Source organism: Dromiciops gliroides, chromosome 3 (genome assembly GCF_019393635.1).
Source record: "Dromiciops gliroides isolate mDroGli1 chromosome 3, mDroGli1.pri, whole genome shotgun sequence".
Taxonomy (NCBI): domain Eukaryota; kingdom Metazoa; phylum Chordata; class Mammalia; order Microbiotheria; family Microbiotheriidae; genus Dromiciops; species Dromiciops gliroides.
In genome coordinates, this window is record NC_057863.1 from 386,559,562 (window position 1) to 386,631,650 (window position 72,089).

Consider the following 72,089-nt stretch of genomic DNA (forward strand, 5'->3'; position numbering starts at 1 on the left):
TTTCACATTCCCATTTCCCACATATTCCAATCTCCTTAATATTTGAAAAGGACTTTCTTCAGAATGTGCCTATGATGTGGGTAGTTCAAGTATTTTCCTTTTACCTGACTTGTGATTTCATTAGGTGAAGGGAACTTCCTTTACTAATGCAGTTCTACACTTGCTCTTCAACTTAAGAGTCTACACATTGCCTTCCGAAGATCAGCAGTAGGACTTGGACCAAGGTCTTGCCAATTGCAAGGCTGGTTTTCTATGCACTGTCATGTTACTTCTTTTTTTTTAACTGATGAGTGAGCTGAGGCTCAGAGAGGTTAAATAGCTTGATTCAAGCCTAAGTTCAATGACTCTCAATTCTATGTTCTTTCCCTTACACTGAATTTCTTCTCTGAGGCTTCTTTCAGCATGGGCATCTTGTGATTCTGATGCTGCAAATCTCAGATTTTCACCGAAGTTTTGACCTACTTTTTCTATCCTGGGTGGAGATGCAGAATGGCATGGATATCCTCAGCACTGGTTATCTTTCTCTGAACTCTCTCTCCTTGCCTTTCTTCCTGCTATTGAAAGTGTGAGCTACTTGAGCTACAAATATTGTGAACTAATTTCCTATGCCTGCTCCTGGGGGCCTGGGAAGGAAATGGGTGCACCTGCCCCAAATCAAATTAACAATTTAGACCACTTCTGGTTCCTAAAGGTAATAAAGATGGAGATGCAGGAGCAGCTGGGAACATTCTAGTAAGGATTGGAAAATACTGAGGAACTGGGCCATGACTGATCCCATGTCTTACTCCAACTAACCTTTTCTTTTAATTATTCTTATCATTATTGCTTCAACATGCCAACACAGATTCAAAGAACACAATTTCCCCCCTCTCTCCTTGTTGTGACCCTCTTCTCACTATTAAAGTAAAGACAAATTGGCTTCTCCCTTCTTCAACCTGTCCCAGCCCTCAACACCCTGGCACAATAGAGAATATGCATAATAGAGAACCCACAAGCACTAACTCTAAACCTGTAAATTTCTTTTTATGAAGGGAACTGAGTCATAGGCCCATTGGCTGGCAACCATGATCTGCAAACCTAATACTACCTGTCCAGACAACCCCAGGCTCAGCCAGGCCCTTACAACTTCACCTCTTGGGTCAGGTTCTGGAGGTAAGTTACAGGAGACTTGGCTTCTGTTTGGGGCCTAATTCTCAATCCTTTCTAAGAATTAGAAACCCCAGCTTTCTAGTCTTCAAGATAGGGACTGTTCCCATCTTGGCAGCTTTACCCCCCAAGATTTAAACAGAGACATGTCTGGAATGCTGAAAGTAGAACACATAGGTGTGGTAACAATTTGCCTCATTTATGCCTTTGAATTTTGAAGAGGCGGTCTTTCATTTTTCTGATGGTAGCAGGGATAGATAATAAAAAATAACCTCCCAATAAGTTGGACCTGGCCAACAAGGGATACTACCTTTATAAAGGTAGATGAACCAGCTTGCCTTAGAGTAGAAAGGTTCTCAACTATTTATTTTGAAAGCCTTTGGGCCCCTACTCAGAATCATGTTTTTAAATGTATAAAATAAAATACATGGGATTACAAAGGAAGTCAGTTATGTTGAAATATCATTATCAAAATATTTTTTAAAAGATTCCCAGATTAGGACCCCCTGAAAGAACTAGCACTTCCATAGTTTTTTTTCTTTCTTTTTAAATTCTCTTTTTTATTGTGAACTTTGCAGTCCTTAAGAGCAGGGGATTGGTTCCCAATTATGGACAGATAGGTGATTCGCAAAGATGAGTTCTCAAAGAAAGGACCAAAAGAATATCTTCTTGGTGTTAGAGGCAACCCACTTCTCTCTCCATGAAATAAATGCTCATGGTTCCCTAATACCTCTAAGAGCAAATCTTAGTTGCTCACTTTGTCAATTAAAGGGCTTCACATCCGGATCTCTTCCTACATAGGGTGTCCCAAAAATCTTAGTGCAGTTTTCAACTGTTAAAGCTTAAAACTGCACTAAGACTTTTGGGATGCACAGTAATTTTACAATGCTTATATTTGACTCCCCTTCATGCACTCTGTCATTCAGCCCCACTTGCCTTTGGTGGGGAATAGAGTTCCTCCCATCTCCAAGCCTACAAGACTCTCCATCCTCAACTCTGCCTCTTACAATCCCTGGCTCCCATCATTGTTATTGTTCAGTCCAATCCTTCGTTACCCTGATTGGGATTTTCTTGGCAAAGATACTGGAGTGGTTTGCCATTTGCTTTTTCGAGCTCGCTTTATAGATTAGGAACTGAGGCAAACGGGGTGAAGTGACTTGCCCAGGGTCATACAGCTAGCAAGTGTCTGAGGCCGGGTTTGAATTCAGGAAGATAAGTTTTCCTGAATCCAGGCCCAGTGCTCCATCCACTGGGCCACCCAGGTGCCCCCAAGACAGCTCAAATGCTACCTTCTTCAGGAGGCCTTTCCTGGTCCTCCCACCTACTAGCACTAGTTCCCCTCTAAAGTTAGCTTCCTTCTACTCAATATATATTTTGTATAAATCTTTGTATGACCATATTGTCTTCCCCATTAGGCATTTGAACTCCTTTAGAGCAAGAGATACTTTTCATTTTTTCTTTCTATCCCCAGCACTTAGCATAATGTCTGGCACATAGGAATAAGGATTAGAATGATAATTTTTTTGGTAGAGCAAAATGCATTCTGAGAATACTTCCCTTTGCTGATGTAGATTGGTACCTCTCAGAGCACCTTTCTTCCCTTCAGAGAGTTGCCTGAAGCCCTGAGAAATTAAATGTCCAGGATCACTCAGCCAGAGGACTGAGATGAGCCTTCAACCCAGGTCTTCCTAATTCTGAAGCCAGCTATCAATAAGTCAAGCCGGGCTATCTCTCATGTTCCTGGCACACAGTCAGTGCTTCATACATGCTTATCTGTTGATTGATTGATTTGCTTGTTTCTTTCATTTTCTTTATTATTAAAGTGATAACTTTTCGGGGGGGGGGGGCACGCAGGGCAATGAGGGTTAAGTGACTTGCCCAAGATCACACAGCTAGTAAGTGTCAAGTGTCTGAGGCCAGATTTGAACTCAGGTCCTCCTATATCCAGGGCCATTGCTTTATCCACTGCACCACCTAGCTGCCCCCCTCAAGTGAGAACTTATTAAGGGCAGAGGCCATGTTTAATTGATCTTCCCTATCTCAAGCAGGACTGTTGCTATATGACCCGAAGAGGAGCAAGAAGTCCCATTTTCCTCTTTAATGACCACTACACTGCCTGAAATCCCCCCAATCCTTTTACTTGGGGCATGTGAGCTTATGTTAAAATTCAAGTGTTATCAGTTTCTTTATCTATAAAAATGAGAGGTAAGACCAGATCATCTCTGCAGCCTCTTTCTGGCTCTAGATCCCATAATGCTATAATCTTCCAAGAGGAATTGATTAAGCCTGGATGACCATTTTGGGTGTGATTTAGTTAAAATTTATTCGTTTCCATTACTTAGCAAGGCTCAGAGGGAAGAGGACTTGTGACAGGGGATGGAACTCAAGACACGGAAGTGATAGGAAAGAGAGGGACATGGCAACGTTCTGGTGGTGGGAGTGCTGGAACAGGGTTTGAGGGCCTGCTTTCTATTCCTCAGAAAAGACAAATGCGTTGCAAGGGGGAGGCTCCTGGGCAACAGAGAAACACCATGAGAATACTGGTTGGCTAGTGTGGATAGCCAAGTGCTAAAAGGGAGAAGGGAACTACTATTGACTTCCACTACATGGTGCATACAAATTATTTGAATCTGCCTAGCATGAACCTAAATGTGTGCATGTTGTCTCCCCCATTAGGATGTAGGTTCCTTCAGGGCAGGGGATGTTTTAATTTTGTCTTTGTATTTCCAGAGCTTAGCATCGTGCTTTGCACATGGTAGATTTCTCAATAAATACTGGCTGTCTGATGATTGATTGATTGAACAGTAAAAGGAAGTTGGAAGAATTCTGAAAATAAACTTTTCTGACTTTACTATTAAGCATGTTGTCTATGGGGTGTGTAATAAATATTTCATTTCCTGATGGGAAACATCATAGACTTCTGCAATGGAATGTGCATGTCCTTTCTATTGCATTTTCGGGATCCTAGCCCTTTAAAGAGAAGCAGCCCTACCATTTTCCTGGGATTCTCAGGGAAGGACAACATCTGTGTTTGTGGTACAATTTCTCTATGAATTCATTTCTTCAGCTTCTATAACATTTTCCTTCAAAGAGGTGACATGCCATATGCTGAAGTCTCTTCAATATCTCCTTTCTCCTTCCCCTCTCCCTCTCTTACTGCCCCCTGCTGACAAACCCAGCAGCATGAGAGGGCCAAGTGGGAAGGGTAGAGAGGAGGGCTAAGGGGGAATACAAAGGGAAATAAGAAGTAGAGATGGAGGGGATAGCTGTCTTTTCTTTGAAGACCCTGGAAGGCCTTTCATGTAAATAGCTTCCTTCATTCTGTGTTTTTGTTTTGTTTTGTTTTGTTTTTGTTTTTGGTGAGGCAATTGGGGTCACACAGCTAGTAAGTGTCAAGTGTCTGAGGCCGAATTTGAACTCAGGTCCTCCTGACTTCAGGGCCAGTGCTCTATCCACTGCTCCACCTAGCTGCCCCTCCTTCATTCTTTGATTGGAAGATTCCTGGGACAGTCCCTTGCTAAAGAGGATCTGGCATCCTTTGGTTAATATTTTCAGAAGGTCCTTATTACAATGTAAATAACTTGGAGCATGATTCAAAAGAGAATTAAACATGGTATAGTGGAAAACCAAAAATCTTGGAGTTAAATGATCTGGGACCTAGTCCTGACTTCTTCATTCAGCTATTGATACACCCCAGACCATCTTGCCATCCTGTGTCCTATTTTTCCCCACATAGAATAGCACTTCATATGTCCTTCTCCCTGGGGGAGTTAATCCACCTGATTTTGGAACTCCTGGGACCAAGCTTTCTTGATTGGTGACCAAGTTAGTGACAACTCAACTGGTTGACTATAGTTTACCAGAGACTACCAGAATAAACCATGCTTCATGTCCCTAAATCTATCAATCCACCCTGGTCCCATCATGCTATTTGTCCTGCTGCTACATGTGCAACCTCATCTAATGTCTCCCATGCCCTCCTTGACTTGGGCTCCTTAATCACATCAGTACTACCATGCTGTCATTGTTGCTGCAAAGAGTATGTCAACTGACAGCATCATGGATCAACTAACCAACCCTTTGACTACTCAGACTTCGTCTCTTCCCTGGATACCACTCTCATATATGTGTTGTCTGCTCCTATTTTAATGTAAACTCCTGGAAGGGAGGGACTGTTTCACTTTGTATTTTTATCCCTGGCTTTTACCTGTACCGTAGCTGGTAATAAGTACAAAAACCAGGAATGTCTTTTGGCTCATATTTTTTAAAAAAATAACTTTATTGTAAATTTACTATCAATTCTCCTATCTCTCCAAATATACTTAAACACAAATAATTATAAGCAGGTAATATTTTGAAATAAAAATTTTCATCCTACAATCTCTATTTCCCTTGAAATATGAATTTTTTAAAAAAATGCACTATCTCAATTGATGCAACTTGATCCTTCAAGGGTGCTCTTAAATTCAGGGTTCTTTAAATATGTTTTTTTAAATCAATCTGTGTTCTAGCTATGTGACTATGAACATGTTTTTCAACTCCTCTAGGCCTCAGTTTACTTATCCATGAAATTGGGATAATAGGATTTATCTTCAGGGCTCTTGTAGGAGTGGAATTTTGTAAATCAGAGTGATGTGAAATATTGTTCCTAAAATCCTTGTTATCACCGGTTCCTGCCTGATGCAAAGGGCCTGGGTACATTTTTGACACCTTAAAAATCCTTTGATTCATTTGTTCTCATCAAGTGGAACCTGTGAAAGTTATTGTATACAATTCTTTCAAGGGTGACCATCATCTTGATAATCTAGTTCATCTTCTGCTTTCCAGGTAGAACCATGGGATTTTCATGTATCCCCCCCCCCACACACACACAAGCCAGCTTGATTTAGTGTTATAGGCACTCAAGCTCACAAGGAATCAAACATAGAGTAGGTTTTATTTATATTGTGAGGGATATAAGGCTGGCATTCAATGTCAGAGAGAATCAGAAACCCTTCTTTCTTTTTGGTGTTCTTCCTACAGAGCTCTGTATTTTCCTTGTATTAGGTGGGGCCAAAAGCCAGGGGAAATGACTTGGTGTTTATTAGGATCATGTAAGGCTCTCTTCCAGGGTGACAATTATTATCCAGGAATATATACAGTCCAAATAAATTTTAATACTACCTTGGCTGGAGTTAGATAGTATCAGCTATGGAAAATCAGACCTGGACCCCTGCGGGGATGAGGAACAGAACTCATTCTGTCTATTGTCCTCCAGTAATCTCATCTTGATGGACCTCATTTAGCTCATTCATTCTAACCTTTCCTGCTACTTCAGGAAATTGAGACATGTCAGGAACTGCAAAGCAGTATAGTTTCCATTGACCCAGCCCTATAGAATGAGAGCACCTTAACATTAACTATGCAAAATATATCAAGTGCCTGCTATGAACAAGGCACCATTCTTGGTGCTATTGAGGATACAAAAATGAGCAAGCTGTCATTCCTTGCCTCAAGAAACCTTCCAGAAAGGCCTTGGGTAACTAGAAAGGTAGTGGTTCCTGTAACTGAAACATGAAAGTTCAGAGGACAAGTGGATTTAAAAAAATTTTTTTATTTAATTTTTTATTTTTTTTAGTGGGGCAATGAGGGTTAAGTGACTTGCCCAGGGTCACACAGCTAGTAAGTGTCAAATGTCTGAGGCCAGATTTGAACTCAGTTCCTCCTGAATCCAGGGCCGGTGTTTTATCCACTGTGCCACCTAGCTGCCCCCGGACAAGTGGATTTTGAGGAAAATATAATGAATTCAGTTTTGGATATGTTGAGTTTGAAATGTCTATGGGACATTCGGTGGGAAATGACCAATAGGGAGTTAGCGACATGGAACTGGAGATCAGCAGAGACTTAATTCACACATATACATCTGTGAGTCAACTGCATAGAAAATAATAGTTCATCCCATGGAAACTGATGAGATCACCAAATCAGAGAATGTAGAAAAAAGAAGAGCTCCATATTGCACAGAACCATAAACCATGCCTGGTTCTTAGAAGTAACTTTCTTTTTTTTCTTTTGGATGAAGCAGTTGGGGTTAAGTGACTTGCCCAGGGTCACACAGCTAGTAAGTGTCAAGTGTCTGAGGTCAAATTTGAACTCAGGTCCTCCTGAATCCAGGTCCGGGGCTTTATCCACTGCGCCACCTAGCTTCCCCTAGAAGTCACTTTCTAAATGCTTATTGATTTATGGATTAGCTGAACTAAGGATCTGTTACAAGACACATAGATTGCTAAACAGAGGCCCCAGAAGCTAGAGGTACAAACAATCTGGATGAGCAGTAAAAGTTAGGACCAGAGGATTGTGACATTTGAGAGAAAAGCAATGGTCTGGTACAGAAGGTCCAGTCACTAGGAAGTTGAGAAGGACAAAACAATTTGTACAAACTGTGTTATAGGCATTTGGGTATTTTTTACACCAGGACATGAGTTTGCCTTTACCTTCTAATTTCTTCTAATGATCCTTAAAAAAGGTGGCCTTCTCTAATTTTTTTTTTTGGCTGGACAATGAGAGTTAAGTAACTTGCCCAGGGTCACACAGCTAGTAAGTGCCAAGTGTCTGAGGTCAGATTTGAACTCAGGTCCTCCTGAATCCAGGGCTGGTGCTTTATCCATTGTGCCACCTAGCTGTCCCCTTTAAAATTTTTTTTAATTTAAATTTTTTTCTCTAATCATGCTATTAACTGTAGGGTTTACCCAGTGTGACAAGTCTGATTTTCTTATGATTACTTTCAGCAGAGAATTTGTAGATTTCAGTGTCTGCTTTTATCCCTTCTTTTTGTATTCTCATCCCTAAACCCACAGCTTCGTCTTTTCTCCCTTCTTTCCTTTGATCCCTGTAGCTATTGAAGAATTTGTTGGTGAGCAGCAACTATGGACCCAAGGCCAACAACAGCCATCTTGACCAATGCACATCTGCAAAGGGGGTGGAAAGGTAGAGTAGGGGAAGCCCTCTCCAATGGGAATTTATAACAGGAAGGCAAAAGATGACAGATTGGAAGGTCTAAGCCAAGAACAGCCATTGTTTTTCCCCCCTCCCATTCTCTTTTTTTTCATGCAAACATTATTAGTGTTGTCAATGTTATTAATGATTTGAAAATGGTGCATTCATTTAACTTCTTAGCATTTACTGCGTTGGCTTGTCAAGGGTTTTGTCATTGACTGTAGAATCTTTCTGAATGAGGATGAATCAAAGAGCCAAATATTTCTCTGAGGTCTAGAAAAGCTTTATTGGAACTTTGGATAAGCTAAACAACTGGGGAATGGCTGCCAGCAATTCAAGCAATAATGACTCCTAATAATTTGCTTGGGCTATAATTGTGGCCCAGGAAACCAGTGTATTTGGGGAGAAGACCCCAAATTCTTTGCTTTTAAATCTTGCCACCCTCTGATTATTCCAATCAAACTCATTTTTCAAGAACCAATTCAAGTCCTACTTCCAGGAAGCCTTCTTCAGTTATTTTACCCTATATTCGTCATTCTCTTCTTATTTCTGTTATACTTAGAATCAGCAACCACATGGCTTAATATTTCTGTAGGGCCTTGTGAATTCATTTTGTCTTCTTACCTAGATTATAAATTCCTCAAGAGAAGGGTTTGTGTCTTTTACTTATTTCTGTCATTCATAGTGTTCAACACAGGCTTCACTGATTAATCGACTTAATTAAATTCTAGATTTAAATTAATTTAATTTAATTAATTAATAGAGCTAGAACTAGAAGGAACTACTTGACAGATAAGGGAACTGGAACCCAGGGAGGAAAAGGGACTAGCCAAAAATCACACAGATACTAAGCATCAGAGGTAGGACTTGAAACCATACCCTTTTGCCCCTGAGCAAGTAATCCTTTCACTGTCCTATGCTGCCTTCCTGAAATGCTTCTTAACTGCCTACTATGCAAAACATAGTATCATGAAGTTGCGGTTACTTTAGGGTTAAAAAGAAAGGTTTCTTCATTGGTGGTCAAAGGAAACAAATCCACTTCTTCCCACTTAAGTGTCCTTCCTCAGTGACAAAAGCATTGGCTTTGGAGTCAGAAGACTCATTGAGATCAATTCCTGCCTGTGTCTCTACCTTAGTGAACTTGGGTAAGCATTCTGTGCCATGGTTTCCTCACCTTTAAAATAAGGGTCGAACCATCTAGATGGCCTGTGAAGACTCCTTCCAGCACTAAATCTATTATACTATGACTCTGGGGACTTTTCTAACTTTCATAGTCATTTCCAAATAGGCCCTGAGGTGAAGAATCAAGGGAACTATGCAAAGTCCTCTTCCAGCTCCTTTAAATCACAGCTGATCTCCTTTTCCCCATTTCCCTTCCTCTAGTCAAAGAACCATGCACTAGTGCTAAGTCCCAGAGGGATATAAGAAAGAAGAAAATGAAAAAAGGGAAGGGGATTCCTTGAGGTTTTTAGTTCAGTGTCTTCAAGTTAAACAATACATAAATATTTATTAAGTAGCTGTTATGAATCAGATATGTATTATGCTAAGGGAAGCAGATATAAAGAAAAAAGAAATGTTCTCTCCTTTCAAACTGCTTACATTCTATAGGAAGAGACAAAATATGAATATATATGTATGTATGTATATAAAATAATATACAAAATAAATACAAGATAATTTGGGGGAAGGTCAATACTAGCATATAGGGAAATTTGGAAAAATATGTTGAAGGTTATACTGTGCTATGCTTTGAAGGAAACTAGGGCTTCTGAGAGGCAGAGTTAAGAGGGGAGAGCATTCCAGGTATGGGAAATAACCAGTGCAAAGACACAAAGATGGGAAATGGAGAATAATCTTAAGGAACAGCAAGGCCGGTTTGGATAGATCTTAGAGTAATAAATAATGTCTAGAAAGATAGTTTGGAAGTAGGTTGAGATAGGCTTTAAATGGCAAACAGAGGAGTCTATATTTCATTTTGGTGGTGATAAGGAGCCAATGAAATTTATAGAATTCAGGAGTGCTATAGTCAGACCTGTACCCTAGGAAAAATCACTTTGGTAACTCTGTGAAGGGTGAATTGGAGTGAGGTGAGATGTTACACAAGAAGACCAATTAGAAGGCTATAGTCTAGTAAGCCATCTTATTCAATAGTGCAGGTGAGTAGTTTGAACTAGGGTGTTGACTCTATGAGTAGAGAGAAGTAGATGGAAGTGAGAGATGTTGTGAAGGTAAAATGGGCAAAGATTGGCAACCGATTGAACATATGGAGTGAGAGAGAATGAGGAGACAAGAATGACTCTTAGTTGTAAAAAACCTCAGTGATATAGTTGATGGTCAGTAAATATTTTTTGAATGAGAACAGCAGTTATTTTCTTTTTTTTTTTTTTGTGCGGGGCAATGGGGGTTAAGTGACTTGCCCAGGGTCACACAGCTAGTAAGTGTCAAGTGTCTGAGGCCAGATTTGAACTCAGGTCCTCCTGAATCCAGGGCCGGGGCTTTATCCACTGCACCACCTAGCCGCCCCCTAGCAGTTATTTTCTAGAGTGGTTTTCAACTCACTCAGAGGCTCAGTGAAATTAAACTGGAAGTCATGGAAAAATAATTTGATACACAGCCTGGTATAGTGAATCAAGAGATAGGAAGACATGGGTTCCAATCCTGCCCCAGAAACTCAGTAGCTATTTAATCTTGAGCAAGTCACTTAACCTCTACTGTCCTCAGTTTCCTCATTTATAAAATGGGAGAATTGAATCTGATGCCTTCTTAAATCCCTTCTAACTCTAATTCTATGATCCTGTGAAATGGGGTGCTGTTCCCTAGCTTATTTGGTTGTTTCTGGCTTAGCCTACTGACCCACAAACAAAGAAAAACAGGGAGATCTGGGAAGGTTCAATTTACCTGGCTCACATGTCTTTGACAGGAACCTCTTCCTAGTCAAAACAACAAGGGAGAAAAGAAAAAACCATTCAGATATTTTTTCTGGCTATTTTTCATTCACAAAATCATAGTAGATGCTTCTTTCAGGAAACCAAAGTAGTGTTGTAGTGTGGTGATTTTCAAGTCATAAAGGTTAAGACATCCATAATCCAATTTGTAATGTCCAATTATGGTTTGGAATTAAGCAATCATTTTTTTTCAACCCTCAAAATGTAGGCGCCTACATCCTTAGGCATGAAGCAACTTTTATAAGCTTTTCCTGACCCAAGAATATTTTATGGCCCACACACTGAAAACACTAATCAAGATTTAAAATCTTTGTCAGGTAAAGGCCTGTAAATGTTCAGGGCTGTTGGGGGAAGAAAAAAAAAGAAGACATTGAAAGAAAGTCTAGAATTGAATACCTCATAACCCTACTGGGACGCGTTGCTCTCAGCACGTAGGCTGCATCACAAGGTACACAACCTGATGCAAAAGCAAGAAGATAATTCATGTAAGAGAAGATTTTGGAGGCAGGACATGCCTAATATTTAGGGTTTGTGACCACCTACTTGGTATGAGGTGAGTGGTCTCTACACCCAAATATCTCCCTACCCACCTACCAGTTTGTTGAGTTTTTATTCAGCAGAAAATAGGAATTCAATAGAAAAAAATAGAAATTAGAAAAATGTTATTTATTATTAGGACATTCTTTAGATCTCTAGTCTCATTTAAAATTCAGGGTTCAGTAAAAAACAAGAAATGAGAAAGCACCCCTCTTCTTTGAAGACATGACCTTTGGGGAGAAGCTATGAATGCCAAACAAAGCATACAATGTCAGACTTTTTAAGTGTGCTGATAGTTTGCTGAACTATTTTTTTCTCTTTACCTTTGTTATATAGGATGGAGCTTTTGAAAAGGCTCCAGAGGGATATACTGGGAAATGCAAGTGATGTAAAAATGAAAAAATATCAATGAAATTATTTTTTAAAATGAAGTAGGCCAAGATGAGGGAGGGGGACATTGAAAGGGGTGGGACAGTGAGCAGATACTAAAGACTTTGACTACATAGTTTTTCTGAAGGCCAGACAGAACATTTATTAAATGCTTCCTATGTGCCAGGTCCTATGTTAATCACTGGAAACACAAATAAGCAAAAAAGACAGTGTCTCCTTCATATATGTGTGTGTGTGTGTCTATATATATATATATATATATATATATATATATATATATATATATATATATATATAATAAATCTACCTTCTCTCTTTCCCACCTGGAGCAGCTAGGTGATATAGTGGATAGACCACTTAGCCTGGAGTCAGGAAGATCTAAGGTAAAATTCAACCTCAGGTACCTACTAGCTGAGTGACCTTGGGAGTCACTTAAACTGTTTGACTCAGTTTCTTCAACTGTGAAATGGGGATAATAGCAGCACCTACCTCCCAGGGTTGTTGTGAAGATCAAATGATATAATATTTATAAAGCAATAAAAGTGCCCAGAACATTATAAGTCCCATATAAACGCTTATTTTTTTTCTCCCCTCCTCTCTTCTCCACCCAAACTCATTAGAAAGAGAAAAAAAAATCCCTGTTACATGTACAGTCAAGCAAAACACATTAAAATTCTAGTGGAAAAAGACAACGCATAAAGGAGAAATGGAAAACATGTCTTAGAGCTTGGGGAGAGGTGGGTGGTGAGGAGGAAGAAAAATCCAGTGAGTGAGCAAGGCATGAGTTAGATGAAACATGGTTGGGGCTCTTCAAGAAATATCGGTCCCTGGGAAGGGGTGACCAATCAGGAAAGCAGGACCTCAGGGCAGTCAGTATTCATAAGAAGTCTGTGAAGGGGATCAATGGTCAGATTGATTTTCCCTTCTTTATAGCCAAAAAACTGAAGTCTAGAGAGCTTAGGCAATTTACATAAAGCTACTTGGGAAGGCAGAGAGGGTTTTCAGGGGGTAGTACCCAGGATTGGGGGAAGCTGAGCAGTTTGCCTCATCCCCACAGGAGGGAGCTGTTGAACCTGGACAGTCAGTCCAGCAGCTGCCTCCTGGGTACAGAAGGACCCAGCAGCTTTGGGATGTTTGCTGTCTATCACTGTATAGATCGGGCTTGGTAAACCCAATGTGCATGAGGCTTTTTATTGGCTTTAAGACACCATGTCTCCAGTTCAGATAAACTGTCACCAGGTGGAGAGTGATGCGTTATCTCAGGCCTTTTGGTTTAGTTGACCAGATCTTTTTCCAAAGGTATAATTACTTGAGTCAAAACTTATCATGCTTTTCTACATGATTATTCTTGTCCCCTAAAAATAGAACTTGCCTTTTTAATAGTTTAACATAGCCAGTTAATAATCACTAATTACTCTGTTTTAAAGACTGATGTACAATTAGAGGCAACAAGCATTATTAAGTGCTTATTATATGCAAGTACTCTGCTAAGCACATATAAGCAAAAATAAAGACTGTTTCTGCCCACAAGGAACTTATATTCTAATCAGCAAAGATAACAGAAAAAAAGGAGCTGGAGTCCAACTAATAGAGTTGAGAATGGGGAGGGAGAGAACCCCCATGTAGTACATGAAATCAAAATCTGGTAAGTTAGAAGCAGAGCGTGGAAGGGAAAGAAGGTTGGCCAACCTGCGCCCGTCCCCAAAATAGAGGATCTGGGAGGAATTCACTAATAATGGGGCAAGCGGTGGGGAGGGGTGTTCCAGGGTGATAAGGGGAAGATATGGATAGATTTCCCAGGGTAAAGAGGTCTCAGTGAGGGGAGGTGCAGGTAAGATGACAGCTGAGACTGTAGCAAAATCCAGAAAGTCAGAAGCACATTTAGGAAGCAGATGAAAGCAAAACTTGTTGCCTTGTCTGTGTCTAAAGACTCCCATTGTGTTGTTCTATCGGGGCCTAGTCTTCCTAGGGAGTAATTCATGATCATAATTAATAATTGGATCCTTCCCCTCATCTACCATATCATCCTAAAGCCTATTCTCTAGGTCTACCAGAACAATTTACATATGCTAATTTAGAGTGAAGTGTAAATGGTTAACATGTATTAGATCAGACCTCCTAAACCCAACCAATAGCAATAGTAAATATTGTAATAATATGCTCTCTCTTAATACCACTACTACTACTAATATTAATAATGATAATGAAGAAGAAGAAGATGAAGAGGAAGAAAAAGAGGAAGAGGAGCAGGAGGAGGAGGAGGAGGAGGAGGAGGAAGAAGAAGAAGAAGAAGAAGAAGAAGAAGAAGAAGAAGAAGAAGAAGAAGAAGATGATGATGATGATGAAGGAGGAGGAGGAGGAGAAAGAGGAGGAGGATGCAGTGATGGTGGTGGTGGTAGTAGTAGTGGTGGTGATAGTGGTGGTGGTGGTAGTACTAGTAGTGGTAATAGTAGTAGTAGTAGTGATGGTGGTGGTGGTGGTGCCAGGGACTATGGCAAGCATTTTGCCATTATTACCTCATTTGATCCTCACAATAACCCTGAGAGGTAGATACTATTATTATCCTCATCTTATGGGTGAAGAAACTGATGCAAACAGGTTAAGTGACTTGCCTATGGTCACACAGCTTGTCAGTGTGTGAGGCCAGATTTGTGCTTGAGTCTTCCTGGTTTATCTAGTACTTTATCCATTGTATCACATAACTATTCCATTTGTTGTATATTATATATTACTTTATGTACTATAATACATATGTATATATGTTGCAAATACATATATATATACATGATTTTTAAAAAATTTCAAGTCTTTTAAGACTTGTTTATATGATTTTCACAACTACATGGGCATGGTAAGGCAGGTCTTATTCAATTTTTTATTTTATTTTGGTGGGGACAATGAGGGTCAAGTGACTTGCCCAGGGCCACACAGCTAGTAAGTGTCAAGTGTCTGAGGTCACATTTGAACTCATGTCCTCCTGAATCCAGGACTGGTACTCTATCCAGTGCGCCACCTAGCTGCCTCCTTATTCACATTTTAAAGATGAGGAAATGGAGGCCTAGAGAGGTGAACAGGCTAGTACAGATTCACATAGTTACTAAGCAGAAGCAGAATTGAAAGTCAAATCTTTTGTACTCAGTGTATTCAATGCTCTTTCCTCTAAATGCAGTATTCTCAACCTGTGTGTGTGTGTGTGTGTGTGTGTGTGTGTGTGTGTGTGTGTGTGTGTGTGAGAGAGAGAGAGAGAGAGAGAGAGAGAGAGAGAGAGAGAGAGAGAGAGAGAGAGAGAGAGGAACCCTTTTGGTAGGATAGTAAAGTGTGTATAGCAAGGAAGCCTATACGACAGTAAGGAAGCCAATGTCCTCAGAGCATGGAGAAAAGTGGTGTGAGAAGACAAGAAATGTAGGAAGGGTCCAGGTTACAAAGGGCTTCAAACCTCAAATAAAGAATTTTATATCTGATCTTGGAGGAGATAGGGGGCCCCTGGAGTAGCTGTGGTCAATATTGTCAAACCTGTCTTTAAGAGGATCACTTTGATAGCCGAGTGGAGGCTGAATTGGAGTTTGGAGAGACCTGTGGCAGGGAAACTGACCAGCAGGTTATTGCAATAGTCTGGCCATGAGATGATAAAGGAGGGATCAACATAGCAGTAGTGTCAGAGGAGAAAAGGGAACATGTGAGAGATGTGACAAAAGTAAAATCAGCAGGCCCTCGGGGACAGAGAGTGGGAGGGAGAGAGAGAGAGAGGGAGGGAGAGAGAGAGAGAGAGAGAGAGAGAGAGAGAGAGAGAGAGAGAGAGAGAGAGAGAGAAGAGTCCAAGGATGACAACTGGGTAGTGAGCCTGGGGGCCTTGGAGGATGGTGGTATCCTTGCAGTATTATCTTTAAGATAACATATTTGTATTTTAAGAGAGGCCTTCAATGCCTTGATCTTTAGGAGTAGCTAAAAGCAGGAATTTGGGGTCCAGTAGCAGGCAAAATGGTGGGTGAAGATATATTTAGTCTGAAGAGACTTTTGCTGTCTCTAAATATACTGAAGTGGTAGTAACTGCCTCATTTCCTCAGTAATGGCCTAACTGATGGTGAAGCTGTGTCTCCACAGGTCAAGTGACATGATGAATTGAATCACTTCTTTGTCTACCTTAAAGAAGTCAGATAATTTAGTGCAGTGAATAAAGTACAAGATTAGGAATCAGGAATTGCAGCTCTTCTTCCAGTTGTGTGACTTGGTAAGGCATTATAACTCCTTTGTGCCTCAGTTTCCTCATCTGTAAATTGAGAGTAATAAGTCTCTGCCTATTTCTGAAAGTTATTGTGAAAATATGAAATTGCAATCAAAAGTCCTTTGAAAGATATAATATACTATGGAATTGTAAGGCATTTCCAGTTTAGCCTCCTTAGAGTCAATTCCTCTGCTCACTAGTAGTACATCATGCTCCTTATTGCTTCTGAGTTTTTTCTTCCATTCCTTCCTCTGATCATGTTGGTCCTCCTGCCTTCAGTGCCACTCCTTTCCCACTCTCTGACTTCTTTGCACCAAAACAAATCCAAACAGACTTCAAAATCCAGCTCATCAAACCTCCTCTGAGAACTCAATTCATAACTACTCTATTCATTAGGGATAGTTGTTTTTGTTTTTGTTTTTTTGAGACTGGTTCTTCCCATCTCACCCAAGCTGGAAGCCCAGTAGCCACTCACAGACTTGAACCCACCATTGATCAATGAGGAAGACTTGCCCTGTTCTGTCTCTGGCATGGGCCAGTTCACTCTCCTTAGGCATCCTGGTGGACCCCCACTCTTAGGGTTCATCCTATTGGTTGAATACTTGGTATAGACACACAATCAATTATTAGCTCTTCTGTACTTCAGAGCTCCCAAGCTCAAATGATCCATTGGCCTCAAATTCCCCAAGTAGTAGGGACTAGAGGCATGTACCCCCTCCCTCCCCAAGCAGTGGTATAGTAGTAAAGGTAATAAGTTGGCCTAATGGATAGAAATTTGGATCTGGAGTCTGGAGACCTGTCTCACACAATTACTGGCTATATGATTCTAAGCAAGTCATTTAGCCTTTTTTTCAGTCTCAGTTTCCCTTTCTGTAAAATGGAAATCATATGTGTAATGTAAGGCCAAAAGTTCATTAGTATGGGATTCTTTCATCGTTTGTGAAAATCACTCACCTGTGCCTGCATGAAGAGCACAGAATAGAGTTGCAAAGATTATAAGAGAGAGGAACTTCAGTTGATATGAGACTCTTTTCAGGTCTATTCAGATTTCTTCAGGTTTGGGTGCTTCTGGCTTCCAGCTTTGAAAGAGAAAATGGAAGATACCAACCTCAATTTGGGTTGCTGAAGGAAAGGACTATGGGAAGAGCTCAGTTTGAGAGGAGTGGGAGTCTACATCATGTCCTTGTCCCCTGTTTGCTATGCTAGAAACTTTGGAGACCTTCCCCTTGGGTGAGGTCTAGGAGTCCTTTTAAGTTGAGCTGTGTTATCTCAACCCCAATGGGAGAATTTCACTCTGTGTTATAAGGCATATTTTGTCCTATGTATACTTTCTCTAATTCCTATTTAGCTGTAGACTTGGATAAATGCATTTCTTTGCTAAGTCCTGTGTGTGTTCATCATTGCATTGGTATTTGGTTAGAAGGAAGTCAAGCTATGGATATAAAGTTTAAGCTCCTCCTTTCTCCCTTAGTTAATGAACAGTGATTAGATGTTTAGCTTGAACCTGAAAACCACATCCCCTAGACCAAGGCTTCTTAAACTTTTATCACTCAGGACTCCTTTTTGCCCAGGAAATTTTTATGTGACCACAGGTATATAAAATAGGCATATATACTGTTGCCAAATTTTTTGTGACTTCCACACTCAGTTATATGACCCCATATGGGCTTGTGACCCACAGTGTAAGAAGCTAGGCCCTAGATTAACAATATTGAGAGAGAGAGAGAGAGAGAGAGAGAGAGAGAGAGAGAGAGAGAGAGAGAGAGAGAGAGAGAGAGAGAGAGAATGAGAATGAATTCTAGCCTGGTACCCCCTCTCTCTGAGGAGAGCAGAGTGGCCCTGACCTCCTGCTTCACATTCTAATACAAATTAAAGTCTCTCTTGGAAAAAAGGGGTGGGGTGGGGGGAAGTGACTAGAAATGTCTCTTCTACCTCCCTGGGCTACATTTTGGAGACAGCCCTCACTACATATGTAAAGTACTTTGCAAATCTTAAAGCACTATAAAAAAGCTAGTTATTAGTATTATAGTGAAGATACCAATGGACTGAGAACCACAGGATAAGAGTTGGAAAAAATTTTGGAATTCTCATTTTACAGAGGAGGAAGCTAGGACTCATGCAGTTTAACTAAGTTGCCCAAGGCCATACAGATAGGAAGCCTCAGAAGTGGGATTTGAACCCAGACCCTCTTGCTTGTGGCCAGTGCTCTTTTCCTTCTCCTATACTGAAGACCAGGACTCTACCTCTGGATTCTAGCCTTGTCTCTGTTTCAAGCATGTGGTCCTGAGTAAGTCATTTAGCCTTTCAGGGCCTCAGTTTCCTCTTCTGTAAAATAAGCATGTCAGACTAAATGATTTCTGAAGTATCTTCTAGCTCTAAGCTTCTAAATACAATTTCCTTTCCCATCTAGAAACTACATAATGTAGCATTAATTACCTTTTTCATTGTTTTATGGAAATCTATTGTATTTCCAAACAAGAGATAAGCTCTTGGAAGGCAAGGGGTGCATCTTCTCTTTCTATTTGCACTGGGTTAGGTACTCAGCAACTGCTCAATAAATTTGCTCTCTAGAGTTCAAAGAAACAATTTATTTGCCTGTAATCCAGGCTTGTTTTATACTGATTAAATTTGTATCACCTAGATCCTTTTTACTTCTTATGCTTGAATACTGGGCCTTAGTTTGGATATCCCTAATTTCTACCTTCCCAAAACTAACCCCACTGTTATTATCGTTTGTTTAACCTCTTATTTAGTCTCAGAGTACTAGGGAGCACAACTATTCAGAATGGCATTTGCACCCCTAAATTCTAAGTGGTATTTTACCCCAAGGAAAGAGGCAACCCCATCAACACGATAGGCTTTAAACATCCTGGACTAAGACTTCAATGCTGAAACAGGTTAGCCATTTCCCTAAATTCCTTAAGCATCGAGAGCTTTACAAAATGGAATGAAACTACGCATTGAAACCAGAGTTACTTGTGAAGGAGTAATTGTTTTCACTGACAATAAAGTAAAAAGACTGGAAGAAGCAGAGACACCCTGCAAAGTAACATATCACTGCCTCACAAAATGAGGCATGGGGAAGGAGCTCACAGTCAAGGATGTGAAATTCCAAGACTCCTCATTTGTAACAGTCCCTTAGCCAAATGTGTCGCTTTGACTGTTTGCAAATGGAGCCTCTGCCATATCATGTGGTTAGACAAGTATAGCATGTTGCCAAGATGGGAAAGAACAGCTTGACTGAGCACAAGTGCTGGCCAAAACCAAGCAAAGCTGTATTTGCCACTTCCGGGTCCTGCGCTTGGGTTAGTTGTTTCATGAATTAGGAGCACACAAATATTTTATGACTGCATTTATTCTTCATAACAATATGAATGAGCAACTGAATAAAAGCCAAATCCCCTGTGAAGCCAGAGGAAGAGTGATTAAATTATAATCACCCTGGATTAATTAATCTATAATATTTGCTCTTTATATGAAAGAAAAAAATCAGGCATCAACATAAAGGTTATGTACTCCTGAGGTCTGTGTCTTAATAAAGAAAAGGCTTTGGGAAAAAACTTGACAAGCCCCCAAGATACGATATGTTGTAAATGTAGACAGAAGGTTATTACTGATATAAAATACATTCAGTGTAATTATCAGCCACAACAAATAATCAGAGTGATGATAATGAATAATTAACATTTTTATATTTCTATAGTAATGTGTCTAATAGATAAGTGCACAACATTGAATTAATTTATTATGCTATAGCATTTTTTAGTAATGAAAAACCACATAATCAAAACATCTCTTCCGTGGTATTGCAGGATATTGGCATAAATCACTGATAAGGGCTTATTTCTTTGTTTTCTGATCTAATTGTAGTGGAGATGCTGGGGAATACATGGGAAAATCACAGCATGGAAGCCACAGGAAGAACAGGTTGGAGCCAAGCAGCTGATTTAAGTTCAAAGGAAGGTAAATTGAAGATCCTTCTTAGAAATTAGGGATTAATAAGCAGGAGGTTCAGTGCCTCCCTGAGAATTAAGGTCTAGGCATCAAAGCATGAATCCTAGGAGTCAATTTCCTGTTGTGTTACTGGGGACAAGCCGACATGGCACAGGGGGAGAGAAGTGTTAGATTTGGAGCCCTAAGACTTGGGTTCAAGTCTAAACTCTGACACATAGTAGTTTGTAGAATGGCCTGAACAAAGGTTTAGAGGTAGGAATGATATATTCAGGGGAGCTTTAGTAGGCTCATTTTGGTTGAAGGGGTGGGTTCATATAGAGAAGTAGATAAAAATCGAGAGATAGAGATCAGGTTGTGAAAAGTCTTGGATGACAGGGGAATAAGGAGTTTGGAGAACTTAAGATCTCTGAACCTCAGTTTCCACATCTGTAAAATCATCCTAAAGGTGCCTGTAGCATGAGTTTCATAGGGTTATTATGAGGGTCAAATGAGATAATGTATGTAAACAACTTTATAAACCATAGAGTTCACTATTAACATCAGTTATCATCATCGTTATCCACATGCTGTTATTCATTATATTCATATCTAATGTTTTACTTTTCTTTTTTTATTTTCTTTTTAAATTTTTTTTTTATTTTTGTAGGGCAGTGAAGGTTAAGTGACTTGCACAGGGTCACACAGCTAGTAAGTGTCAAGTGTCTGAGGCCGGATTTGAACTCAGGTTCTCCTGAATCCAGGACTGGTGCTCTATCCACTGCACCACCTAACTGCCCCTAATGTTTTACTTTTCATAAGAACTTTTAAATACTTGTAAATTCTTATTGTGCTGCCTAACTATTGGTTATCCAACCTTTCTAGAGGTGACTCTCTTCTCCACCCCCAGAAGTCAATTCCTTGTTTTCTTTAATTGGATCACATATTTTTTTGGGGTAGGGATGACTAAATTGATTATAGAAGAGGCACAATCTGAATAATATATACTTAAGGTATTTTCATTTAGGGGACAGAACTGTACACTTAGGGTACATGAGGTAGTTTGGTGTAGTGGGAGTCAGAAGACCTGGGATTCAAAATTAGATATTGAACTATATAAGTAGCAGAGCCATTTAACTAACTGTGTGGCATTGGACAAATCACTTTTCCTTTCTGGGCCTTAGTTTCCTTATTTGTAAAATGAGAGAGTCCAAATGGGCTCACAGTGTTAGCTTCCATGGCAATGTTATAATATAAATAACTGATAACTAGGCTAACTAAACAAAGAGAGCATGATCTATTGGTTAGAACTTGGAAAGATTTGTATATCAAGAAAGACCTGCTGGAGACAGCTAGGTGGCGCAGTAGATAAAGCACCGGCCCTGGATTCAGGAGGTCCTGAGTTCAAATCCAGCCTCAGACACTTGACACTTACTAGCTGTGTGATCATGGGCAAGTCACTTAACCCTCATTGCCTCACAAAAAAAAAAGAAACGCCTGCTTTCAAATCCTGCCTCTGACCTCTACTATCTGGGTGACCATAGATCAATTATTTCACTCCTCTGAGCCTCAGTTTTTTCATTCACAAAATCCTGTGTTACCTTCTTCACAGTAAGGGACAGAGATTATAATTTAAAGCCATAAAAACTTTAGAGGATATCTAGGTCAAGACCATCATTTTACAAAGGAGGAACTGAAGCCCAGAGAAATTAATTATATGACTTGTTCAAGGTCACACAAGTGGGGGGGCAGCTAGATGGTGCAGTGGATAGAGCGCCAGCCCTGGATTCAGAAGGACCTGAGTTCAAATCCAGCCTCAGACACTTAACAATTACTAGCTGTGTGACCCTAGGCAAGTCACTTAACCCCAATTACCTCACCAAACAAAAAAACAACAAAAAGACAAGGTCACACAAGTAAGCTTTAAACTTTGTACCTAGGTCCTTTGATATCAAATCTATTGTTCATTCCACTGTGTATATATATACATCATGTATGTAATCTTAAAACACACATGTTACTTGAGAGCAGGGCTATTTTCCCCATCAGTCGGAAGCTGGTTTATCAAGGTAATTTATTGATGCTATGTACCTGAAAGGATGCATTATAGAAAGGGGAAATTTCAAGGAAAGGACAAGAAAAGAGAAAACATTAGTGAGAGCTGGGAAAGACCTAGCTGCAGCAAGCTCTGAGTAGCATGAAGTAGCTATTATTAATAAACACCAAAAATTTAAAGCTGAATTTTGGTTGAATGGAAAAGGGCTCTATTTCTTCCTTCCTGACTCCTTCCCCATATTCTCATTCAAAGCCTGGGAATCAGTGTCAAAGCAAAGCTTATTGTGAATTCTCTATAAGTGGTGTTTTCAGGGTAGTCTCAGGGAAGCCAGAGACATTCCAAAAAGGGAGCCCTAAATGCTTATCCTGTATTGATTTCTTTCAGGTCCAGTTGTCAAGTTTTGATATAAAAAGTGATAGATGACAGAAAGATAGATAGATAGATAGATAGATAGATAGATAGATAGATAGATAGATAGATAGATAGATAGATAGATAGATAGATAGATAGGTAGGTAGGTAGATAGATAGATAGCCCCTCCAGAGCTGATTCTGGTTCATGATGAAGTTAGGATCTGTCCAATTTCCATCTGAGATGCCAAGGATGTGATAATGCTACCTCCACAGAAACAGCTGAAGAGAGCTATAACAATTATCTATTTTAAGCAAAAACATCCTACTGGGGAGGAGACAGAAATTTTTTTGGCTGCTCCCTTCCCCTTAAGATATATCTGGGAGTCAGGCAATGAAAAAAAAAAAAAAGAAGTTCTGGATTCAGAATGAAAAGATCTGGGTTCAAATTCAGTCAAGTTTTTCCATCTATAGAATGGGGCTGTGGTAGTAATATGAGGCTTAGAGTTTTTGTGAGGATCAAATGAGGCAATGGATATAGACTTATATTAGTGATGATGTACAATATTGTTAAGTATTTATTATTATTGTTGTTGTTGTTATTTTATTACAATCAGATGCACTACAAAACTGTTCCTCCTGCCCCTTCCTTTGGCCTTTGCCTGCAAGCACAATTCAAATGAAGGGCTGGCATTGTACTGAATCTGAGATCTCAACCCAAAGCCAACCTACTGGACTAGTGGAATAGGTGACTGACACGTTGTAATTTGGAGGGTGCCAACTGGTTTGTATGCTGAAAAGTGTCTCTCTTATAGCTTCACCTCCCCTTTTTTGTGGCTTGAAATTCTTCCTTCTCACCATTAGTCATCGCTGAGTTAGATATCAAAGGGGAGGCACTATCTCCAGAGGATGCCCCCCTGTTAAAAACGTACATGTGTGGGGGCAGCTAGGTGGCACAGTGGATAGAGCACCGGCCCTGGAGTCAGGAGTACCTGAGTTCAAATCCGGCCTCAGACACCTAACACTTACTAGCTGCGTGACCCTGGGCAAGTCACTTAACCCCAATTGCCTCACCCAAACACACACACACACACACACACACACACGTTACTTTAGAGCAGGGCTATTTTCGTCATCAGTAGGAAGCTGGCTTTTCAAGTTAATTTATTGATGCCATGCACCTGAGAGGATACATTATAGAAAGGGGAAAGTTCAAGGGAAGGAGGAAAGGAAAAGAGAAGGCATTGGTTAGAGCTGGGGGAGACCTGGCTGCAGCAAGCTCTGAGTAGCAAGAAATGAGCCCTGGGAGTGCAGTATTGGCCTAAGATGATGGAATGCCCATCTTGGCTTTCTCGGGGATAGGGTCTGTGTGGAGAAAAACAGGGCAGGGGAACAAGTAAAAAGAAGATAAACCTTAGCTACTTTTTGGTTTTGTTATACCCCTAGGAGCTGTTTGGCTGCTTACTATGTATCTATTCCAGGGAAGTATATAGAATGGTACCTGTGGACTAGGCAGGATTTAGAGAATGTAAAAACCAGCCTTAGGCCCTGCTGGCCTGTAGTCAGCTTCCCAGGGTACCAAAGATTTCTATCAAAGCTTAACTTGGTGTAGGATATGTATCTCTCTACTCAGGAACCCTGTCTGTAGCCCCAGAGACTTTCACCTTGTAATCTTTACTAAACTGCCTTAATCCTTGAACCTCAGCTGAGGCAGGCACTGAGCCTCTTGGATTTGCCTGGCTCCTGGGCTAATTTTGGCTCCCTGAGTTCAGAGATCTGCTGCACTGAGACTCTGAATACCTTTCTCTGCTGGTGCCACTCTCTCCAGGTCTCCTTACCCACTAACCACTTTCCTCTCTCCTTTTTTCCACCTGTCTCTACATAGTCCAGATCATAACCATGGTGTAGTGGTATGGTATGCTGGATTATCAGCATTGGAAAATCTGGGTTCAAATCCCATTTGTGGCACTTACGACCTATATGATCTTGGGCAAGTGATTGACCCTTCTGGGCTTATTTATTTATCCATAAAATGAGAGAGTTGGATTTGGTGGGGGTAGGGAGAAGGAATAAGCATTAATATAACAGTTACTATGTGCCTGGTACTGTGAAGTAGGTGCTGATATTATTCCCATTTTTACAACTGAGGAAACTGAGACAAATAGAGATCAAGTGACCTACCCAGGGTCACACAGCTTAGTAAGTGTCTGAGATCACATTTGAACTCAGGTTTTCCTGATGACAGGCCCAGCCCTCTATCTACTGTACCCATCTAGATGAACTCTAAAATCCCTCCAAGTGCCAAATCTGTGATCCAGTGATTGGAGCACATTTCCTAGGGTTCAATTATGAAGGAAATGACACTATATAAATTTAGAAATAATATAACAAGATGAGCAGTGACAAATACATATAAAAAATATTTACAGAGCCAGATTAGAGAACTTTTCAAGCTATCCCATACTGCATATAGGTTGTATATAGGGCACCTAACTCTCCTTCCAGTTCTCCAGCCCCTCACACAACCCCCACCCTCATAACCTTGTGTTCCTGCTGTTCTCATGTAATCAGTGATAGAACCAGTGCTGCTAATATTTTGGGGGGGAGCAGGGCAATGAAGGTTAAGTGACTTGCCCAGGGTCCCACAGCTAGTAAGTGTCAAGTGTCTGAGGCTAAATTTGAACTCGGGTCCTCCTGAATCCAGGGCCAGTGCTTTATCCACTGCACCCTCTAGCTGCCCTGCTGTTGATATGTTTTAAGTGGTGTAGGTAAGTACAATTTATTTTATTCTTTTTGTGCTCTTCCTCCAAGATATAATTATTAAACTTTTACCTTGGGGCTGATCTGTTATTTCATTTCCATAGGGATCTCCTAGGAAAAATCTTCCTTTAACTGTTTATTGGCTCTAGCTCTGCAATTTATAGTCTTAGGGCAATTGCATGGGCAAGGTATTGAGAGACTAAGTGATTTGTCTGGGTTCACACACCCAGTTTGTCCAAAGTAGAACTTGAATCCAAGTCTTCCTGACCCTGAGACCAACTCTCTATGCACTACACTAGGCTTCCACTAAATTATTATGCACCAGTAGTATTGGTGAAAAGTAATTTGCACTAGATTTGCATCCAGAGGATCTGCCTTAGAATCCCAACTCTACTGTCTATGTGACCTTGAGAAAGTCACTTAGCTGTTTGGAGCCCTCAGATTCCTTCTACTTTGAAATTTACTATTCTATGATCCTCTCTGGGTTTCAGTTTGGTCATCTGGAAAATGAAAGGATTAGACTACTACTAAGCTCCGAGCTCCAAAGCTATGTCTATGAATAGTGACTGGACCCTTAATTTAATTGGTATATAGAAACTTTCAGATAAGGAAATTCTCTCTACTGATTGGATTTCTCATCTTAAAGAGTCCCTTGAGGCACTAAGAGGTTGGTGACTTGCCTAGGATCACAATGCTGATATCTATCACAAGGCAAGGATTGAACCTGGGTCTTCCTGACTTATGGAACCATTATCTATCCACTGTATCATGCTACCTCATGCTGCTATGTCTATGAGTAAGGAGATTTACTGTTCTAATACAATGCTGATAATAGTATAGAAGGGAGAGAATATAGTTATCTTTAATTTTTTCTAGAAACTATAGAAAAAGGAAGAAAACTGGGAGAAAGAAGAAAAAGGAAGGTAAAGGAATAAGAGGTTATTTAGTCGCATCATTTCATTTTACAGATGAGAAAACTCAGGACTGGAGAAGGAAAATGATTTGTTCAAGGTAATATAATGATTCGGTTGCAGAAGCAGGACCAAACCTAGGTCTCTTAGATTGGGAGTTAGGAACAAGACAATGCTGATGGCCATCTGTCAATGAGCAAAAAGGCACCGTAAACAGTTTCTCTGAGTTCCAGTATGGGTATCTGTTTATATATCTAAAAGGCAAAGTTTTTCCCCCAAGTCTCCAAATCACATACGAGGTTAAAGAAAAGGAAAGTGTTTATAACTCTGCCTGCAGCAATTAAGTATTCCCTGCCACCCAAGTTCATCTTCTGCTTACTTTATTGAGTAGGTAGAGTCCAGGGTTAGCTAAATCTTCAGCCAGTTTATTAAGCCGCATCATCAGCAAATGCCCGAGGTGATTTGAAGAAAAGTGATTTTGTGTCTTTCTTCTTGGTTGTCTTCCCTATTGTTTGCATATATCTAGGAGGCAGCTTACATGCTGAAGCTACATGCAAAGCAGCAAGAGAGACAGACATGGAAGATTCATAAAAATATCTACTCAAAATCTGTCATTTCTCCCAAAGTAACTGATTAAAATAAAAGGGTTTTTTTGGGGCCATATCTCGATTATTCAAAAAGCCCAAAGAAAATTAAAAGCTATCTCCCCAATACAGGTCGTAGTCCACAGTAAGGGTTTGAATGTGAACTTCCAATCTTCTTCTTGCTCTTTATATTCAATAATGTTTGCTAACATAATGTCTTAGATTAAATAGATGGGAGATTTAGGGTTTGTCCATTGTCAGACTCAATAGCTTTTGTTAGTAGTGACCTCTCAATCATACCTATTTGTCCAAAAGGCAGATATCATTGATCACTGATAATACCCACTGTCCTTTGCTTTTCTGGTGACAGTTCTAAGAGGAGAGTCCTCATAAGCATTGTGTTTTAAGATCCTAATCCATGGCTACTCTGACAGGTTTTGGTTTCAGTGATGGCTGAGCATTAATTCATGCCCATAATGACTGATATAACAAATAGATTTTCTAAATGACCTCACTGGAATATCAAATAAGTGCCAGCTAGCCAAAGAAATCAGGGTGGACACTAGAAAGCAAATCAATTTAAAGACATCTATAGATGTACCCTACGGATGGGGAAGGGAGGTGAAGTCAGTCTTTCACCAAGCCATAAATTTCTTTTCAAGTTGATGGAGCCTCCCACAGGAAGTCCACCCTGATTGGGTGATTTCCTAGGGACATGCCCGTTTCTCTTAAGCCCTCTGCCCATGTAACTCACATTCATCAAGGCAAAAAATAGGAGAGAAATACATTGACATCTCATTATTTTATCTGTGATATGATTAGTGTTGGGAAGACATAGTAGGGAAAAATGAGGCAGATCTTGCAACTCATCTTCAGTTAGTTGCCTGAAGCACTAAGAAATTATTTAACTAGCTAGTGGTCACACAGTTGTAAGTCAGAGGTTCATCCATGTCTGCCTGACTTCAAAGCTAGCCCTCTATCTACAACGCAAGGCTGCCTTTCTTATTACCCTGATTTAAATAGACTAGAGCAGAAAAAATCTTGGTTGGTAGTCAAGGCTAGGTTCTATTCTTGATCTTGTCACTACATAGCTAGATCACCTTGGACAAATCAACCCTACTGAGACTTCAGTTTGCTGATCTATGAAATGATGCAATTAGACTAGATGTTCTATAAGGTTCCTCCCTGGTCTAACATTCTATGGTTCTGGGCCAACAGTCTATTGTTTCCACACAATTTTAAAAAAATGACCTAAAGAGAACAGTAGAATGAACAATCACCCCAAAATCCAGAGAAAAACTTATAAGCTCCTCAGTTAGCCCAGACTGAACAAAAATATTACTAGAAACTGCAGAAACTTACAGAGTAATCTTGCTATAGAAGCTAACACAAACAAAGGTAAATAGGCTGGGGTCCCCAACTCTTCCCTAATTTCAAAATCCCAGGAATTCAGTAGACTGACCACTGTCACTGCCTGACCAGGTTGTAGAAATACATTAAACACAACAGAAAAGTAGGTGGGGATAGGAAAAGGAGAAAAGGGTAGCTTTAATAGGATCAGTGTGGGATAAGCCATAAGCAAAACAAACTTTATTATTGGATGACATATTGTGAGGTGAGATTAAAATGAAAAAAAGAGTAAGAAAATTTAATCAGGGACTTGTTGAGAGGGAGCAAAGAGAGAAGTGTACTGGAAATAATACACTTCAATTATAGACTGCTACTGTTAAGCAAACTCCTCTCTCTCTACCTTCTGTATAGAGAGGGAAAATGGAAGCAAAGAGAGGGAAATACATAATTTTAATAATTATCATGAACCAAAATGGGATAACTGCACAAAAAACAAAAGAATATAGCAGATTAGATTAGAAAACAGAATCTAACAATATATCACTTAGAAGAAACACATTCAGAAGATTCACACAGAGCTAAAATGAGGGGCCAGTAACAAAAGTATTGTACTTCATGAACATTAAAAAAGCAGGAATACCGATCATGATCTGAGACAATAGTAAAAAAGAGACATGATTAAAAGAGAGAAATAGGAAACTACATTATGCTTAAATGACATATAATTAATACCTATGCTTAACATAAATGTATTCAAAGACATAGCATCTAAATATGTAAGTGAAGTTAATTGAGTTACAGGGTAAAGTAATAGCAAAACTTTAGTAGCATAGGACTTCAACATTCCTCTTTCAGACATAGACAAATCTAAACCTCCCACATGCACAAGTATTAAACATATATTTTACTGAACATAACACAGTAAGAATTATATTCAATAAAGAATCGTTGAAAAAACTTTAAAGTTAACTGGTGACAATAATATGACAATATACTAAAACTGAATATTTTTAAAATGTGCTGCTTTTTTAGGTTTTTAAAAGCTATATGACCATTTCATTATTATGTTATTGTTGTTGTTGATGAAAAAATATAGATTGATTTGGTTGCATCTCATAAGTTTTAGTATATTGTCATATTATTGTCATTGCCTTTCTGCATTTGACTGAGAGGTTTTTATGCCCTGATACATGGCTAATTTTTGTGTTGGTGCCATGTACCACTGAGAAGAAGGTATATTCCTTTCTATACTGATTCAGTTTTCTCCAGAGGTCTATCATATTTAGTTTTTCTAGAATTCTATTCACCTCCTTAACTTCTTTAGTTTAGTTTTAAGATTACTTCTCTGTTTGCGGTAACTTTTAATAAGATGTAGTTTCCTTCCCTATCTATTTTAATTAGGTTGATTTTTGCTTTTGCTTTTTCTGAGATAAGGATTGCTACCCCTGCTTTGCTTTTTGTTTGCTTATTCCATTTTATGGGAGAGTTCATCCTATTCACATTTATAGTTATGATTACTAATTGTGTATTTCCCTCCATCCTATTTTTCCCCTTGTTTGCACCTTTCTGTCTCCTTTAGCCTTTTCCCTTCTCAGTCGTGTTTTGCTTCTAACCACCTCTTCCCTCAATCTGCCCTCCCTTCTGTCAGCACTCCAGCCTTTTCTTTTTCCTTTCCCCTCCTACTTCTACCTTCCCTTCTATCAGTGTCCCACCCTTTTCTTTCCCCTTTTCTCTCTTACTTTTCTATAGGGGAAGATAAATTGCTATACCCAATTAAGTATGTATGTTATTTCCTCTTTGAGCAAAATCAGATGAGAGTAAGGTTGAAACAATACTCTCCCTTCCCTTCTTTTCCTCTATTGTAATAGGTCTTTTTTGCCTCTTCATGTGATGTGAATTATCCCATTCTGCCTCCTCTTTCCTCTTCTCCCAGTATGATCCTTTTTTTCACCCCTTAAGTTTTTTATATCATAACATCAAAATCAACTATACCCACACCTTCTGTCTATGTATATTCCTTCTATCTGCCCTAATAGAGATACATAACTGCCCTTTTTTTCCTAGAAGTATGAATTCCTATAAATCTGAAGCTTGGAATCACTAGAGAGGCAACTCTGAGCTGGTCATTAGAGAGGCAACCCTTCTTTCTCTAGGAGGTTGAATCACCAAACTTGGGGCTCAGAAATCTTTCTCTGACACTATATGGTTGGGGAACATGCAATCCCCATATGCATCTGCCACATGGTAGCTATCAGCAACTTTTGGGGGAGAGAGAATCACATAGGGCTGAGGTCTGCTCTTAGCCCCACTGCCCTCTGTTCTGTGTTCTGTATTATTAAAGGGACAATGGCAAACTAAGAGATACTCTTTTATAGTCCCAACACAAAGGTTTAGCTCCATCCTGCAGTAGCTAAGCCAGCCAGTTCATCTTAATTATGCACAGTGAATCCACAATGAACTATGTCCATACCCTTCACAGTGGGAGACAATTAATGAATCAGTAAAGTATTTACTAAGTGCCTATTCTGTGCTGGGCCTGAAACAAAGCCTAACCTCCCTGCAAGCTCAAGTTAATCAGAGAATTTCCCTGAATAACACCCAATACAAAATCAATTTTTTTTTATGTATGAGGTATTTCATTCCTTCCACCACATGTAAAGATAGTTCTCAACCCCCGTCTACACATGCTCTACAATTTCAGACTCCTCTCCCTCCCCCCCTCCCCCCCTCCCCCAGACAGCAGGCAATTCGATATAGGCTACATCCACACATCTCCATACACATACACATAGATATATACACATATATACACACACACATATATATATACACACACCAACATTAATCCTATTTCTGCATTAATCCTGCTACAAGAGAAAGAATCAGAGCAGTGATGCAAAACCTCAAAATAGAAAGAAAAAAAAAAAACCAACAGCACCCAAAACAAAAGAAACAATATGGCTCAATCAGCATCCATACTCCACAGCTCCTTCTTTCTTTTTTTTTCCTGGATTTGGAGATCCTCTTCCACCATGAGTTCCCTGGAACTCCTCTGCACTACTGCATTGGTGAGAAGAATACAGTCCATCACAGCAGGTCAACACTCAATGTTGATGATACTGTGTACAATGTTCTTCTGGTTCTGCTCATCTCACTCATCATCAGCTCACGTAAGACCCTCCAGGTTTCTCTGAACTCTTCCTGCTCATCATTTCTTACAGCACAATAGTATTCCATTGTATTCATATACCACAACTTGTCCAGCCATTCCCCAATTGATGGGCACCCCTCAACTTCCAATTCCTTGCTACCACGTAAAGAGCAGCTATAAATATTTTTGTACATGTGGGTCCCTTTCCCCCTTCCATGATTTCTTTGGGCAAAAGACCTAAAAGTGGGATTGCTGGGTCAAAGGGTATGCACAGCTTTATTGCCCTTTGTGCATAATTCCAAATTGCTCTCCAGAATGGTTGGATCAGCTCACAGCTCCACCAACAATGCATTAGTGTTCCAATTTTCCCACAGCCTCTCCAACATTTATTATCTTCCTTTTTTGTCATTTTAGCCAATCTGATAGGTGTCAGGTGGTACCTCAGAGTTGTTTTAATTTGCATCTCTCTAATCATTAGAGATTTAGAGCATTTTTTCATATGGGAATAGATAGCTTTGGTTTCTTCATCAGAAAACTGCCTGTTCATATCCTTTGACCATTTCTCAATTGGGGAATGACTTGGGTTCTTATAAATTTGATTTAATTCCCTATATATTTTAGAGATGAGGCCTTTATCAGAAGCACTGGCCTCAAAAATTGTTTCCCAGCTTTCTGCCTCCCTTCCAATTTTGGATGCATTGCTTCTGTTTGTACAAAATTTTTTTAATTTAATATAATCAAAATCATCCATTTTGCATTTTATAATATACTCTATCTCTTGTTTGGTCAAAAACTGTTTTCCTTTCCAAAGATCTGATAGGTACACTATTCCTTTCTCTCCTAATTTACCTATGGTATCACCTCTTATGTCTAAATCATGTATCCATTTTGACCTTATTTTAGTATAAGGTGTAAGATGTTGGTCTATGCCTAATTTCTGCCATACTATCTTCCAGTTTTCCCAGCAGTTTTTGTCAAATACTGAGTTCCTATTCCAGAAGCTGGAGTCTTTGGATTTATCAAACACTACATTACTAGTGTCATTTACTACTGCATTTCCTGAGCCTAGCCTATTCCATTGATCTACCACTCTATTTTTTAGCCAGTACCAGATAGTTTTGATGACTGCCGCTTTATAGTAAAGCACCAGGTTTGGTACCGCTAACCCACCTTCCTGTGAATTTTTTTTCATTATTTCCCTGGATATTCTTGATTTTTTGTTTTTCCAGATGAATTTTGTTATTATTTTTTCTAGCTGTATAAAATAATTTTTAGGTAGTCTGATTGGTATGGCACTGAATAAGTAAATTAATTTAGGCAGTATTGTCATTTTTACTATATTAGCTCTGCCTATCCATGAGCAATTGATATCTTTCCAATTATTTAGATCTGATTTGATTTGTGTGAAGAGTGTTTGGTAGTTGTGTTCATAGAGTTCCTGGGTTTGTCTTGGCAAGTAGACTCCCAAGTATTTTATATTATCTACTGTTACTTTAAATGGAATTTCTCTTTCTATCTCTTGCTGCTGGACTTTGTTGGTCATGTATAGAAATGCTGATGATTTATGTGGATTTATTTTATATCCTGCTACTTTGCTAAAATTTTTAATTGTTTCAAGTAATTTTCTAGTTGATTCTCTAGGATTCCTTAAGTATACCATCATATCATCTGCAAAGAATGATAGTTTTGTTTCCTCCTTGCCTATTCTAATTCCTTTAATACCCTTCTCTTCTCTGATTGCTAAAGCTAACATTTCTAGAACAATATTAAATAATAGGGGTGATAATGGACATCCCTGTTTCACCCCTGATCTTATTGGGAAGGCCTCTAATTTATCTCCATTGCATATAATACTTGCTGATGGCTTTAGGTAGATACTGTTTATTATTCTAAGGAAAGCCCCCCCCCCTATTCCTAAACTCTCTAGTGTTTTTATTAGGAATGGGTGCTGTACTTTGTCAAAAGCTTTCTCTGCATCTATTGAGATAATCATATGATTTTGGTTGGTTTTCTTATTGATGTGGTTGATTATGTTAATAGTTTTCCTAATGTTGAACCAGCCCTGCATTCCTGGTATAAATCCCACCTGGTCATAGTGTATTATCCTGGTGATCACTTGCTGTAATCTCCTTGCTAATATCTTATTTAAGATTTTAGCATCAATATTCATTAGGGAGATTGGTCTATAATTTTCTTTCTCTGTTTTTGCTTTGCCTGGTTTTGGTATCACCACCATATTTGTGTCATAAAACGAATTTGGTAGAACTCCTTCTTCCCCTATTTTTCCAAATAATTTGTATAATATTGGAATTAATTGTTCTTTAAATGTTTGGTAAAATTCACCTGTAAACCCATCTGGCCCTGGGGATTTTTTCTTAGGGAGTTCATTAATAGCTTGTTCAATTTCTTTTTCTAGTATGGGTTTATTTAAGGATTTTATTTCCTCTTCAGTTAACCTGGGCAGTTTGTATCTTTGTAAATATTCATCCATTTCATTTAGATTGTCAAATTTATTGGCATACAGTTGGGCAAAATATTTCCTAATTATTGCTTTAATTTCCACTTCATTGGTGGTAACATCACCCTTTTCATTTTTGATACTGGTAATTTGGTTTTCTTCTTTCTTTTTTTTAATCAAATTAACCAATATTTTATCTATTTTATTGGTTTTTTCATAAAACCAGCTCTTAGTTTTATTGATTAATTCTATAGTTTTTTTGCTTTCAATCTTATTACTTTCTCCTTTAATTTTCAGGATCTCTAATTTAGTGTCTAACTGGGGATTTCTAATTTGTTCTTTTTCTAACTTTTTAAGTTGCATGCCCAATTCATTAATCTCCTCTTTCTCTTTTTTATTCATGTAAGCATTTAGAGCTATAAATTTTCCCCTAAGCACTGCTTTGGCTGCATCCCATAGATTTTGGTATGTTGTCTCATTATTGTCATTCTCTTGGATAAAGTTATTGATTGTTTCTATGATTTCTTGTTTGGCCCATTCATTCTTTAGAATGAAATTATTTAGTTTCCAATTGATTTTCATTCTACTTTTCCCTGGCTCTTTCTTACATGTAATTTTTATTGCATCATGATCTGAGAATGATGCATTTACTATTTCTGCCTTTCTACATTTGACTATGATGTTTTTGTGCCCTAATACATGGTCAATTTTTGAAAATGTGCCATGTACTGCTGAGAAAAAGGTATATTCCTTTCTATCCCCATTCAATTTTCTCCAGACATCTATCATGCCTAACTTTTCTAGTAATCTATTCACCTATTTCACTTCTTTCTTATTTATTTTTTGGCTAGATTTATCTAATTCTGAGAGGGGGAGATTCAGATCCCCCACTAGTATAGTATTACTATCTAATTCCTCTTGTAACTCATTTAACTTCTCCTCTAAGAACTTGGATGCTATACCGCTTGGCGCATACATATTTAATATTGATATTACTTCATTATCTATAGTACCTTTAAGTAAGATGTAATTTCCTTCCTTATCTCTTTTAATGAGATCTATTTTTGCCTGCATTTTGTCTGAGATAAGGATTGCTACCCCTGCCTTTTTTACTTTAGCTGAGGCATAATATATTCTGCTCCAGCCTTTTACCTTTACTCTGTGTGTATCTCTCTGCTTCAAATGTGTTTCTTGTAAACAGCATATTGTAGGGTTCTGGTTTTTAATCCACTCTGCAATTCGCTTCTGTTTTATAGCAGAGTTCATCCCATTCACATTCACAGTTATTATTACTGACTGTCTATTCCCCTCCATTCTATTTACCCCCTTTGTACTTTCCCCCCCTTCTTTCACCCTATTCCTCCTCACCGACATTTTACTTCTTACCCCTGCCTCCCCCGATCTGCCCTCCCTTTTTATCACCCCCCTCTCTTTTCTTTACCCTTTTCTCCCTTGCTTTTGTCCTCCCTTCTATCAGTGTCCCCCTTTCCCTTCCCCTTTTGTTTCCCTAAAGAATGAGTTGTTTCTTTATCCCAATGAACTTATATGTTATTCCCTCTTTGAGTCAAATCTAATGAGAATAGGGTTGAAAACATGTTCCCCCCTCCTTTCTTTCCCTCTATTGTAATAGGTTTTTTTCCACCTCTTCATATGATATAATTCATCCTATTCCACCTCCCCTTTCCTCTCCTCCCCATAGACTCCCTTTTTATCCCCTTAATTCTTTTGTATCATCACATCAAAGACAATTTATATTTATACCCTCTATATAAAGTCCTTCTCTCTGCCCAAATACATTTACAGTTCTTAAGAGTTATGAGTATTATCTTCCTGTGTAGAGATATAAACAGTTTAACCTAATAGGGTAAGTTTTTTTTCCCCTCTGTTTACCTTTTTAAACTTCTCTTGAGTCTTGTATGTTGAGATCAAATTTTCTATTCAGTTCTGGTCTTTTCACCAGGAAAGATTGAAAGTCCCCAATGTCATTAAATGTCCATCTTTTCCCCTGAAAGAAAATGCACATTTTTGCTGGGTAATAGATACTCGGCTGCAATCCAAGCTCCTTTGCCTTCCGGAATATCATATTCCAAGCCTTGCGGTCCTTTAATGTTGAAGCTGCCAGGTCCTGAGCAATCCTGACTGTGGCTCCATGATATTTAAATTGCTTCTTTCTGGCTGCTTGGAGTATTTTCTCCTTCACCTGATAATTCTGGAATTTGGCTACAATATTCCTTGGAGTTTTCCTTTTGGGGTCTCTTTCAGGAGGTGATTGGTGGATTCTTTCAATGATGATTTTATCCTCTGATTCAATGATATCAGGGCAGTTCTCCTTAATAATTTCCTGGAATATGGTGTCTAGATTCTTTTTCTGGCCATGGCTTTCAGGCAGTCCAATGATTCTCAAATTGTCTCTCCTGGATCTGTTTTCCATATCAGGTGTCTTTCCAATGAGGTATTTCACATTTTCTTCTATTTTTTCATTTTTTTTATTTTGCTTGACTGATTCTTGGTGTCTCATGGATTCCTTATCTTCCAACTGTCCCACTTTAATTTTTAAGGCATTGTTTTCTTCAGTGAGATTATGCACCTTTTTTTCCATTTGGCTAAGTGAATTTTTTAAGTTATTGTTTTCTTCAGTGAGATTATGCAGCTTTTTTTCCATTTGGCCAAATGAATTTTTTAAGGCTTTGTTTTCTTCAGCTTCCTTTTCCAAGCTGCTGATTCTTTTTTCATAGTTTTTTTGTTTTGCTTTCATTTCTCTCCCCATTTTTTCTTCTACCTCTTGCAATTGATTTTTAAAATCCTTTTTGAGCTCTTCCAGGAAGGCTTTTTGTTCTTGCGACCAATTCACCTTCCCTTGTGAGGCTTCAGATGTAGCCAATTTGAGGCTATTGTCCTCATCTGAGTTTGTGTTGGCTTCTTCCCTATTGATACAGAAGCTCTCAATGGAGAGGGCTCTTTTTTGCTTCTTACTCATTATTGCAGCCTATTTATTTATTCTTTAAGTTGAAGTCTGCTCTGGGGGCACCAGGGTCCCTGTTTTGGGCTTCTTGTGCAGGCGTATAGGTGCTGTGTGACCGGGCTTTTACTCTGAGGCCTTTATGGTGTGTGGAGATCCCCCGCCCTGCACTTCCTGTCTGATTGTGCTTGGCCAGCCAGGTGCCAGACCCCGGCGTCTGATCCCGCTGTTCGTGGCCCTCTCGGCCGGTGCAGGTAGGTTTTTCCACTGTCCTTCTTGGCCACCAGATTTTTGAACCAGGTTCCGGGAGCCTCAGTTGTTCGGCTGTGGCCCGCAGCTCCTGCTGACTTGCCCCGACCCCCTCGGCGCTGGGTTGCTGCCCTGCGCTGGGCCTCCCTTTTGCCCGAGTCAGACCGACCTTTTCCTGAAGTCTTCTAAATTATCTCTGGTTGGAGGACTGTGTCTCTCTGTCTCTTTGCAGGTTCTGTAGTTTCAGAATCCGTCCAGAGGCTTGATTTAATGTTCGTTTTGAGGGAACAGAAGGAGAGCTCAGGCAGCTCGCTGCTTCCTCTCCGCCATCTTCACAAAATCAATTTTTAAAAAATGACCTATGGTAGAAATGCAAGGCAGTAAGATTATGGTGAATTATCAGATATCAATTTGTGAATTTATAATCAATTTTAAACAAATTAATCCAACAGTCTATGGAGTTGGGAAAATAATATGTCTGCCTTACAAAAACATTAGTTGGTGTGGGTTTGGAAATTTGGGGAAGAGTGAGGAAAAAGAAAGGATGGATCTAAAGACTTCTGTATTATCTTCCAAATGCAACATCACTATGAAAAATGAGATCTTACTTAGAAAGCCTAGCCTTATTCAGAGGTAGAGTAAAGCCCCACTCACCCATCCAAATACATTTCATTTCAATTAAGAGCAATTACTAAGCATCTATTATGCATAGAACTGTGGAAAATCTTTGTATTCCTTTTCTATATTTTCATCAAGGATACTCTAAATAAATATGTAGAGCCAAATCTGATGGTTTTTCTTAATCCTAATCCTGACTCTCTTGGTAGTCATTGATAATGTTGATAATGCTCTTCTTCCTCATACTCTCTTCTCTCTAGCTTTTCATGACCTTATTCCCTCTTGATTCTCTTTCTACCTAGCTGAATAGTCTTTCTCAGTCCTCTTTGATGGATTTTTATCCAGATTGTGCCCAACTTTGTATGGAAATTTTACAAAAATTTACCATGTACCAGAACAGAAAGCACTCAAACAAATGCAGCAGAATGGTTTTTAAAAGAGTGCAGAGTAAGAGACTGACAACCTGACAACTCATAAAATGCAACATGACATAGAAGAAAGGCTTCACATGCTCTGTGAAGGATCTATTGTAGACTGTGAAGAAGAACTGAACAGGATGAGAAGGTATGAATAGGTTTCCATTTAAATGAACAGAGGGAGAACTCAGTTCAGCAATAGGTCCAGAGAAGTAGATGTAGGATCTGAGAGTTAAGGGACAGGAAGAATACAATGTTTGGAAAATGCACAATTCCTGCTCTCAAGGAGCTTACAATTACTAGGGGAGTTCAGGGGAGTACACCAATAACTACAGTGATCCCTTCCACATTGCAACTTTTCCCATCACACTTTCAATATATCAGAGATTGGAAAAATGAATCAAATGAGAATTTTGAGGGAGTTTTGTGGAAGCTGCAGATGACATGTGAAGGCCAACAGATGACACCTAGCCTATGACCAAATACTTAGCCTGAATTTTACAATTAGGTACTGAAAACACTCCAGAAAGAAAAAAAAAAAGGAAAAAAATCAGACTTCTCTGGTATGAAGGGAGGGCCAAAACATTTTATGCAAATTTTCCAGATTGCAGGGATGCCACAATGATGTGGAAGGGATAACTTTACATTGCACAATAAAAACTCATTGAAATGAAATTAATTTGAGTGGGTGGGGATTTACCCTAATGAACTGTGGCCCAGAAGCATGATGGATGCCAGAAGATAACTAGTCAGGAATTAGAAAATTTTCCTCAGATAATCAAAATATTTTTATTGGATAATCTACAGAGTTGTGGATCATTTTGAGTTGACTGCCTTTGCCATGCCAGCCTTAAAGCGACACCAACAACAACCACCTCACAAAACTAAAGTTGAGGTGGTACAATGAATAGAGCATTGCAGTAAGCAAGACTCAATGACTTCCTAAGTTCAAATTTGGTATTAGCCACTAATTAGCTGTGTGATCCTTGTATACCTCGGTTTCCTCATCTGTAAAATGAGCTGGAGAAGGAAATGGCAAACCATTGCAGTATGTTTGCCAGTAAAACTCCAAATGACATCACGAAGTGTTGAACATGATTGAAATGACTCAGCAACTACAACAACCACAACAGTGTTTTCAGAACAGGCAAATGATCATTCCTGTTATGTGATTCAACTACAACAGTTCCATTTAAGGATTGAAGGTGTAGATCTGGAAGGGAATTTAGAGATCATCCAGATCAAACCCCTAATTTTATAGATGAAGAAACTGACTTGACCAAGGTCACAGGGAGTCATTAATTAACAGACTTGAATTTTAAACCCAAATCCTCAGATGACAAATCCAGCATCCTTTCCAAGGTATGACATACTTTCCATTCCATCCCCTTGTGGTCTTGGATTATATACATATTTTTATATATGGATTATGAATAGATACACATTCATATGCACATAGGATATAGTATAAATTACATATAGAATTATATATATAGATATACACATACATATACATCTATGTATATATCCATGTGTGTATGTCTATATATGTATTCATGCACATACATATATGTGTATGTTATATGATATATACATGTATATGTGCATACGTGTATGAGTGTATATTTATATCGTGAGTATATATGTATATATTTGTGTGTGTGTGTCTAAGAATTGCCCCTTCAACTTGATTTTAAGCCCCTAAAAGGGGTTGACCACTTCTTATACTTCTTTGCCTCCTCCAAAGGGCTTATCATAGTGCAGAGCAGATGATAGGTGGTCAATAGAAGTTTGTGAATTTACAGAATGACTGATTCGTGGGCAACCTTGAATAAGACACTCATTCTCTCTAAGCAACATATCTTTTCCTCTTTTCATTTCTAAAAAGGGAGTGGCTCTTCTTAGAACCCAAGTAGCTAGCAGGATTTTCATGAAGAGGAAAGAGATCAATATATTCTGAACTTCATAAAAGAAAGACCTGCATCATCCCCTCTCTCTCACCTCTATAATGCTTACTTACATAGGAGTGTGGGATTTTAGTCCTCTGGCCCTGTGAGTTAATAATGAAGGCAACAGACTGCTAAACATGAGGGTCTGATCTGTTTACTAAGGACATGCCCCTCCAGGGGTTCGATAAATCCCCATTAATGATGATGACGACCACCGAGAATGATCTCAGTGTGGACTGAAGCCCAGAGTTCCAGAGGCCCCTTAGCCTTTGTGCATACATGAATTCTTGAATTTCTTTCTCTTGTCTCAATAACCTTCTCCCCCCTCTGCAGGAAATCTCAGGTTTTCTTTCTGGCAGATTATTATTTATCACAGTTGGCCAAGATGGTAATTGTATTGATCTCCTTCTGTTTCCAAATGAGGAGCTGTGTGAAAAACTACATCTGGTGGATCCCCGCATGAAGTTCTGCACTGGGCTGGCCCCCTCTGTGTCCCCTGTAGTGACAGCCCCCAGCCTCTGGACTGTGGGCTGGTAGGAAATTAGAAGGAAAGGAAGAACAGACAGGTAGGCCACTGTCTGTGGGCAATAGACAAGGCAGGCCCATTTCCTCTTCCTTCCCCTACCCCCAGTGCTCATTCCAGATTAATGTGAATCTTTAGGATGGGCAAAGGTTCAGGCACAGAATCACAGAATGTCAGATCTCAAAGGGCAGGGAACTTAGAGATCATGCAATCCAACCTGCTTCGTCAAGGATGTTCTGAAAGGGGGCTCTTTCTCCCCATCTCCTCCTCCTAGGACATCACAGACAAAAGGCCATGGCGTAGATTTTTGCCCTATAACCAGCAGCCCCACTTTCCCCTCCTAAAGCTTCTGATGCCTCCCTGCTTCAAGCTAAGTGGGTAAACGGTTCTCATACACTCAGAGGGATGATGAGGCAAGGCTACCAAATAGGTTGCTTCTCTTCTCTGTTCTGGTCAGAATGTTTTAACTGCTAGGCATGGAGGAGGGAGATAAGACAGAAATCATGGATTCTCAGGAATAATTTGGAATTTTAGGTTCATGTGTGACCAGCTGAACACATTGTAAGACTCTTCTAATAGGTTGGGTACTTAACCCAGGACAATAAGAGTGCCACTAATAAGGAAAATTACCTGGAATGGCATGGTTCTGAGAGCCTCTTTTATACACCACCAACCATCTCCAGAAATAATCATGGTAAGAACAAGCAGGGGAGCATAGGATTTAAAGTCAAAAGGGCCCAAGAGATATCTTACATGTATAGAGTGTTTTAGAATCTTCAGATAGCATTTCACATGATCTCTTTAGGGAAAGGAATAAGCATTTACAGAGCACCTACTATGTGTCAGGTACCAAGCTAAGAGCTTTTTACAAATGTCATCCTGTGATCCCTACAACAGCCCTACAAGGTAGGTGTTGTGACTCCCATTTTAGGAAATAGAGGTTAAATCACTTACCCAGGGTCACAAGCAAGGCTAGATTTGAACTCAGGCCTTCCTGCCTTTAGGCTCAGTGCGCTATACACTGTACCACCTAGCTGTCTCATTACAGTTGGGTAAGGAGGTTGGTAGCTAGGGCAGACATGATTATCACCATTTTACAAATGAGAAAACTGAAAAGAGCTGAATTTAAGCACTTAATTTATTAAGTATCTACTATGTGCTAAGCACTTTACAAATATCATCTCATTTGATCCTCACAAGAACTTTGAGAAGTAAGTGCATATGATCTTCATACTGAAGCAGAGATAGGTTAAGTGGTTTGCTCCAGATCACACAGATAGTAAGTGTCTGAGGCCAGATTTGAACTCAGGTCTTCCTGACTCTAGGCCCAGAACTCTAGCCACCTGGTCATCTAGCTGCACCTTTAACAAGGATGAGGCTTTAGTTATTGTTGTGTGTTGGACAATGTCTACCATGCAGAAGTCACTCAATTAATTTATGACTGAATTGACCCCAAAGACAACTAGAATACTTAGTTGATGCTTTATACTTTTCACAACACATCTTCCTTTTAATGAAATCTTCATATCTCTATATGGATTTACAAGATGACATGAACAAGAGTCATGAAGGATGAGAGATGGAAGGGTTATCATCAGCACCACTGAAGGGAATACCTACATAGATTCCTTGAAGGACTGAAATCCATACTATACCCCAAGCAGGAACAGAGGTTTGTTTATAACCATATGGAAAGAGCACAAATTGATTCATAATTTATATTAATGAAATCATAGAAGAAAAAGAGTACTGGATATACAGTCAGAGGATCTGGGTTCAAATTTTGGCTTCACTATTTACTGACTATATGACAGGCAAATCCTTTGCCCTCTCTGCCTCCAGTTTCCTTATATATAAAAAGGGAGTTGGTCAAGATGAGCTTTAAGTCTCCTTTCAGCCCCAAATTTACTACCTGTGTGACTGTGGACAAGTATTTAACTTCTTTGAATCTCAGTTTCCTCATTTGTAAAATGAGGCCATTGGAGGTGATTGCTAAGGTCTCCTCTAGTTCTGTCATTCATGGAAAGAGTCTTGGATATGGAGTTAAATAGACTTGGGTTCAATTCTTATTCTTACTTGTATGGATTTGAGACAGTTCACTTTTGTGGACTTCAGGTTCCTCATTTTTAAAATAAGGAAATTTAACTTGATGATTTTTAAGTTTTCTTCCAGATCTAAATCTATGGTCCTCTTTTTCTAAGTTTATATTAAATGGAAAATAGGCCAAAAAATGTATCTCTGGAGCTGTCATTCTTTTTTCCCCCCACTATTCATGTGCACTGTCAACATGATGTTCATTCAGGCAAGTATGATTTTCAGTGCCCATGATTAGTCTAACCTTGAATAATTAGAATGCCTATAAAACAGGCCATGATGATGAATTAAATTTCCTGGGTCATCAAGGACTAAACCCCTCTTCTTTTCAATTTTTTTAAAAAATTGAAACTCTTTCTTGAATGACCATCTTGTTTTCCCTGACCTAGCAGGTTGAGTTCAATGTACTCCAGTGAGCATAATTTAATTTTTCTTAGGTGATTGGAGATCCTGAAGATCAGTGATCATAATTCAACCTTGAAGGTGGAGATTGAAGTAGAGAAGTTGTAGAAAATATGGTTGAATCGTTAATGAGTATCAGAAAACACATGCAGTTATATTTGTGACAAAGACCTTGATAACAAACTATTTTCCTGTGTTTCATCTTTTTTTCTACAAAAAAGTAAAGGATACAAGAGCAATTTAGGTGAATTGAGCATTTCACTTAGGTTAATAGAATTTTTGAGCTGGAAAGGGCTTTGAGAAATCATCTAGTCTAACCTTTTCATTTTTACAAAAGAGAAAAATGAAACCCAAGGTCACATCAATAGTTAGTGCCAGAGTTATGAGTAGGACCCCAGTTTCCTGACTTGCCCAGCACAGTGGAAGCCTGGCTTAGCAGCATTCATAAGAGACAGGATTGTCCTTTTAGCTTGTCCTGAAGGCTCAGAGCCCCTGGGGCTTTAGTAATGACAAGCTTCCTTCACAGAGAAAGCCCATTATAGAGACCTGGCTGGCTTTGGAGGACTGTGGTGGGGGAGGGAGGGAAATAGCACGCTGTGGAGAGCAGGTTGCCAGACAGTCTCCTAAGGAGTCTGGATCTCATCCCATGCTGGACCTCATATGGGAAGGCTAGAGTCTTGGATGTAAGCCAGGATTTCCATGGTTAAGGCTGGGTTAGGGGAGCCCAGGATTGGTGGGATGCATTCTTTCCAAGGATATCCCAAGACAACACCATCTGCAGCCACCTTCTGCATCCGGCCCAAGGAAGATGCAGCCAGTCACTTCAGTGATTGCTGAAGCCTCTGAAAAGGGGGCCCTGGAAAATTCAGATATGAAACTCAGCTGCTGCCTGGGAACTTAAAAGCTATAGTTTGGTCCCAGAAAAATGTTCAGAAATGAGCATGACACAAATACATATTAAAAATATAAATTGAAGGAACATGGATCTTCTTGGAAACTAGCCAAAGACTTCACAGATGCCAAACTATTCAGAGCAATACTTTTTATGTTCCACCCACAAAAAAAAATGGAATCAATATGGGAGCCCATCAATTGGGGAATACTTCAACAAATTGTGGTATATGAATGTCATGGAATATTATTGCAATGGAAGAAGAAATGAAATAAAGAATTTCTAGAAGGGAAAATTTATATGAACTGATGAAAAGTGCAGTAAGCAGAAGCAGAACAATATTCATAATGACCACAGCAATATTAACAAAAGCATGACTAAAATGAAGCTGAACATCCCCAAGTCTTAAAAAATACAATCATTCTTTCTATTTGATAACATGGAGTCAGAAGAGCTGTATTCTTGTCCTTGGCATGCTGCCAATTAGTTGTATGATCTCAGGCATTTCACTTTACTTATTGGGTCTCTATTTCCTCAGCTGTAAAATAGATGAGCTTATTCATGAAAAGCCTCCCTCCCAAAGCTATTATGAAGTTGAAATAGGATCATGACCATAAAAATACTCTGAAAAATTAAATTTGCTAAATAAACATGCATCCCCAATGTTATTTTCTACCATGACCTCTTGCCCTTCTATAATTCATTCCGTCATTACTTTCTTCAACTTCTTTTGGTCTGATAATTTGAAAATAAGATCCATAATGAAAAGAGTACCAGCTCTAACGTCAAAGGACCTGGCTTCAAATTCCCCTCGGATACAGGTCATTCAACCTCTCTCACCTCAGTTTCCTCATTTGTAAAATGAGGTTTACCTAGATATCCTATTGGTTCTTTTCTTATGGTGCAAATAATGTAGCTGGGGATGGAAGCATCATGGGATTTATTGATAGCACCGTATCATTTTTCCCCAGAACTTGAACATTGATAAAATTTGATTGAAATTTTGATCTGAAAATTGATGTAATTGCTGATTGCCACTGTTGATGATATTTGAAAGATAAAATGGGAAATATATTGCAGGACTAGTGAAGGTAAATGTCCTGATTTCCCAAAAGGAAGGAAGGAAGGAAGGAGAGAAGAAAAGTGGAAAGGAAGACAGGGAGGTCAGAAGGAAGGGAAGAAGGAAGAAGGGAAAAAGGAAGAAATAAAAAGATGAAAATGAAGGACAAGAAGGAAGCAAAGAGAGAAAAGAAGGAAGCAAAGAAGGAAAAGAAAAAAGAGGAAAGAAGGAAAAAAGAAAAAAACAAATGAAAGAAAGAAAAGCCTACAAAAAACAAGTCATTAAGTTTGACTTCAAATTCTGGGAAGAATCTAGAGTTTATTATGAAAGGGGTCATAGGACCAATGATTAAGAATTGGTAAAGATCTTCAAGGTCATCATTATATAGCCCCATTTTATAGATGAGGAAACTGAGGTACAGAGTGGAGAAGTGATTCCCACAATAATAACAAAGATAGTAAGTGGCAAAATCAGAATATGAGCCCATGGTCTCTTTGGTTCATGTTGCTCCTTCACTTATACCCCCTGACATTGACCCACAGGAGGAATTAGGATACTCCTTATTTATCCTGCCACTTCAGGATATTGATAATAATATCTAGTATTTATACTGTCTATTTAAAGTTTACAAAGCACTTTACATATTACCTCATGTGATCCTCACAACCCTGTAAAGTAAGTGCTTTATTATCATCATCCCCATTTTACAGATGAAGGAACAAAGGAGACTGAGAAATATTAAGTGACTTGCCCAGAGTCACACAGATAGTAAATGTCCGAGGCAAAATTTGAACTCTGGTGTTATTGTCTCCAAGTCCATTGCTCTATCCACAATACTGCTAAGTTGCATCTTCATTCTACTACCATCTTTTTGCAACCTCTCTTCCTCTGAAATTTACTCTGTTATATCTTGCCCATATACTTATTGATCTGATCCACTCATGTCAACACTCTCCTTCCATTCTCAAAGATTTCAGTACCTGTTTTATAATCCTGTTCATCCCAACCATGATCTCATATTTGGGGTCTTTGATGTACATGTGCTATCTCCTTGAATACTCTGACCTCCAGTTCATTGATTTCCTTAATTACCACAATATATATCTTCTCTCCACCTTAGCTACACAGAATATCCATATCTTATATCTCACTATTACTCAAACTTTTGATACCTCTAACATCTCTAATATTGAAATTCCTATTTCTCATAATTTCTTATCCATCTAACTCCCTCCCTCACACCTTCCATTCATATAACTAGTTCAAACCCTCATCTCCTTTCATGTGGAGTTATTATTATGGCCCTCTAATTTATCTTTCTGTTTCTAGTCATTTCTTTTTTAGTCATATCTTTCACAGCTATCAAAATAATCTTCCTTTTGTGTGGGTCTCAATGTGATACTCCCCTAGTCAAAATCAGCAGAACTGTCACTAATACAGGGGTTATTGAAGTTTTTGTATCAGAGACCCCTGTGGTAGTCTGGTGAATCCTATGAACCCCTTCTCAGAATGAGATTTACTGTTTTTGTTCATAATTGTAGAAAATCCTATATTTTAGTTATAAGCTAGTGAAAATAAAGATTAATTTTTCCCCTAATCTAGACTCATAGATCCCACAGATCTATCTATGGTCCTCCATATTGAAAATCCCTGCTTAAGGAGATAATACAAAATGCTCTACTTTTCCAACCTTATCATATATTACTTCCTTCATGAACTTTGTCCTACAGCTAAACTTAACTAATAACTATTCCAAGAACTCAAAATTTCATAACCCACATCCATTTGTTCACATAAGCTATCTCTCATACTGGAGGGAAACTTTCCTCATCTAAAAATGTTTATTTTCACTTGCAGCTCTTCTCAGATGCCTACCAATTTTTCTATGGAGTTTCTTCTAATTATTCCAGGTTTTTATGTTCTTTCCCTCTTCAGATTACCTTATATTTAATCATCTGTGTACATGTTGTATCCTCCTTCCTTCCCAGAAGAATGTACACTTCTTGAGTACAAGAAGTGTTTCCTTTGCACCTCTGCATCCTCAGTAATTATTGTGCCTTGCATATGGTAGACACTTAATGAATGCTTATTGAATTTGTAAATGCCTAGACAAAGAAGCTATAATCATAAAGAGCTAGCAAGTATTCCTGTCCAGATAGAGAGGTGATAGTCTCAGACTGCAGATTGAGGCTAACAACAACAAGATCATTAATAATATTTTTATTGCTTTTAGAAATAGCTATTCCAGGAATTATTTTACTTAATTATTCAAGCTTGTGATGGGTTTTGTTTTTCTTCCTTTCTCAATAGGTAAGGGGAAGATGGGAGGAGAATGTGAGAGGAAGTGAATATGGATCTTAAAATAAAATAATTTTTAAAAAATAAAAGAAGAGTGGTAGAGCCAAGATAGTGATGTAAAGGCAGGAACTTGACTGAGTTCTCCCAAATTCTCCTCCAACAATGTAAAAACAATGCCTCAAAATTATGGAGCAGCAGAATCTACAAAACAACAGGGTGAAACAATTTTGCAGCCCCACACAACTTAGAAAGTCAACATTAAAAGTGTGTCTTGGGGCAGCTAGGTGGCACAGTGGATAAAGCACCAGCCCTGGATTCAGGAGGATCTGAGTTTAAATCCAGCCTCAGACACTTAATACTTGCTAGCTGTGTGACCCTGGGCAAGTCACTTAACCCTCATTGCCCAGCAAAAAAAAAAAGTCTGCCCCAGTAGGGTGAGAGTAGAGCGCAGTGCAGTGCCAGCCATGCTAATGTAGGCCATACCCAACAAGCCAGCAGAGGGACTTAGGGGGCAAATGAATTATCTGCAGTTGTTTCTGAAGATCTCAGCACACAGACAATAATATGATAGGACAAAAGATCAGAAGAAGATTACAGGGGACCTTTTGTGAGTACTGGGAGCAAGAAGGACTCAGTTGCATTGCCCATATGCAGTTGCAGGTCACAGTCCCAGGGTGCGTGAGGAAGAGCACTAGCCAGAGCAACATCACTCATAGTTCTAGAACAAAAAAAAAAGTGCTTGTGGTCACTCACAGACCAGAGCACAGGCCAGGAGAGTAGTGACCACAACTCTCTTTTTATCATATCATCTTGGAAGAGCTGAAAACTTATGGACCCCCAGAAGTAGCTCTAAAATCAGCAGCATGAAAAACCTGAAGCTTGAAACAGTATCTCCTCTATCCTGGTTCCAGAGATTAACTTTAATATAAAGTGAAGAGTCAAGAAATAGACTGGAAAATGAGCAAACAACAACAAACAAACAACCATAGAAAGTTACTGTGATGACAGGGAAGACTAAGACACAAACTCAAAATAGCTACATGCAAAAGAAAATGTGAACTGGCCCAGACCCCAAATAATTTCTAAAAGAGTTCAAAAAGTATCTTTAAAATCAAATTAGAGGGGGTAGCTGGGTGGTACAGTGGATAAAGCACTAGCCCTGGATTCAGGAGGACTTGAGTTCAAATCCGGCCTCAGACACTTGACACTTACTAGCTATGTGACCCTGGGCAAGTCACTTAACCCTCATTGCCCCTCAAAAAACCCCACATCAAATTAGAGAGGTAGAGAAAAATTGAGAAAAGAAATTAAAGTGATGCAAGAAAATCATTAAAAGAGGGTTAACAGTGCAGTAAAGGAGGTGCACAGAAAAAAATACTGAAGAAAATAACACTGTAAAAAACAGAATTGGCAAAATAGTAAAAGAAGCACAGAAATCTACTGAAGAAAATAATTCCTTAAAAAGCTGAATTAGCCTAGCCGTGTGACCCTGGGCAAGTCACTTAACCCTCATTGTGCCACCAAAAAAAAAAAAAAAAAAGCTGAATTGGCCAAATGGAAAAGGAAGTACAAAAAGCTCACTAAAGAAAATAATTCTCAGGGCAGCTAGGTGGCACAGTAGATAAAGCACTGGTCCTGGATTCAGGAGGAAGTGAGTTCAAATTCAGCCTCAGACACTTGACACTTACTACCTGTGTGACCCTCGGCAGGTCACTCACTTAACCCTCATTGCCCCATCCAAAAAACAAAATCTCAAAAAGAAAGTAATTCTCTAAAAATTAGAATTGGACAAGCAGAAGTTAATGACTCCATGATGATATATGAAGAAAAAAATAAAAACAAAAAAAATGAAAAATAGAAGAAAATGTGACATATCTCATTGGAAAACAATTGACCTGGAAAATAGGCTGAGGAGAGATAATTTAAGAATCATTAGACTACTTGAAAACTTGATCAGAAAAATAGTTTAGACATCATATTTCAAGGAATTATCAAGAAAAAAAAAACTGTCCTGATATTCTAGAGCCAGAAGGTAAAATAGAAATTGAAAGACTCTAACAATCTCCTCCTGAAAGAGATCTCAAAATGAAAAACTCTGAGGAATACTATAGCAAAATTCCAGAACTTCTAGGTCAAGGAGAAAATATTGCAAGTATCCAAAAAAGAAATCATTCAAGTATTGTGAAGCCACATTCAGAATAAGATAAGATTTAGCATCTTTCATTTTAAATGAGCAGAGGGCTTGGAATATGTTATTTCCCATGTTGCAGGAGCTATGATTACAACCAAGATTAATTTACCCAGCAAAACTGAATATAAACCTTCAGGAGGAAAATGGATATTTAATGAAATAGAGGATCTTCAAGTATCCTGAAGAAAGTTTGCCTATCAAATACAAGACTCAAGAGAAGCATAAAAAGAAAAATAGGAAAGAAAAATCATAAGGGATTCAATAAGGTTAAAGTATTTACATTCCTACATGGGAAGATGATACTTGTAACTCCTAAGAACTTTATCATTATTATGACAGTTAAAGGAGTTGTTGTTTGTCCCTTTGTTCTTAAAAAGAGGACTGTGCCATTGGGAGGTGATGTCATGACTTGTAAGGTATTGGATTTAATTGAGGGAGGGCTGTGCAAACTCACCAACCTCATTTTCTTCTCCAAAAGCATCTGAGTCCCATGGCAAGATATACATCAAGATGCCTGGATATGGCCCAGATGTTTGTGGCAATCGGGATTAAGTGATTTGCCCAGGGTTACACAGCGAGTAAGTGTCAAGTGTCTGTGGCTGGATTTGCACTCAGTTACGCCTGACTTCAGGGACAGTGCTCTATTCACTGGGCCATCTAGCTGCCTAGTTAGAAGGAGTATACATATACTGAAAGCACAGGTGTGAGTTGAATGTGATGGGATTATATCTTTAAAAATAAAATTAAAGGGTGAGAAAAAAGAATGCACTGGCAGAAGGGGAATGGGAGAGGTAGCAAATGGTAAATTATTGCTCCTAAAAGAGGTCAGAAAGAGCTTTTACAATGGAGGGGAAGATGGGGCATGGTGGACAAAGCTTGAACCTTACTTTAATCAGAATTGGCTCAAAAATGGAATAACATACACACTCATTTAGGTATATAAATCTCTTACCCTACAGTAATGTAGGAAGGTGGGGGATAAGAGGAGTGGAGTGCTAAAAAACTATGGGAGGTGGTGCTCAGAAGCAAAACACTTGAGAAGGAGTAGGGTGCAAAGGGAAAAAAGAAAGAGAGAGAGAGAGAGAGAGAGAGAGAGAGAGAGAGAGAGAGAGAGAGAGAGAGAGAGAGAGAGAAATGGGGCAGGGGGCAAGCAGGATAGAAGGAAATACATAGTTAATAATCATAAGTGTGAATGTGAAGGGAATAAACTTACCCATAAAACAGAAGCAGATAGCATGGTGAATAAAAACTTACAATATGCTGTTATAAGAAACACACAAAGAGTAAAGGTAAGGTGCTAAAGCAGAATCTATTATGCTTCAGCTAAAGTAACAAAAGCAGGAGTAACACTCATGATCTCAGAAAAAACAAAAGCAAAAATAGAGATAAATAAAGATAAATGGTCAAAGAATATAAACAGGGAATTTTCAGAAGAAGAAACCAAAACTACCTATAGTCATATAAAATGCTCTAAATCAGGATATATTAGAGAAATGCAAATTAAAATAACTATTATGAACCACCTCACACCTCTGAGAAATGATAAATTCTGGAAGGAAGGTGAGAAATAGGTACACTAATGAACAATTGGTGGAGTTGTGAACTGCTCCAACCATTTTGGAAAACAATTTTGAACTATGCCCAAAGGGTTATAAAGCTGTGCATAGCTTTTTACCCAGGAATACCACTAATAAGTCTGTATCCCAAAGAGATCAGAGAAAAAGGAAAAGGACGTATATGTAAAAAAATATTTATGGCAGTTCTTTTTTGTGGTGGAAAAGAATTGGACATTGAGGGGTTGCTCATCAATTGGGAAATGGCTGTGATGTAAGTGCTATTGTGTTATTAGAAATGTTAAGGGAGGTGGTTTCAGAAAAACATGACAAGACCTATATGAACTGATGCAAAATGAAGTGAGAAGAAACTGGGAGATTATAGTGCACAGCAATTGTAATGTAATGATGATCAACTGTGAAAGACCTGGCTATTCTGTTCAATACAATCATTCAAGAAAACTCCAAAGGATTCATGATGAAAAAATGTTATCTACCTCCAGAGAAAAAACTAATGAATACTTAATGCAAATTGAAGTATAATTTCTCATTTTACTTTTCTGGCTTTTTTGAAATATGGCTAATATGGAAATATGTTTCACATGATTTCACATGTGTAATTTATGTCATATTGCTTGTCATTTCAGTGTGTGGGGAAGGGTTTAGGAGGAAGAGCATTATGAACTCAAAATTTAAAAAGAAAAGGATGTTTAAAATAAATAAATAATGAAGGAAAGAAAAAAGTAAAGAGACAGCTTCTGGCTGACAACCCTCTTGGAAAAAAAAAAAAAAAGGACTAGCATGGCTTCATCAAGAATAGCTCATGCCAGTCTAAACTAATTTTCTTTTTTGACAGAGTTACCAGACTGGTCGGGTAAGGGCATGCTGTAGATTTAATTCATCTAGATTTTAGCAAAGCATTTGACAACACTCTAATAATGTCATTCTGGATTAGATAGAGAGATGAGAGCTAAACATTATTAAGGTTAGGAAAATTCAGAACTGGTTAAGTGGCCAGACCAAAAGAAAGTGTTTTGCAGTTTGCTGCCAATCCAGATGGTTTATAGAATAAAGGTGTTCAAAACTGTATCTGTGAACCCTCAGAGGACTCTGACATAGCTGCAAGGAATGGGATCAAATCAACTGAAGGGTTGGGAAGATGGGTCACACTGCTTTAGGTATGATAATATTTTATTGTGGGTTTTTTTCCAGCTCAAGGACCCCACCACTTTTACCCATTATTGATCATTGATTTCCCTCTCCTCTCCCTTCCACCAATGATCCATGGTTGCAATAGAGACTACTTCCTTAGAATGGTTATAACTTGTGTAATCCAAGCAACCCCCAAAGTAACCCCTCCCTCTCTCCCCTCCTCCCCCCATCCTCAAGAGTGATCTCCCTGACCCCACCTTGTGGTGGGACCTAGTGAGTCACAGAAGATGATCTAGTATCAGTTCCCTTTTGCAACTGATAGGGTAGATGGGGTGTGCTGATAAATATTTAACAACCAATTATTTGAGAAAAAATACATATAGAACCTTTTCAGTTTAATCTGCATTCTTTTCATTTTCATCATCATGTTCTTAAATCTAAACAATTAACAAAACAATACCTTAAATCCTGATATTTTGTTTTTGTTTGCCATTTCTGAGGTGTAAATGCTCACAATAAAAATTTAGTAATTAGCTTTGGGGAGGATTTGGGGCTTGCTAAAGGATACCCTGATTGGGAATTTAATGAAGTTATTATATTTAACACCCTAACTCATCCCTCTCCTAAACTTCTTTTTCTGTCAAGGTTCCCATCTTCTGTCTGGTCACCCAGGTTTATAATTGCAGATAATCCTCAGCTCTTCACTCTCCCAGATACAATACATCCAAACAGTTGTCAAATCTTGTCATTTTTATCTCACAAAAATTCTTTCACAGTCATCCTCTGTTCTCACACACCCACTGTTCTAGTTTAGGTTCTAATCACATTCTCCTAGAATCTCATGGAGATGTTTCAGCTTCGCTACTTACACCTCATCAGAATCCTCAGTTGCTTGTCTTCCTGATTGGAGATCTGGAGGATAGAACAAAAAGCCTCCCTTTATAGAGGGCTCAAAATCGAGCCATTTTTTTCATTTTCCATCAGCTACTCTGCTTGGTTACATCTCTGCCATCATCTTCATGATGTCCCCTTAAACAGGTACTCTCTGTCCCTCTTTTCCTCCCCCACAATTTGAAGTTGTTTTTCTGAATTGTTTTGTCCCATTAGATTGTAAGTTCCTTGAGGCCAGGGATAGTCTTTCTCTCATTCCTATCTCCAGCACTTAGCAAAGTGCCCTACTCTATGGCGAGTTAGCTCCAGGCCAAAGACCTGCTGGATGCCCCCAGCTTCCCTACAGAGATGTATGCAAGCGAGACTTGAGGGCTCTGGGAATAGACACCAGCAGCTGGGAGGAGATGGCCAAGGACCATGCCCGATGGAGTTCAGTACTCAGGAATAGCTTGCATGCAGCTGAGATGAGCCTCCAAGCTCTGGAGGAAAAAATAACAACGAATGAGACACAGGAACCTATGAGCAACAGAGAGTGCAGTTTTCCAATGTCCTCATTGTGGCAGGAGCTATGGCTCCTGTATCGGACTGCACAGCCACACTGTGGCCTGTGACTCTTTAAGGCGCTGATCCATGGTCGTCCATGACTGGCAGAAGCCTACTAATGAATGTTTATCAGTATCACTTCACATCTTGGACCAATGCATTAGCTTCTTTTTGTTTTAAATACAATTTTATTGATATATTTTTGCATCAATATAGTTTCCTCCATATCTCTCCTTTTACATTCACAGAGAGGCATTGCATATAATAATTACTATTTTCAAAAGACAAAAATTAACAATAATAATAAAAAGAAGGAAAAATCAGAATAATTGATTGGTATATTGAAAAAGTCTAAAAATATTTGTTATATGCAACAGTTATGGACCTCCCACCTCTGCAAAACAATGGGTTGGGAATATCTACTCATATCTTTTCTTTAGAGCCATGTTTATTCTTTTTTTTCTGCATCAGTCATGTTGTGAAAGAAGAATCAGAACAAAAGGGAAAAACCTTAAAAAGAAAAAAAACCAAAATAAGTAGAAATAGTATGGTCCAATCTGCATCCAGATTCCACAGTTCTTTTTTCTGGATGTGCAGAGCATTTTCTATTATGAGTCCTTTGGAATTATCTTGGATCATTGTATTGCTGAGAAGAATTAGTCTATCACAGTTGATCATCATATAATGTTGATGATACTGTGTACAATGTTCTGGTTCTGCTCATTTCACTCAGCATTAGTTCATGTAAGTCTTTCCAGGTTTTTCTGAAATCTGCCTGCTTATTATTTCTTACAGCACAATAGTAGTCCATTACATTCATATACTACAACTTGTTTAGTCATTTCCCAATTTATGGACATCCCCTCAATTTCCAATTCTTTGGCACCACAAAAAGAGCATCTATAAATATTTTTGTCCATGTGAGTCCTTTTCCATTTTTTATTGTGATGTTTAAAATCTATATTGTGTGATCGCCTTCAATTAGAAGATTCAGCACCAGTCTTTGGGCATTAAACATTTATTAAAGCATACAGATATTTACATGGAGGTCAGAAAGTTAAGAAAAAGAAGTCCTACCTAGCCTAGAGTTCCAGCCTGGTTGGGTTCTTCATCAAGTCCTCCTCCACGAGCCCACTTTATCAGGAACTCCCTAGCAAGCTGATTGTGGAAGCTTTTTATAGGTCTGGAACAGAGGCAGTCCTTACACACTGCTTCAAGCTGATTGGTTGGCATCATCCAAATCCATTGGTTTTGAAGGTGTTTTCAAGTTGAGTTCACAGTCTAGCTTCTAAGAACAATACCTTCTTAAGGGATAGCAAGGTGTGATTACAATCCAGTTAACTTGAAGTAGGCTAATCAGCAGTCAATCACTCTCACTTGATTCAATCAGTCTAGATCAATCTCCAGGTGGGTCTTTGAGTATCTGCTAAACCCCATTATTTCATCGCATTATGTTCTTTTTGGAATAAAGGCCTAATAGTGGTATTGCTGAGTCAAAGGGTATGCACAGTTTTATAGCCCTTTGTGCATAGTTACAAATTGCTCTCCAGAATAGTTGAATCAGTTCACAGCTCCACCAACAATGCATTAGTGTTCCAATTTTTCCACAGCTTCTCCACATGTTTATTCTTCATGATTTTTATAATAGCTTCTTATATGCCTCAAGTCTCTATCCACTTAAATCCAACCTCCACAACTATGAAACAGATATTCCTAAAGTACAGATCTGAATATTTAACTTCCCTACTCAACAACCTTCAGGATATCCTTCAGGATAAGCTTCATTGCTATCTTATCCTTTAAAAATTTTTACTTTGATGAGAGTTTTATATTGTACATAATCATTAATTAGTATTCTGGTATTATCATATAATTTATAAATGAGAAAATGTACCTATATTGGGGATGCATGCGCAAAGATTTTTTACTGATAAAAGTGAATAATTGAAAAAAGTTTGGAAACCTCTGCTCTGGAAATATGTCACAGGGATTTGTCCATGCTCTGTGTTATTTATCATTTTTATCAGTGTGAGATTTTATATGTGTGAGATTTAAAATTGGATACTAGAGCATTAACCTCCCCTTTTAACTGTTTCCCTTATTTATCTCCCAGACTAGTAAATGGAAGAAGCTTCTGATCTCTAGTTAGAGCTTTTATTGAAGCTCACACCCCGGAAGTGGAGTGCTTAGCAGCCGGACTGGCTTGCGTAGCCCATGCATGGCCATCGGTCCCCTCCCCAAAAGGGTGGTCCTTCAAAAACTGGCATCTTTCCGTATTCACTAACCAACTGTTAAAAACTTTTTTTTTTTTTACCACATATGGATATAGGAATAGATGATGTGCTTTTCAAACCTGTCAGTGATAAAAAGCTGGGAGGGTTGGTTATCTAAAATTTTGTGGACAGTCTATATCATTGAACCAAATTGAAAAAGATGAAATTTAGTAGAGACAAATCATACAATCAAAAGTTTAATGTTGGAAGGTACCAAAGACATCTTCTAGTACAACTCATTTATTTTACAGATTAGAAAACTAAGGCTCAGCATTGTAAAACCTTATGCTTAAGTTAGGGTTAGCTAGAGGGCACAGCAGATAGAGTGCTGGGACTACAGTCAGGATGTTCAAATCCAGTCTCCAATTCTTTTCCAGTGCCTGAAGGCTTCTTGGGGGTAGCGAGGTGGCACAGCAGATAGAATTCCAGCCCTTGAGTCAGTTCAAATCCAGCCATAGACACTAGCTATGTGACCCTGGGCAAGTCACTTAACCTGTTTGCTTCATTTCCTTGTCTGTAAAATGAGTTGGAGAAGTAAATGGCAAACTATCCAGTATTTTTGCCAGGAAAGCCCCAAATGGGTTCGTGAAGAGCCAGACATGACTGAAATGACTGAACTACAATACAGGTTTAAAAATTCAACTTCATAAGTACAAGATGGTAAAAATGTGTCTAAGTGGCAGTTTGTATGAAAAAAAGATGTGTGAGATCTTTATTATGGATTCATTAATGAATTGCAAGCTCAATATTAATCAATAATATGACACAAACAAAAAAAAGCGAATATGATCTTAGGTTGCATTTAGAGAATCATAATTTTCAGAATAAGGGATGTAGCAATTCTTTTTATTCTACCCTGGACAGAACACATTTAGTGAATTATGTTTAGTTCTAGGAACCATATTATCATTGTAACATTAATAAGCTGGAACAAGTCCAATGATGAAGAGCCGCATGAGTACCAGTTAAAGAAAATAAGGAAATTTTGACAGGAGAAGGTAAGACGCAAGGATGATGGGGGTGGAGTGGAACATGGTACCTGTCTTCTCATATGTGAACGATTGCCATATGAAAGAAGGATTAAATTTGTCCTGCTTGGCCGCAAGCAAGGGCCCACTGCTCTAGAGGTAGTGCTCGGAAGGCAGAGCTGGGAGAAGTGCATGGAAGTTGTAAAAAGGGATGTTTGTTGGGTGTGTTGTTGAAGGAATCCCCATTCAGTTACATGTTGGGTCAAGTAGTCTCTTAGGTTTCTTCCAACTCAAACAATCTGATTCTGTGACTTGAAAATAATTTCATTGCTTTGGCAAACAGCAATATTCTACAGTAATAGTCTCCAAAATGGAATACATGAGGCAAAGAATATTAAAATGACGCTTAGATTTCTTTTTTAAGAAGAGGCAATGTGATATAGTAGATTAGGTGATTGGCTGAGGAACCAGGAAGATCTAGATTTAAATACCACCTCTGACATGTACTGACTGTGACTCTGGGTAAATCACTTAACTTCTCAGTGCCCAGGCAACTCTCTAGGACTCAAACTTGCAGGGAAGGACCCAGTCGGCTTCAGTAAAGTACATTTTTTCATAGGGAATTTTCTATACTAATTAAATCGCAGAAAAAGAAATTAAGCTTTACTAATATTTAATATACAAAATCACCTTGATACCCTCACTAGGTCCATATGTCACAGGATCACATATCACATACTACCATAAAAGAAGTGAAATATCCTGAGGGAAAAGTGGGAATTCCACAACACAGAGGAATTGACAGCAACTCCCAGACTAATTCATTCATTTTCAGTATGTTGCATCCTATTGCAGGGTATGTGCATCCAATTGAGTGGATTGACAGATTACATTATCTATTTTTAACTAAACTAACCTTCACAAAATAGACAAATGGCTTTTAAAAAAATTCCTGCAAAGAGCCATGGATTGAAGATAATACTAATAACATGAGCACAAGCAAACAACAAGAAAATGTCAGAGCTGACATTTTTGCTCCTAGTCCGAGCTCTTTGTCAATCACATTACAATGTAAAATAAATGATGATCTAATCCGATCTGACAAGAAGCTGGCCAAAAGAAATTTGAAATTATTAAGATTATTTAAAATAAAGACATATTCAATTTTACTAAAGATGAAACTTTATATATATTGTGCCTTGAGTTATTAACTAATAATACTATGAATCTTTCATTAGCAAGACCTTTAAAAACTATGCCAAAAAATGATGTGTCACCTAAGAAAATTCCCATATCTGTACACTTTTGAAACTTAGAAAAAGAAATTTCTACACTGTTCAAAATAAAGAGGTTCAATGAGTTTTAAATCATTTCTTAAAAACTAACAAAAAAAGAGAAATGTCTTGCAATTGGATTTCAAGAAAATCTATATCAGTAAAAATGGAAATTTACTGGCCAGATTTCAACAAAAACATTTGTATAATTGTTGGATAAGATTGAAAAGTGATTACCAATTTATTAATTGAAATTAACTGCATTTTTTCCCTTTAGATATGCAAGTTTTGTAAAATATTTCTTCCAACCATGAGAGACATCAGGAGGCCCACTGTAATTCATGTTTTGCTTGGCATCAGGAAGAGAGAATCTTGTCAATTATCATCTCTATGCATATGATGCTCAGATCTTTTTTGTCTGATCCCAGCCTATCTCCTGACTTCCAGTCTCACATCACCAGCTGTCTGGTGGAGATCTTGAACTGGATGTCTCATTGACATTTTAAACTTAACATATCTAAAACTGAGCTCATTATCTGCCCCCCCCCAAAAAAAATCCTCCTCCCTTTATAAGTTCTTTATAACTGTATAGAGTATCATCTGTTCCTAGTTACCCAGACTTACAACCTAGGTGTTATTAGCAATTCTTAACTCATTCCATTGCCCATATTCAATCTGTTGCCAAGTCCCATTCTTTCTACTTTTGTAATCTCTCTCTCTCTCTCTCTCTCTCTCTCTCTCTCTCTCTCTCTCTCTCTCTCTCTCTCTCTCTCTCTGCCTCACACACACACACACACACACACATTTCTCTCCTCTGACATTGCCACCACCAGGCACAGGCGGCCATCACCTCATGCCAAGTTCTTTGCAACAATTAGCCTTCTGGTCAGTGTCTGTGCCACAAGCCTCTCCCCACTTCAGTCCATCCTCCACTCAACTGTCAGATACTTTGGCTATTATCAAACAAGTTTTCTCCATGGTAGCCTTATGCTGAAATTATGTATATTAAAAGAATGACTGGCATCCTAGGTTAGAGCCTTTTGGAAGAATACATTTGTAGTAATTAATAAATGCAAATAACCATCTTTTGTTTTTGGGGGGTTTTTTTTGTTTGTTTGTTTGTTTGCTGGGCAATTGGGGTTAAGTAACTTGCCAAGGGTCACACAGCTAGTGTTAAGAGTCTGAGGCCGGATTTGAACTCAGGTACTCCTGACTTCAGGGCTGGTGCTCTATCCACTGTGCCACCTAGCTGCCCCACAAATAACCATCTTAATGCATAGTTTTCTTGCAGTAAAATAGATCACCTCAAATCTAGGTGGCAGAATAAATACATACAGTGTCAATGAAACACAGATCTCATTATCCAAACATAGCTATAGAAAGATTTTTTTCTCATTTAAAAAAAGGAAGATTGATAGATGTTTTCAGAATCCATGATAAATAGGTTTAAAATATACAGAAATGCCTTCATAAGGAAGAGACCTAGTGTTTACTGAGCATTCACTTTTTCTCAGCTGTACCTAATCCTTTGGCAAATGTAGGGAGAGAGGAAAGAAACTTTTCCTACCCACAAGCAGTTTAAAATCTAATAGAAGAGACAACACAAACACAAACACCCATGAAATACTAACAGAGAAATGAATGGTATATAATGAAATGTTGAACTATGCACTTAATATGCAGTAAGAGCTATAAGATCTCACCCTACCTATTTCAGAGGGGATGTGGGAGGCTTTTAATATCATCCATGAAATTAATACAGCCTAGTACAACGGAAAGAACACTGAGTCAAGATATTGGTTAGAATTCTGGCTTTGCCACTGACTTCTTATATGACCTTGGATGAATCATTTTCCTTCATGAACCTCAGTTTCTTCATAAGTAAAAAGAAAGGAAAGGACCAGATGATCTCTATAATCCTCCTCTAAGTGGTATGCTGGTGCAAGTTTGTCCTGACTTGGGAGAACCAAATGCTCACATATTTAATGTGAGCATTTACACCCCAGAAATCAGGCAACACAAATGAGGGTTTGACTTATCATTTTGCTCATTGTCTAAACCTAAGAAAGTGAAGAAGAAAATGTCAATAATGAAGATTAAACTTAACAGTGTCCATGTATGCGTTTTTCACCCTGAAAAGTTAATTTCTAAATATTTACCACAACACTCTTTACTTCCAGATCTAAATTCTGTGATTTTAAGAGCTTGTTAAAAATTCCTTCTGAATATAAAGTATTGCCTGTCACTTACAGGGAAAAGATTAGCATCAGTCCCTTCCTAGTTCAAAATCTATCTATGGAAATTTTCAACCATCAAACATGTATTGATCTATTATTTTCAAGGCTCTGTTCTAGGTGTTATGGGAAAACAAAGAAGTTTAGAACACAACTTGCACTGAGGCAAATTCAGGCTTGAAATAAGGGGGAAAAGCTTCCTAAAAACTGGAGCTATTCCAACAAGGAATGGGGTGCCTCAGGTGTTATTGAGTTTCTCCTCATTGGAGGTCTTCATGCAAAAAGTAGATGAATTCTTAAAAGGAATATTGTAGGGGCATCTAGGTGGTGTAGTAGATAAAGCACTGGACCTGGATTCAGGAGGACCTGAGTTTAAATTTGGCCTCAGACACTTGACACTTACTAGCCATGTGACCCTGGGCAAGTCACTTAACCCTTATTGCCCCACAAAACAAAACAAAACAAATAGAATCTATATGGAAGATGAGCATTTGAAGTCTACTCTTCAGAGATTAGAATGAAGAATTATTTATTTACAGAGGATTAGTCTTGCCCTGGGCCATGTTCTGTCTCTTCATCTATACTCCTTGAGGGTAAGAGTTATATCATTTGTCTCTATCCTTGGGCAGTGCCAAGCATGGGGTTCACCACACAGTTAGTTAATTGGCTGTGTTAATATGAATCTTTGGATCAGAACTTCATTGCTTTTGGCTAATGACTATGGCAAAACTTAAATAACAAAAAGCTGACAGGGATTTTATGATCTTCAAAATACATCTTAAATGTTAAGGCAGAAAGTGATACCATAAGCTAGTGTGAAGCATCTCCCAGAGACTGGGAAGTTAAGTTCAAAAGGTAAACTTGAGTCTGAGGGAGCTAATTAGTGTTTCTGATCATTGTACTAAAGTGTTTAGAGAGGGGGACAAAGATTCTTTTGCAGGAGATGAGAGGTCTGCTTTGGAAACAAGAATTTTTAAGGGAACAAACTGGGCTACTCCTTAATGGATAAAGCTAAGGAAAAAGCTCTCTCTTGGGAGGATAGGGGTGGTCACAAATCTTGTGCTTGTATGGCTTAGGCATTTCTCCAGCCTGTTGGTTGTCTAAAAGAACAACTTTAAAAAAGGAACTACTTAAGAACCTCAGAATTTTTAACTAAAAGAGCATGGCAAAGAATACTCCTCTTATGAGGAAGATGTAACACTATAATGAAAGACTTCAGCTCAAGTCAGAATCTGGAGGCAGAGATAAAAGCTCCCCAGCCACTTATCTAGTGGGACCATGACTGGTAGCCTCTTTGTGGAGATTATGCAACCAGGGGAACAAAATCTAGCAAAGACTACCAGAGGGAATAGTGTGAGGATATCACCAGAAAACATTAATGACCTTTCTGTGTCAGAAGCATGAGTTGCCCCTTCACACAAATCCCATGTGTATACCTCTCAGCATGTTCCTTATATATACTTTTCCCAATCATGGTGAGTCTATTTGTGAGAAGGTATACTCCTAGGTTTGTAGAGGTACTAACTACCTATTCGATTTTGGCCAAATGTCTGTGTGCCTCAGTTTCTGCATGGGAAAATGAGAGGACTGGAGTAAAAAAATCTCTAATCCTACAGAATTATTCATATTTTAAGCAACTTAAATCAATTCCTACTATGATAGGAATGAAATATTACCTACTTTGAGCTTGGAAATTAACTTTCTGCCTTAACATTTAAGATATATTTTGAAGATCATTAAATACCTGTCATTTTTTGTTATTTAAGTTTTGCCATAGTCATTAGCCAAAAGCAATGAAGTTCTGATCCAAAGATTCATATTAACACAGCTAATTAATTGTGCGGAGAGCCCTGTGCTTGGCACTGTCCAAGGATAGAGACCAAAGATATAACTCTTACCCTCAAGGAGTATAAATGAAGAGACAGAACATGCCCCAGGGCAGGACTTATCCTTTGTTAATCAATGAAATTGGTAAAGCTCTTTTAGGTACCCTTCCATCTTGCCCTTTCTGTTTCCTACTCCTATACTTCTTCTGATGCTCAAATGTCTGTCAGGTAATTTCTGCTATGTTATTAGCTGATGATGGCTTAAAATATTCTCTCTTGCAAGGAGGTTTTACATTTTAATATCTGGATTCATAGGGATAAAACCAAAAAACCTAAAACACCCTACAATCCCTGAATAAATGATTACCCAATGGAAAAATTAGGGAAGATAATTACAACATGCTTTCTCTACTGGGAACAGTTGGTCAATAAACATTTAAATACCTACTACATTCCAGGCACTGTGCTAAGCATTGAGGATACAAAGAAAGGCAAAAGACAGTCCCTGCCTTTTAGACACTTTCAATCTTTTTTCTTTTTTTTTCTGGGTGGGACAATGAGGGTTAGGTGACTTGCCCAGGGTCACACAGCTAGTAAATGTCAGGTGTCTAAGGCTGGATTTGAACTCAGGTCTTTCTGAATCCAGGTCCAATGCTTTATCCACTGCACCACCTAGCTGCCCCGTGAAACTTCCAATCTAATGGGAGATATAAGCAACTATGTACAAACAAGGGATGTAGAGAATAAATGGGAAATATTAAGAAGAGAAAATTAAGAGAGATTACAAAAGGCTTCCTATAAAAGATGAGATTTTAGCTGGGAATTGAAGGAACCCAGGAAAACCAGGACATAGAGGAGATGAGAGAAAAAAATTACAGGCAGAGGTCAGAACCAGTGAAAATGTCTAGATGAAGTGTTTTATTCAAGGAATAGCAAGGAAAGGCGGCTGGGGTTACCAGATTGAAGAGGATGTGGTAGAGGTATAAAGTATAAGAAGATTGGAATGGTGGGTTGGGGTGGAGGTTATAAATAGCTTTGAACCCCAAACAGAAGTTTTGTAATTGATCCTAGAGGTTATAGGACCTAGATTTGATCCTAGAGCCACTGGAATTTAATTCTTTGGTTACTGAGTGGAGGATGGACTGGGATGGGGAGAGGCTTATGGTAGATTGACCAATCAGCAGACTATTAGCAATAATCAAGGTCTTCAGAAATGAGGGCTTTTACCAGTGTAGTGGCAATATCACAGGAGAGAAAGGGAAATATACAAGATATGCTACAAAGGTAAAATTGACAGGCTTTGACAGCAGATTGTATGTAAAGAATGAGAGATAGTCAGGAGTCAAAAATGACACCTGGGTTGTGAACCCAGGGGACTAAAAGGGTGTTGCTGTGTTCAACAGGAATAGGGAATTTTGGAGACAGGAAGGGCTGAGGCAGGGAGAAGATAATGAGTTCAGTGTTGGACATATTGGGTTTAAGATGTCCAGAGGATATCCAGTTTGAGATGCCTAATAGGCAACTGGAGATGTAATACAGGGGGCCATCAGAAAGGATAAAGCTGTATAAATGGCTTGGCAAATCATCAGTGTAGAGATGAGAATTGAACCCATGGGAATTGATGAGTTCATTAAGAGAGAAAAGAGAAGAGGTCCCAAGACAGAAGGCCCTCTAAACATGGGATGTGACATGGATTAAGATCCAGCAGAAGAGACTAAGAAGGAATAGTAAGATAGGTAAGAAGGGAACTAGGAGAGAGTGATGTCTGAAAAAACTAGAGAGAACAGAGTATCAAGAAGAAGAGCTATAGAGGTATCAAAAAGGATGAGGACTGAAGAAAATGTCACTAGATTTGGCATTTAAGAGATCATTGGTAACTCTGGAGAGAAAGGTTTCAGTTGATTGATGAGATTGGAAGATAGCCTATAGAGTGGTAAAAAGAGAGTGATAGAACTTATTGTAAATGCCCTTCTCAAGGAGTTTAGTCAAAAAAGGCAGGAGAGATATAGGATGATTGGAGGAATAGGAGGATGAAGTGAAGTTTTTTGAGGATGGGGAAGACATGGTCTTTTTTATAGGTAGTAGGGAAGCAAATGAGAGAATGGGGATGATAGAGGGGGTAATCCATTGGTAAAGATGGGACAACTTTCTGTATCTCCTCCCTTTGGCTCCAGTAGGTGAAATTTTGTCTTCTCTTGCTAGGGCCCAGGCTAGCATGTCACTTCCTGGCATGACCTGCTTCATTACCTAAGTATTGTCTTCCTCAATTAGAATGTAGGCTCTTTTTGGTCAGACACCATCTTGGTTGTATTTGTGTCTTAGTATATGACATATATTAAGTGTTTAATGAATGTTTGAAATATCTATCATTTTACTACATAGCTAAAACTAGAGATATTTAAGGTCACCTACTCTACCCACACTCAAGGCTAAGAATTCTGAATTGCCAGCATTGGATTAGCAAATACAAACTAAAGAGTCTAAACTCTGACTATCAATTCAGTTATGTCTTACTTTTGAATTTTTAAAATTCTAATGGAGTTGAGGCAAGTTCTTGCATTTTCCACAAAATTAAAGGACCATTTTCCCAATCAAAGAAATCATATGCATGTATATACTATCATAATTGTCCTCTATGGATAAGTGATTACAGATAATATAAGTTTTTAAGAGGTGTCCAAGGGCATTTGGCATCAGGTCTCCCAAAATATTAGTGAAAGTATAAACATAATCTCTGTTGTCATCATCAATAATGTTGTTTCTAAATAAAGGACACTTCCCCTTTAATGTGAATGGACTTTCACTTTCAGGACCACAGCTCACATTGTCCCCTCCCCCCTTGGTTTTTTTTTTTTTTTTTTTTTTGCATTTCATTTGCAAGAAGTCTCCATCTACCTTATTTACATGTGAAAAAACTTGGAGCATCATGTGGTGAAGGTTCAGGGCAGACACTGAATTCCATTCAATTCTCATTTCCTCTCTGACAGTCACCATTGAATCAATCATGTTCTCCATGCCCTCTCCCTGACCACCTAGGAGATCCCAAATCACTTTTCATCTCGTGTGTCAATCACACTCAGACCATGTCCACTTTTCATTACCGAACACGCCATCATGTGACCTACTAATCTGTCACTTTCTGACAGCAGTTAGTGTGCCAATTGATTTAATTAGCAATCAATTAGCTTGTTACTATTGGAAGTAATTACCTTTTATAGAGAAAAGAGTGCAGCTGGCTATGGTAATAAAACGGCACTAATAAAACAGCCTTTACCTCCCCCTCTCTACGGGCAAAGGCGTAGGCACTTAGGGCTGGCCGAATCATTGGTGACACACACATGCTTTGAAGAGTCCTTGGGGACCCATTTCCCTCCTTATTATACTGAAAGTCCCTCTTTCATTAATATTCTCTGGTATTGGGACTTTCGGGAAAAGGCCAGTTGGCTTAATGGCTAATGTTGACAATCAGTCAGGCCCTCAGATAATATGTAATTACCAAGAGATCTGGAAATCATAGACTCATGGAAATTTAGGGCTATGGACAATCTTGGAGGCCCAACTCTGTCGTTTTACAAATTTTTCCTATCCTTAGCTGTTAGTACTCCATCTTTTCCTCCCCCACACCTCACTATCTCACACTTATTTAGCATATAACCTCTATTGACTTAGCTGTGACCATGTCGTATTGCTCCAGCAGAATGTAAACTCCCTGAGGGTAAGGTTTGTCCCATTTTCATATTTGCATTCTCAGCACTTAGCACAGGGCCTGGCACATGGCTTCGTAGTGTCATGAGAAGAGCCATGAATTTGTCAGAATCCTAGCTTTGCCGCCTATTATCTGTGGGACTCTGGGCAAGTCACCTAACCTCTCAGAGACACAGTTTTCTCAGTTATATGATGAGGAGATTGGATTACATGGCCCTTAACATTTCTTCCAGCTTAACATTTCTTCCACACATATGTGTGTTTGTGTATGTGTGTGTGAAGAAAGCACTGAGTGTCTCAAGGATAAGGAGGAGGAGGAGGAGCAGGAGAAAAGAAGAAGACAAAGGAGAAAGAGGAGGAGGAGGAAGAAAAGAAGTGACCTTTATATAATGTTTTAAAGTTTGCAAAGAACAACACATATATACTGTCTCATTTGAGCCTCACAACAACCTGGCTTAGGAAGGATCAGGAACACTAGCCCTGGAGTCAGAGTATCCAGGTTCAAATACCATCTTACTACAGTGTGACTTTGAGCAGGTCACTTAACTACTTTGTCATGAAACCTTGGGCAAGTAACTCACTCTCCACAGGGTTGCCTCAGTTTTTATATACAAAATGAGAGGGCTGAACTATGACAACCTGCTGAGGTAGGAACTACAGGTGTTCTTCATTATTCCCAATTTACAAACCAGGAAATTGAAGTAGGGAGAAATTAAATTGACTCTATGACAACACAAGTACTATGTGTCAGAGGCAGAATTTGAATCCAAGCTCATTGCTCTATCCATTATGCAGGCTGCAGAGCACGGTAGTAGAGCAGGAATCAGGAGATTTGGAGGTGTCTCTCCACACGTGCTGACTTCAAATCCAGTCTCTGGCTGCTCTTGACCCGAGGGTTGTATTGTCCATATCCTGCAGTTGCTCTATTAAATTCAGCCTCCCAAAATACTCCCCAGGCACAAGATGACTCGCTACATTAGCTCCGTAGTGAACAGAAGAGCCAGTAATGAGATGACTAAGTAGACGAGGATTCCATTCATCATCCTGTTTGCTCCAATATAAGTGTTCTTTTATCAGCACTATTGGTACTGATGTCATCACAGGGGACATAAATCACTTCACGAGTGACAGTGTCCTATTAAGGGTCATGGCCTAAAATCATTATTGACAAATTAAGGATCACACTTGGCCATTTTGCTGGCGTGCCCTCAATTGGGGGTATGGCCCAGATCCTTGTATCGGGAGAGCGATTGAATAGTCATTTGGAATCCCAAAGTGCTGTGCAGATGATTGCAAAAGAGCTTCCTCCCCTCCCCACCCTGATATGAGAAACGCACAGGCTAGTTCAGCGGAGACACAGGAAATCCTCAGTGAGAACCAATATCCCTGTCATAAATCTACCTCATTCAAGTGACTGGGGGGACACATTACATGACATTATATAGTACATAATGGCACTCAATGATCTCAGAACTGAGGCTAACGAGAGAAAGGAGGGAACATTGGGAAAGATAGAAATGGAAACATAAAAGGTTGATATTAATAAGATCCTCTGGTTTAACAGTCAATTTAGAATACAGAATGCCTTGATTTTTTTAAAAATCAAACATAACCATGCCTACAAAAAATAATAAGGTCCCAATTGTTTTTGTTTTTGTTTTAGAAAAGACACCAAATATATAGCCATATATTTATTCCCCAATCATCCTGAAAATATGAGGAATATCTACAACTGTATGTGATTTGAATATGGAATGAGTCCCTTGAAATCAAGATGACTGATTTTAAACATTTATTTTTCTAAATTATCCTCAGGTTATTTAAAATTGCCTCTTGTAGGGTTATGATTCAGAGTATCTGGTCAAAACTTTGGGTTTCTTCCTTTAAGTTATTGTCAGTAGAAAGAAAGGTGATTATATGCAGAGCCGTAACTAAGGTAGGCAATTAGAGTTTAGCCCAGACTCCCAGCACTGGGAGGGGGTTCCTTCCCATTAAAAGTCCTCTGTCTTGGGGGCAGCTAGGTGGAGCAGTGGATAAAGCACTGGCCCTGGATTCAGGAGGACCTGAGTTCAAATCCAGCCTCAGACACTTGACACTAGGTGTGTGACCCTGGCCAAGTCACTTAACCCTCATTGCCCTGCTAAAAAAAAATAAATTCAAGTCTTCTGTATTGCCTGTAGTTTACAATCCTTCATGGAACTGTACTGTATAATGCTAATGTACCATTCCTGCATGTTCAGGATAGGTCTCAAGTTGACACCCCAAAAACTCAATGGTGTGGTTCTCCACTCTTGAGGCTCATCATCGTGGCATAGTTCCTACCCACTTCATCCCATCTGGCCTTATCCTGTGAATTAGGAGGTAAGATACTATTCTTATGTGAAGAAGCATTGACCAGACTCTCTAAGAGACAGGCCTGTGTGGTACAGTGTCCATACCATCTCCATAACCTACAATAGAATCTTCTCTTTGCATAAGAATTCCTAGTAACAGATATAGTTACGTACATAATTAAGATAAGAAAAGGAGAATATTCCTTGGGTAATAGTGGAATTTAAATTTAAACCCTTAAATCTGAATTCCTCTGTGCCCTCATTTTTTTATCTCTATCATCTATCTACACACACTTCATATATACATATATACACACATAAATACATAAAATGAGGGCACAGAGAACTTACATACATACATATGTTTTATATATAATACATAATATGGTGTATATATATATATATATATATATATATATGAAGTTCTTAATTTTAAAAATGCAACTGGACTGACCTAGCCTACCTATCTTGACCCTTCTGGGAACTACCAGCCTTCTCTGAATATATAATCTAACCCTAAAGACTGGGTGATCTCCAGATCTCCAGGGTCCTTTGAAGTTCTAATTCTATGCTCCTGTTTTAATCTTTTGATTCTGATTAAATCTGGTTGGCCTGGGTTCATTCATTTCTTTATTCAACAAATCTCTGTTGGGTGGTGGTCAAATATTCAACAGGAAAACAACCTAGGAATGAAATGATATGATACAGTTAGTGGCAATAATTGTTTATAGGTTCACTGGCAAGAATTTTAGACATGGAGTCTGGAGTTAGAATCCTGTTTCTGATTATCACTAGCTACTAATATGTGACCATAGGCAGGTAATTTCATCTCTTTGAGTCTTACTTTCTTGCCCAATAAAAACAGAGATAATAAAACTCACTAGGTTGTTCTCAGGCTCAAATCAAATATGGATATCAAACAACTTTGCAAATTAAAAATCTTCTGTAACATCAACTATTACTAGTGGAGTTGTTTTATATTGATTTTATAAAATTCAAGCAGCATAACATAATGCTAAAATCTCTGGATTTGGATTCAGAAAACATGAATTCAGTCTTCTGGCCTCAGTTTCCTCATCTATAAAATGGGCATAATAGTAGTTTTCTGTCTACTTCATTTTTTTTGGAGGAACAAAAGAGATACCATGTGAGGTATTATATAAATTATAAAGTTAAATGTAAGCTGTCATCATCTGTAATCAGATAAAATAGGTATACGGAAGTATTACACTTTATCTGAATTAGGAAGCACTGTATTAAATTGTCATAAGTACTACAAGATTAAATAATATATATTCAGAATCCAAATAAGAAACTTCTCTTCTTTCTGTTCCCTAATTTTATCACTTACTGTGTGATTCTGGATAAGTCACTTAACCTTACTGGAATCCAAATATATCATTTGTAAAAATTGGAATAATAAAATCGTACCAGAATAAAGATGGGAGTGTGAATTAGGTAATATCTGCACAAGTTGGTGGGGTGGAAGTAATGTTGGAACTAAACTTCAGGCAAAAGCCCATCTCAGAACTTCTCATTTCTCACCTGCCTCCACACACACCCACCTTTTAGGCTCTTTTGGTTTATTTCCCGCCCATTAGATTGTAAGTTTCATAAAGGTAGGGATTTTCTTTCTTTCTTTCTTTCTTTCTTTCTTTCTTTCTTTCTTTCTTTCTTTCTTTCTTTCTTTCTTTCTTTCTTTCTTTCTTTCTTTCTTTCTTTCTTTCTTTCTTCCTTCCTTCCTTCCTTCCTTCCTTCCTTCCTTCCTTCCTTCCTTCCTTCCTTCCTTCCTTCCTTCCTTCCTTCCTTCCTTCTTTCTTTCTCCCTGGAATTTAGCACTGTACCTGACATAACACTTAATAAATATTTTTATTGACTATTGACTATTTTGAGTCTGCAAGCATGAACTTGAATCTTTTCTCTGCTATTTAATTAACACATGTGTAACCTTGGTGAAATCATTTCATAAAAACTCAAAGGAGAGGTTACTTCATGATAGAAGCAAGGGGAAAACCCAGAAGTGGTCATTGGAAGCAACGAATATTCCAACTCCCCCTCTTCTACCATTTTTGTCTCCCCTCGTCTGGGAGAAGACCTCCTATTTGACCATCTGACCTTGTGCCTCCCATCTCACTTCCCTCTAACCTGTTCTCCAACCTCCTTTGGGAAGAGGAATAGTGTCCTTGGCTCAATGATGAACATTTTCAAAGCTGACCATATACTTCATATCCCGTTGGATCTGAATCCCTATAGGTCATCATCAAAACCCCATTCCCTACCCCAACACCTGATTCCTTAATCCCATTTTGCTCAACCCTCCCATTCCATAGTCTCAACCTAATACTACCTAGCTCTTCCATTGTGCCCTGTAGAATGCCTAATTTATAGGCCACAAACTTCCCTTCATCCTAAATCTTTTCCTCTCACTTCTTCTAACTATTACTATTACTATTAGCTATTATCAAAACCTGATACTACCCAGATGACACATCCTTCTAACTACTCTTTCTAGGACTGACTGTGCCTTCCTTCACTCATTCCTCTTGGCTCAATGGTAGAAGAGGGGGAGTTGGAATATTTGTTGCTTCCAATGACCACTTCTAGGTTTTCCCCTTGCTTCTATCACTAAATAACCTCTCCTTTGAGGTTCAAGCTATTCATATCTACCACCCAATCAAAATTCTTGTAACTACTGTTCTATAGATCATCAGGTCACTCCCTTTCCTTGCTCCATGAGTTTGGCAGATGGCTCACAATTTTTCTCTCCTTTCCAACTTCTGTCCTCATACTAGGGGACTTAAACATACATATTGACTCTCTTCAAACACTCTAACCACTCAGTTCCTTAACCTACTCACCATGAACTACTCCTCCACTCTACCTCAGCCACACCGAAGATAATCATAATCTCGATCTTGCCCTCACCCACAAATGTATTACCCCCCCCCCCGTGCAAGAATTATCTGAGCACAATCTCTCAGCTTTTCACCCCTCCCTCTGCCTTCCCCTTGCAAAACTCTATTCTTCAGTAACACTATGACTTTTAATCCTTGACCCTTCAACTCTCTCCTGGGTCATCCACCCTGCACTGGTCACTGTCTCCTCTTTTCCCCATCTTGACCTGTTGGTGAAGTAGTTAAATTCCTCCCTGTCATCTTCTCTTGAGTCCTTATCTTACTTGCCCTATTTCGGATTACACCCAGTCAAGTATCAGTCTTTGATCACTCCCACCATTCATAACCTTTATTCCTACACACATGCTACTGAATGAAGATGGAGAAAATCACACATCTGTTCTGACTAGCTTTATTACAAATTTGTGTTACACACAACTGGGCCCTCACTGCTTCCCAGAATACTTCTTATCAACTCACTATCCTACTCTCTCCCATTGCTCTTTGAAACCTTTTCATCCCTCCTCAATCCTCTCACCACCTTCTCAGCTAAGAATCTGGCTTCACAGTTTACAGAAAAAATTGAGTCCATTTGCCAATGAGTTCTTTCTTCTTCTCTCTTCCTCACTCTTTATCACTCAGAGCCTTCTTCTACCATCTCTTCCTTCACACCTGTCTCATATGTTGAGGTAGCCTTATGAGTCTAAGCCCTCTACCTCTTCAAGTGATCCTATTCTATCCCATCTCCTCCAATGGAAGTGTCATCCACGTTCTCTCACTCATTTTAAATCTCACCACTACCCCATCTAGTGGCTCATTCCCTGCTGCCTACAAACATGCCTATGTCTCCCCATCCTGAAAAAAAATTCTCACTTAATACTTCCACCCTCCCTATCATCTTATATCTCTTTTGTCCTTTGTTGCTAAACTCCTCAAAAAGACCATCTACAATAGGTGCCTCTGCTTTCTCTCTTCTTACTCCCTTCTCAATCTCTTATGGTATAATGTTATCATTCCACCAAAATTA